Below are 61,104 nucleotides of genomic sequence, written 5' to 3' on the forward strand. Positions count from 1 at the left end.
TCGAGAATGGGAATATCCTATTTTTGGCCCTAATTGCTGGCCTTTTAACTCTAGTAGATCTTCTTAATGTTGCATCATCATTTTCTTGAGGAAATTGTTGCTCAAGCAACTGTTCAGTAGGTTGTTCATTATCATATTGTTGTTCCTCATTAGCAACTTGATCTGGAAGGTCATTTTCAGCAGGTTGTGAAGCTTCAATTATTGTTTGTTTAACACCCATTTGTGTTTGAGGGTTGTGAATGACAACCAATCTATCACTTAAGCTAGAGGGTTGAGCTTCATAGTGATCCCTTTCATTCCCAATGTTTGGAAACTGATCACTCCCACTAAGATTATGGGAAACTGATTACTCCCACTAAGTCATTCTTAAGAAATTTTGCATTTCTTGACTCCACAATCCTAGTGTTATACGATGGACAATAGAATCTATATCCCTTAGACTTTTCAGCATATCCAATGAAATACCCACTTATAGTCCTTGGGTCTAGTTTCTTCTCTTATAGATTATAAATTCTCACTTCAGACGGACATCCCTAAATGCGTATATGTCGCAAACTTGGTTTTCAACCTTTGAATAACTCAAACGGTGTCTTTAAGACGGCCTTGGTTGGGACTCGGTTTAATATATACACAACCGTCTTTAGTGCTTCAGTCCACAAGAATTGAGGAAGTTTTGAATTACTCCTCATACTTCTCACCATGTCCATTAAAGTTTCGTTCCTTCTTTCTGCCACACCATTCTGATATGGAGAACCAGGCATAGTGTATTGGCAACAATTCCATGTTCTTGAAGAAACTTCGCAAACGGACCAGGTGCTTGTCCATTCTCCGTGTATCTATCATAATACTCTCCACCTCTATCTGATCTCACAATCTTGATTTGCTTTCCGCATTGTAGCTCAACTTCAGCCTTAAAAATTTTAAAGGCATCCAAAGCTTCATCCTTAGAACGAAGTAAGTAGAGATACATATAACGTGAGTAGTCATCTATAAAGGTGATGAAGTATTTCAGACTACTTGCGTCGATATCCGGACAACAAATATTTGTATGAATAATTTCTAGTAAACTTGAACTCCTCTTAGCACCTCTTTTGGACTTGTTAGTTTGCTTACCCTTTATGCAATCCACGCAAGTCTCAAAATCAGTAAAACACAAAGTACTAAGTACTCCTTCATTTACTAATCGCTTAATTCTCTTAATGGAGATATGTCCTGATGGAAGCTTAGCCATGCTTAGAATGACCTGGACCTTGCAGACAAAGCTTCAAAAAATCCCAGAACAGTATTGGTGCAGCAGATTGAAATCAACAGTGTGAATGCAGCGGAAATTGAGTGAGATTGGTTGATGGTTGGTGTGTTTGAGTGGAATGAGTATGTGGGGGAACCTCACAGCTCAGAAGGCCTTCCTACAATGGAAGGAAGCTAGAGGAAAGGGAAGAGAAAGTAGAGAAAACAAATGACTCAAGAGCAATAGGGCTGGAAATTAAATTCAGCAGCAATTTACTAAGCTCAAAAGTCCTTTACATGGTGAAAGAGGTCTCTTATTTATAGGGAAATAAGAGCCTCAGATCTGAAATGAAATTCAAAATGAAATGACAATTAAATTGAAATAAATGGCTCCAATTTTGGTTTGGGCAGCAGCTCACACAGCTCATGTGAATTCTTGGGCAGCAAGTTTGAAAAAGGAAAGCGCCAAATTCTATTTTGGTGGTTTTGGCCAGCAGCACACATGTAAAACACCTTTGTTTGATAGCTTGGCCAGCAAGCTTTTCCCCCAAGTCTTTATATTGGCAGCTGCTTTTTATTAATCCTACAAAGCAAGGAAAAATGTGCTTTTAATTATGGGAAAAAGAATCAATGTAAATTACCTTCCATAAAAGCAAAATGGTAGGTGATCCTTCTTCCTCTTGAATCCTCTTTGCCATGGCTCTAGTAAGAGGTCCAATGTGCGTCTTAGATGGTCTTCCGTCAGACGCTCCCTCTTGAAATGGATGTGTCCTCAGATCTGATTCACCCTGTTGATCATTCCCTGTGAAAGGAATTAAATCGCAGATGTTAAAAGTATGACTGACACCATAACTTTCAGGGAGATCTAAGATGTATGCATTATCATTTATTCTTTTGACCACTTTGAATGGACCATCTCCTCTTGGACTAAGTTTGGATTTCCTTTGAGAGGGAAATCTTTCCTTTCTCAAATGAAGCCAAACTAGGTTTCCTTCTTCAAAAACTATTTTCTTTCTCCCTTTGTTGTTGTATTCTGCATATTTTTGAGTTTGTTTTTCAATTTGGATTTTTGACCTTCTCATGTAACTTCTTGATGAACTCTGCTTTAGAATTACCTTCTTTATGAAAAAAAGAAGATGATTCTGGAAGAGGTAGTAAATCAAGAGGTGTGATAGGGTTAAAGCCATAAACAACCTCAAAAGGAGAAAGATTAGTAGTTTTGTGGACTACTCTATTATAAGCAAATTCAATGTGAGTGATGAGTCGTTATTTCTTGAATTATATTTGGTTTATTGCACTTAAATAAACCAGGGAATTGTGTTTAATTGTTTGTTATTTCCCCGTTTTCCTAATTCTGCTTAATTTGGTTGGAAATTCGTAATTGTGCTAATTTGGGTTTTCTGAAGCTAATTATTTGATTTATTAATTACAGGAAAATTTTGGAAATACAATGTGGGACATTTGGAAGGTTGTCACTTAATTCAAGACTCTTCATAAAAGAAGTGTGCACAAGAAAGAGGACACTATGGTGATTTTACTCTTTGGGCCTTTGAGAAAGGGGTGCTTTAATTGAAAAAGAAGCTGCTGCACATTAAGGAGAGGAGTCAGCTTGCTTCAAAAAGAAAGTCCAGCTTGCACACGGTGAGCAGCAGCGGGTGGTGTCCATCAAAGAAGCAGCGTCCAGCACAGCAGTGGGGCCCTTGCGCACATGAAGCGTCCAACTGGCTTGGGAGAAAGCAGGCATTAATTTGGAGAAAAGCACACGGAAGGAGTCCAACAAGCTTGGAGGGGTGCACACGGAAATTAAAGTTCCAGCAGAGAAGAAAGTAGCAGGCCTGGTAGGTGCACACGTAGTGGAGGAGGGCTTTTAGCAAATTCTTTGGCTGCCACGTCCAGCTGGATTTTAGGGAGGTTGATCCAGCAAAGCATGTGGGCTGATTCATGTATCACGGCAGCTGGTCTAGAAAGAAGAGTGGCACTCAGCAGCAGCAACTCACGTGCGGACAACATGTCCAAGAGGTGTGTGCTTGGAGAGAATGGGAGGTGCACACGAAAGAAAGAGGTCTAGCACGTTGAGGGAGAGGGTGTCTCGGCCTAGTGTGGTCCAGCCGTCACCTTGAATGAGGGCATCTTCTTCCACTGAAAAAGAAGCACATTTCAAAAAAAAGAAAGGGGGGCTGGACGTGTGAGGAGCCAGTCGCCACCTCGGGGGAGATTTTTATTTTTGGTGTAGGGAATGTAAGGACGGGAGGAGTGTGTGTCTCGGCCTGGGCAGAAGAGAGTTGCCACCTTGCACACGGGAATCAGCTTTGGAGAAATGGATGTAGTGAGGATGCCTGGTGATAAGTGCAAAAAAGTAGTTAATTTTCATATGGAATTTGAGCACTTATGTTTTGAATTGAGTACATTTGTATCAATTTTCCCCAATCTAAGAAAGATGAAATGTAATCACATGTTTCTGAGTTATTGAGTAAAAGGAAATCATTTGATCCCTAGTTTGTATACATTTCAGGTAAACTAAGAGAGAAGAGCAAATTCTGCAATATTTCGCCCAAGCTAGAATGATTTCGCTTAAGCTAGAATTGTCCAGGAAGCCATTACCTTAAAAGTCATTCTCGCTTAAGCGAGAATATTTTAGCTTAAGCGAGAATGATTATCTTCTCCAAGAAGTTTCTTCTCGCTTAAGCGAGAATAATTTAGCTTAAGCGAGAATTCGGGCAGTTTATATACTTACGAAGCAGAAAGAAAGGGGAGAACGGGGAGCTACGGAGAAAGAGTACCCAAAGAGTTTTTCTTCCATTTTAGCTTTAGGACCTTCTTCTTCATCTCTTAGAATGTCAATGGCTACCATGAGTAGCTGATCTCTTCTCTTGGGATTGAATGTAATCGATTCGAACTCGGATGTAATCTGGTGATATTTATATATAGCATTTCTGTTTTTATTCAACATTGGTATTTTTGTTCTACTCTTAATGCTTGACTCTACCTGATCAATAGTTTCATGAATGTGGATTTTAGACTTGACTGGGAAGTATTTCTAAAACCCTGATTTGAGCAAGAATACTTGATATTCTGTGATGCTAGGGATAGATTTCAGTTTATCAATTGCTTATAACACTTGAATATAATGCTGGACAGTTTGTTGGATATGTGAGGAATCAATATTCAAGGAACTGATCTTATGAATTTTATATGCGAGGAATCGATATAAATGACTTTTGTGTGTTGCATCAATATTGGTAATTTCAGTTGCTATATGTTTGTATTCATCCAGATTGCAGACGAGTGAGATAGATGAATTCAATCCCAACTTCTCATATTAACCTTTGTTAAGTTATTTGTTGTTATTATTTTACTTTCACGCAACGCAGTTTTATTTATCAACATCCATCATGAATCAAATTGAACATCCTTGTATATATACTGTTTGAGATAACAATTTATCTATTTAATTGAAACTGTTCCTCGTGGGTTCGACACTCTTACTTAAAAAATCATTATACTACAGTTGACTATTGGTACGCTTGCCAAAAGTTTAACAAGTATTTTTGGCGCCGTTGCCGGGGAACGGTTTCTTTTGAATTTTAAAAAGTTATCTCATCCAGCTTTGTGAATATATTTTCTTTTTCTTCTTAATTAGATAGTTTATTTTATTTTTTTCATTTGTACTAATCCTTGCTTGAGCTGTTTTAATTTATGTTCTTAAGAGGTCAGGTTTCTAAAGATCAATTAGCATTTGACCCAGAGATAGAAAAAACCGCTCGAAGAAGTAGAGGCAAAAACAAGAAGAAGCAAGGAAAAACAAAGGAAAAATCTTCCAATACTTCCATCACACATCAGGAAACAGAAAACATGGCGGAAGAAGGACCAAATCCACCTAGAAGAACACTTGGAGACTATGCTATGCAACAAGGGCCACGATATTTTTCTAGCATAGTAATACCGCCCACCACCAAAACTTTGGAGATGAAGCCAGCTTTCCTTAGCCTAATCAGTTCTCATCAATTCACTGGAATGGATAATGAAGATCCATACATTCATCTTTCTACATTCTATGAACTGATAGGAACTATGGGATTTGAAGAAAGGGATCTTGATCATGTTTATATGCGTTTGTTTCCTTTTTCTCTGACAGGGAAAGCAAAGGAATGGCTTAAATCACATCCCAACCAGAGTCTGAACAAGTGGAGTGATGTAGAAGATAAATTCTTGAACAGATTCTTTCCACCTTCTCGTTATATTAAGGCAAAAGCTGAGATTTCTACTTTTAGGCAAGGACAAGATGAACCATTCTGTGAAGCTTGGGAACGATTTAATTCTTTGTTGAGGAGATGCCCCAATCATGGTTTTGAAGATATTGCTCAACTGAATATTTTCTGCAATGGTCTGAGGCCAGACACCAAAATGATATTAGATGCAGCGGCTGGAGGAACAATGATGTCTGTAGATGCAGAACAAGCAACAAGAATCATTGAGGCACTAGCATCTACAGACCATCAAGCCCAACATAACAGACAAACAGTTCAGCGGAAAGGAATTCTTGATCTCAGCACTACAGATGCAATTTTAGCTCAGAATAAAATTCTGACTCAGCAGATGGAAGCATTAACCAAACAGATGGCTAACTTACCTGAGCAGTTAAAAGTAGTACAATCTCCTCCTAGTCAACAACCCATGAGATGTAACTTTTGTGGAGGTGACCATCCCAATGGTCATTGTTCATATCAAAGTAGCCCACAAGAAGGAGAAGTTCAATATGTGAGTAATCAAGGAAGATCAGGGAATTTCTCTAACAACAATAACTTTTCACAGGGGTGGAGAAACAATCAAAGTCAGAATTTTGGATGGAAACAAGATGCTGGTCCTTCAAATAGACAACCTCCTTATCAGCATCAACAACAAAATCCTTCTGTGTATGAAAGAACAACCAAATTAGAGGATACTTTAGAAAAATTCATGCAAGCTTCTATGAATAATCAGAAAAATACAGAAGCTTCAATCAGGAATCTTGAAACACAGGTGGGACAGTTGGCTAAACAACTATCAGATCAACAAGCAGGTCATTTTTCAGCCAACACCCAAACTAATCCCAAGGAGCATTGTAAATCAATTACTACTAGGAGTGGAAAAATTGTGGGAAGAGGGATCGGAGACAATCTTGTTGTGGAGGAGGAAGTTTTGGAGGAAAAAGAAAATGAAAAGAAAAAAATGAGTGTGCGGAAGAGGAAGAGAAAAATAAAAGTGAGTATGGAAATAAAAGAAAAGAAAAGAAGAAATAAAAAGAAATGAGGAGAAAAAGAGGGAGAAAGGTGAGAAACAGGTGCCGCAGTTGAAGAACCTACCTTACCCTCCAAATTCGTCCAAAAGAGATAAGGAAAGGCAGTTTGCTAGGTTCATGGATATTTTCAAGCGACTGCAGATTAATATTCCATTTGTGGAAGCTATGGAGCAGATGCCAACTTATGCAAAATTCATGAAGGAGCTCCTGACAAAGAAAAGAAGATTTTCTGAAGAGACAGTAGAGCTTGAAGCAGGCTGCAGTGCTATAATCCAAAAATCATTACCCCAAAAATCCAAGGACCCTGGAAGTTTCACCATTCCAGTCACAATTGGGACATTGCCAGTAGGTAAAGCCTTACTTGATTTGGGTGCTAGTATAAATTTGATGCCTTTGTCCATGCTAAGAAGGATAGGAGATTTGGAAGTAAGGCCTACACGGATGACATTACAATTAGCTGACAGATCCCTCAAATATCCTTATGGAGTGGCAGAGGATGTCTTAGTTAAAGTTGATAAATTCATGTTCCCAGTTGACTTTGTGGTAATGGATATTGAGGAGGATGTTGAAGTTCCTCTGATTCTGGGAAGACCTTTTATGAAGACTGCTAAGGTCATTATTGATGTTGATGATGGCAAACTAAAGGTCAGAGTGCAGGATGATGAAGTCAACTTTAATGTTTTTGAAGCAATTCAGCATCCTAATGATAAACAACAATGTTTCAAAATGGATGTGGTAGATGAAATTTGTCTAGCAGCCAGGAAGCAATTGTCAAAAGCAAGTCCATTGGAGAAAGCTTTAATCGGTGCTTGTGATGAGTTGGAAGAAGAAGATGAGAAGAAAGTTAATGAATATTTGATACACTTGACTTCAACAGAAGCGCTTGCATTGAATGAAATACAATATGAAAAATTGCAGCAAGAAAAGAAAACTGAAAGTCAGAAGCTGGAATTGAAAGTGTTACCTCCCCATTTAAAATATGCTTTTCTTGCAGACGGAGGTAACAAACCAGTGGTGATTAGCAATGCCTTAACGATTTTTGAAGAAGAGAAGTTGATCTCAGTTCTCAAAGCCAATGAAGATGCCATAGGTTGGACCTTATCTGATTTGAAAGGGATTAGTCCATCCTATTGTATGCACAAAATTCACATGGAGCAAGATTTTAAGCCTGTAGCCCAACCCCAAAGGCGATTGAATCCAACCATGAAAGAGGTGGTCAAGAAAGAAGTGATGAAGCTACTTGACGCAGGTATGATCTATCCCATTTCTGACAGTGCCTGGGTCAGTCCGGTCCAGGTAGTTCCAAAAAAGGGAGGTATGACTGTGGTTTGCAATGATAAAAATGAATTAATCCCCACTAGAACCGTCACAGGCTGGAGAATGTGCATAGACTATAGGAAATTAAATCAAGCCACTAGGAAGGATCATTTTCCTTTACCTTTCATGGATCAAATGTTAGAAAGGTTGGCAGGACAAGCTTTTTATTGTTTTCTTGATGGATATTCCGGTTACAATCAGATAGCTGTAGATCCAGAAGATCAGGAAAAAACTGCTTTTACTTGTCCTTTTGGTGTGTTTGCTTACAGGAAAATGCCATTCGGATTATGTAACGCACCAGCAACCTTTCAACGGTGCATGCTTGCAATTTTCTCTGACTTGATAGAGAAAAATATAGAAGTTTTTATGGATGACTTTTCCGTATTCGGTGCTTCATTTGATCAATGTTTGGAGAATTTGAATACTGTATTGAAACGATGTGTTGATACCAATTTGGTATTGAATTGGGAAAAGTGTCATTTCATGGTCACTGAAGGTGTGGTGTTGGGTCACAAAATCTCTGCCAAGGGAATTGAAGTGGATAGGGCCAAAGTGGAGATCATAGAAAAACTTCCCCCACCAACCAATGTGAAGGGTATTAGGAGTTTTCTAGGCCATGCTGGCTTTTACAGGAGATTCATCAAGGATTTCTCCAGAGTTGCCAAACCACTTAGCAATCTACTCAATAAGGATACACCTTTTAAATTTGATGTTGAATGCTTGCATGCGTTTGAATTGTTAAAACAAAAGTTAGTTTCAGCTCCTGTGATAATTGCTCCTGATTGGAATTTAGGCTTTGAATTAATGTGTGATGCTAGTGACTATGCCATAGGAGCTGTTTTGGGACAGAGAAAATCAAAAATTTTTCATGCTATACACTATGCTAGCAAAGTCCTTAATGAAGCTCAAATCAATTATGCCACAACTGAAAAGGAATTGTTAGCTATTGTATATGCATTGGAAAAATTTAGAGCATATTTGATTGGTTCATTCATTACAATATATACTGATCATGCTGCAATTAAGTACTTGTTAACCAAATCTGATTCAAAGCCAAGACTGATTAGATGGATTTTATTGTTGCAAGAATTTGATTTGGTAATTAAGGACAAAAAGGGAAAAGAAAATTTTGTAGCTGATCATCTTTCCAGATTGGTAAATCATGAGGTGACCAATACTCAATCAGAAGTGCAGGAGGAATTTCCTGATGAAAAACTGATGATGGTGCAGGAAAGGCCATGGTTTGCTGACATGGCCAATTTCAAAGCTGCAGGAGTCATACCTGAAGATTTTAATTGGCACCAGAAGAAGAAATTCTTAAGAGATGCACAACAATATGTGGGATGATCCTCATTTATTCAAAATTGGAGCTGATCAACTGTTAAGAAGGTGTGTATCCAATGAAGAAGCTAAAAACATTTTGTGGCATTGTCACAGTTCCCCATATGGTGGACATTTTAATGGCGAGAGGACAGCTGCAAAAATCCTCCAATCTGGTTTTTATTGGCCAACCTTGTTCAAGGATGCATACAAATATGTTCAGCAGTGCAATAGTTGTCAAAGAACAGGTGGAATCTCAAAAAGACATGAAATGCCTCTGAATATTATTTTGGAAGTAGAAGCTTTTGATTGTTGGGGAATTGATTTTGTAGGACCACTTCCATCTTCTTTCTCCAATGAATATATTTTGGTTGCAGTTGATTATGTGACAAAATGGGTTGAAGCAGTGGCAACTTCTAAGGCTGATGCCAAAACAGTGATCAAATTTCTCAAAAGAAATATATTTTGTAGGTTTGGCACCCCAAGAGTGTTGATAAGTGATGGAGGTTCACACTTTTGCAATGATCAACTTCAGAAATGTTTGGAGCATTATGGAGTTCGACATAAAATTGCATCACCTTATCATCCACAGACCAATGGACAAGCAGAGGTGTCAAACAGGGAAATCAAGCGTATCCTAGAGAAAACAGTGACATCTTCCAGGAAGGATTGGTCAATGAAGTTGGATGACGCACTATGGGCGTATAGAACTGCTTATAAGTCCCCTACTGGTTTATCCCCATTTCAGTTGGTATATGGGAAGTCATGTCACTTACCAGTTGAGTTGGAACATAAGGCATTTTGGGCACTGAAATTTCTAAATTTTGACTCAAAGGCAGCAGGAGAGAAAAGAAGATTACAACTGCAGGAATTGGAAGAAATGAGACACAATGCTTATGAATCCTCTAAGCTCTACAAGGAAAGGATGAAGGCTTATCATGACAAGAAAATTTTCAAGAGAGAATTTTATCCAGGCCAATCAGTGTTACTGTTCAATTCCAGGTTAAGGTTATTTCCTGGAAAACTCAAATCAAAATGGTCAGGACCATTTCTTGTCAAGGTTGTCAAACCTTATGGAGCTATTGAGTTAGAGGATCCAGAATCTAAAAGAAGTTGGGTTGTGAATGGACAAAGATTGAAGCCCTACTTTGGTGGTGAGGTTGACAAACTTGCCACAATCATCCAATTGGACGAACCATAATGATACAGGCGTCAGGCTCGTGACGTTAAACAAGCGCTTCTTGGGAGGCAACCCATTGTTTAATTATGTCTTCGCATTTTAAATTCATCTTGTTAGTTGTGTTGTGTATATATTGTGTTTGCATGAAAAGGGTAAGTTTTAACATTTAAATGTCTCAATAGGGCAACCCATGCATGCTAGTGTTGTTTTTTTTTTGTGACCAAAATGTTTGTGTCATGCATGAGAATAAGTTCTGGTGCCAAAGTTGAGTTCATTGAATGTTAAAAATTACCTTGTTTTTGCCAAATTGTGAAAGTTGCACTTAAAAGTTTGATTTTGCATTTGATGATGTAAAACTTCTAGGGATGGAAGATAATTGGTTGAGGAATAGATTGAATTGTGTCTCTGGAATAATTGGATTGAGTTCATCTTGATTGAGGGGAGTACAAGTTGAAAATTTTTCAAAAGGAAAAATACTGCACTATTTTCGCTTAAGCTAAACATTTCTCGCCTGGGCTAAATATGCAGAAAACTGAAGAACAAGTTTTGCTGATATTTTAGCTTAAGCTAAAATTTTTCGCTTAAGCTAAAAATGTCCTGCAACTTAAGTTGAGCACTGGAGCTTTCTCGCGTGAGCGAAATCTGCTTCGTCTGGGCTAGAATTCGGCTAACACTTGGGGTGCTCACTGGAACCATCTCGCTTAAGCTAAAAGTCAGCCGCCTAGGCGAAAATGAAAAATCAAGTTCCAGTACTCACTGGAACATTTTCGCTTGAGCTAAATCAAGTCGCCTGGGCGAGAATTCGGCTATAACTTAGAATGCCCTCTGGAACAATTTCGCTTGTGCGAAACCATACTCGCCTAAGCGAAAGCGCCCTGCAAATAAGGATGGGCCACTGGAGTTTCTTTTCGCTTTGGCGAAACTTGGCTCGCCTGGGCGAGATCTTTTAAAAACTGAACCTGTCGTTTTAGCTTAAGCAAAAAAATTTTAGCTTAAGCGAGAACACGTAACCTTTTGTTAAAACTCAGCAAAAGGAAGAGTTGTTCATCACTTTCTTCTTTTCACAACCGTGCTTTCTCTCCTAAAGATTTAGGGCCCGAGTTCTTGATCCAGTAGCACACATTTCACTCACCAATCTCTTCCTCCCTTTGCTAATCTCCCTTGAAGGTAAGCTCTACTTCCTCATCTCCCATTTTCACCGAACAAATTTGGGGTTTTTGCTCTTTATGTTTTTGTGGAACCCTAGGTTACTACCCATGCGGGTTGTTGTTGTCCATGAACTATTGTGAGTGTTTAAATGTGAGTTGTTGGTATAACTGAACAATGTAGGTTGTTTGTGCACAAATTAATTCATGCAAAATTGATTTTGAAGATGCACATGAACTGTTTGATGAAATGCTTAACTTAGTTGACGAAATGCACACAAATTGATGTTGTACATGTCATGACTTGGATATTTAGAAATGGCTACTTCAATATCAACAACTAACTTGGGATACATGTAGTGGGTTATTTTGATCTTTGCAGGACAATGGCTAGAACAAAGACAACTGCTAGACCTCCCCCTACTAGATCCACAAAGGAAAGAGGAGAAGAACCAGTCCCTCTCCTGAAAGACCAATCAGAAATTTGTTCAGAGATCCTAAAAGACAGGAGAGGTATGAAGAGATAAAACATTGGTACTTCATCACAGAGAGAAAAGTGGCTTTGCTTCCAGAGGAATATGATCCCTTCTTAAATGGCCTTTTGAGAAGAAATTGGATGAGATTAGCTGATCCTTTGCCTAAGTTTGATCCTGAAATTGTCAGAGAATTTTATGCGAATGCTTATCCTTTAGATGGTCTGGGAGACAAGCGGTCAAAGGTTAGAGGTCGATGGGTTACTTATGACCGAGCCTCAATTAGTGAATTCCTGGGCCATCCGTTGCCACTAGCAGAAGGTCAATTGTGTGATTATACAAGAAGGAGAAGAAGTCAAGAAGCTTTTGATGAAGAAGAAGTTGCCAACTTGATTTGCATTTCTAACAGGTCCTATCGGCTTGGATCCTCTGGCGATCCTCGCAGAATACTTCGAACAGATATGAAGACTTTGGCTCAAGTTTGGATGACTTTCTTACTCTCAAATATTGTACCCATTGGCCATGTGTCTGACTTGAATGTGCCAAGATGCCATCTTCTTTTTTATATAATGAGAGAGGATTTCACTGTGGATGTGGCCACCATTATCTCTGAGGAAATCCATAAATTTGTGCGGTATGAAGTCAACAAAAACAATGAGAAGAGCAAAGGTGCTTTAGGATTTCCAGCTTTAATCACAGCTCTTTGCCAAGCACAAGGGGTGGAGGTAGACTTAAGTGTTAAGATAAGACCTACCATTACCAAGAGATTTATTGAGAAATTTTGTACCAACCCCGCAGAAATTGTGCAACAGTTGGAACAACCTGCAGCTGCAGAACAAACACCATGTCCTGAACAACAACCTCAACTCAACATACATGATGACTTACTTGAGCAAATGAGGTATTTAAGGTTGCAAATGGAGCACACTTGCCAGCAGAATATTTCCATTCATAGAGGACAACTCCACCTTCATGAGTACCTCTATAACAATGTTCGAGGACCATATCCAGGCATGACTCCACCAGAATTCTTAGCATACTTGCAGTGGCCTGGGGACAGTCCAATTTTTTCAGGGGGAGGCAGACCAACTGGGCCTAGCAGCACTTTTGCAGCTGGATTCACACCAGGTGAGGGGCCATCAGGAGTTGCAGGTAGAGATGACCTTGCTGTGGGGGAAGAGGAAGTCAGAGTGGACCTTCAAGAGGAGGAGTTTCAAACTGATTTTGATAGAGTTATGAGGGGAGATTGACACACAGAACTATTCCAACCTCCAGAACTCAATGAAATACGGTTGTTTTGTTTCACTGCAGAACTTTTATTTTAGTAATATTATGCTTTAGTTGTTTTGGTTAGAATGTACAGTTTCACTTACCTTTTGCTTACTTTACTTTTGCTTAATATTGCACAGAACACATACACAGCTAAAATGAATTTTTTGGGAATTATAAGAAAATCTTTCTTGAGGAAATTGGTTAAAGAGAAATCAAGTTTCAAAAAGTGTCCTGAAAAAAAAAAAAAAAAAAATTTGGTTGAATCCATAGTTAAATGGGATTAGGATATAAGTGCTGGATAAGTGGTTAAGATAATCAATTGTAACAACAAGTGGTATACCAAGGAAAGAAACCAAACACAAAACCCAGTGACTGTGTGAATCCTTAAACAGTTTGAGAGTTTCCACTGTTTGTTGTCAAGTTGATATTGCTTGAGTTTTCATTTGGATAACATCACACCTGAAGCATGGAAATGATCAAGGCAGTTTTGTTGAATGTAAATAACTCAGTGCCAAACATCCAACCTAGGAATAATTATCCTTTTGTGACAGCCCATTTGAGCCTAATTGTTTTGAATTATACACCTTAACCTTAACTTTAATTAATATTCCCTCCCTTTGCACACTTTAGGGATAGAGAGCATAGGTGCATTTTATTCAACTTTAAAATGGGAATTGGTTGGTGGAATTGTACTTAGAAAAGAAAGGGGCTGAGAAATTTGTACTATAATTCACTCCTTTATAGAAATATATATATATATATATATATATATATATATATATATATATATATATATATTCAAAAAAAAAAAAAAAAACAAAAACAAAAACAAAAACAAAAACAAAAAAAAAAAAAAAAGGAGTGAATAATGAATGAAAAAGAAACATTGGGTTTTGAATTATGAGATGGGATGAATTGAGAGTAGAATTGGAAGTGAGTTTAAAGTGTAGTTATGCTCTCTTTTCTAAAGTTGTGCTTTTGTTATCTTGAAAAACCATAATTCTTGGAAACCCAGCCTCATTACAACCCTTGAAAGACCTTGAGATTCATGCTGATTGTGTGTGTGGTTTGATTGAAAATGACTGGCAATTTTAACTTGTTCAATTTCAGTGGAAAATGAGAGAAACACATCCTTGTAAGATTTAAGAGAGAATTTCCTTGGTTAGAAACAATGGCTCTTACAATTGATTGTCTTGAAAAATTTATTGCACTTTTATCCTGCTTTTATTTGCTAATTGGATTCACCATTTTGAATCTGTAGTTTGGAATGCAGAAGTTGTTTTGTAAGGACAATGAAATCGATTTCTCAAATAACCAATTTCAAAGTTTGAGTTTTGAAAAGCTGTTGGGATTTTATTACTTTGCTTGAGGACAAGCAAGATGCTAGGTTGGGGGGAGTTGATAAGTGCAAAAAAGTAGTTAATTTTCATATGGAATTTGAGCACTTATGTTTTGAATTGAGTACATTTGTATCAATTTTCCCCAATCTAAGAAAGATGAAATGTAATCACATGTTTCTGAGTTATTGAGTAAAAGGAAATCATTTGATCCCTAGTTTGTATACATTTCAGGTAAACTAAGAGAGAAGAGCAAATTCTGCAATATTTCGCCCAAGCTAGAATGATTTCGCTTAAGCTAGAATTGTCCAGGAAGCCATTACCTTAAAAGTCATTCTCGCTTAAGCGAGAATATTTTAGCTTAAGCGAGAATGATTATCTTCTCCAAGAAGTTTCTTCTCGCTTAAGCGAGAATAATTTAGCTTAAGCGAGAATTCGGGCAGTTTATATACTTACGAAGCAGAAAGAAAGGGGAGAACGGGGAGCTACGGAGAAAGAGTACCCAAAGAGTTTTTCTTCCATTTTAGCTTTAGGACCTTCTTCTTCATCTCTTAGAATGTCAATGGCTACCATGAGTAGCTGATCTCTTCTCTTGGGATTGAATGTAATCGATTCGAACTCGGATGTAATCTGGTGATATTTATATATAGCATTTCTGTTTTTATTCAACATTGGTATTTTTGTTCTACTCTTAATGCTTGACTCTACCTGATCAATAGTTTCATGAATGTGGATTTTAGACTTGACTGGGAAGTATTTCTAAAACCCTGATTTGAGAAAGAATACTTGATATTCTGTGATGCTAGGGATAGATTTCAGTTTATCAATTGCTTATAACACTTGAATATAATGCTGGACAGTTTGTTGGATATGTGAGGAATCAATATTCAAGGAACTGATCTTATGAATTTTATATGCGAGGAATCGATATAAATGACTTTTGTGTGTTGCATCAATATTGGTAATTTCAGTTGCTATATGTTTGTATTCATCCAGATTGCAGACGAGTGAGATAGATGAATTCAATCCCAACTTCTCATATTAACCTTTGTTAAGTTATTTGTTGTTATTATTTTACTTTCACGCAACGCAGTTTTATTTATCAACATCCATCATGAATCAAATTGAACATCCTTGTATATATACTGTTTGAGATAACAATTTATCTATTTAATTGAAACTGTTCCTCGTGGGTTCGACACTCTTACTTAAAAAATCATTATACTACAGTTGACTATTGGTACGCTTGCCAAAAGTTTAACACCTGGAGCCACGAGACATGGGGATTTTCATTTTTCCATTTTGGACGGAGAGAGAGCACACGGTCTAGCAGGTGCTGTCACGACATGGTAGAATCACGTTGATAAGTGTGGTGTGTCACGGCTTGCTTGTAAACAGAGGCAGCACGTTGTGAGCAGTAGTGGTGCTACGTTATTGGGGAGTGCAGCTGCTACTCCTTAGTCATTTTATTTTATTTTCTTTCATTTAGGAAAAGAAAATGCTGATTCAATTTAGGAGAAGGTGCACACGGTCTGTTCCAGATTTCCTGATTTTCTTTCTTCTTCATGTTTGAACCAGATTTTTATTTTTATATTCTATAAATTAGAGTGTTATTTTGCTGTGAGAAGTTTGCATGCTGGCAGCCTTTATCACTTTCATTGGTTATGGAAGGAAGGTTGATTTGTTCTTGAGAAGTGCAGCACATGTTTTCTTTTTATTAATGCCTGCAACATTTTAAATTAATTTCAATTTCAATATTACATTCACGGCTCATGCATTTTCTAATTTGTAAATTTAATTCCAACTGCACATTTTTTTTTTCTCAATTAGATTAGTTAAAATCTATTGCATTCTAATTGATTCACGTGATGGGGAATTGAAGTCTCGTTTTCGCTGCTTGTGGTTTATACATTTAATTGGTTTATGCATTTATTGCTTCCAAGGCTAACGTAGACCATTCGGTCTCATGGGCTAGCTCTTTTATCACCGTCGGAAGGTGTTTAGTTACTAGTTTGTTCGGTTTATTTCATTTTATTAACTCATTCATTTTTCAAGTTCAATTTAATTAGTTGGCTGGTATGCATGGTTTAGGATTGTTCGGTTTACTATTTTCATTTACTTTAATGCTTTTCAATTATGTTCGGTTGTGTTTAATTTTTATTTATTTTTAGTTCAATTGCGTTCACAACACTTCCAAAACCCCCACTATGTGTTGATCTGAGACTGAACCCAATTTGGTCATTGAGAGACGACCTAGGAGTCACTGCCTAGTCTATACTGCATTCTTTTATGCACAACTTTTATGAGAGGTGCGACCCTCTCATCAGTGAGGTAGATGTTCATCCCAAGATTTGTTATTACCTCTTAATATTACCCTTAATAGTGTTATTTACTACTTCAGTTTGCCCATCAGTTTGTGGGTGACATGTAGTAGAAAATAGAAGTTTAGTTCCAAGCTTTTCCCATAAAGTTTTCCAAAAATGGCTTAGAAACTTCACATCTCTATCAGACACTATAGTTTTGGGTAAGCCATGCAATCTCACTATTTCTTTAAAGAAGAGTCTAGAGATATAGCTAGCATCATCTACTTTGTGGCAAGGTATAAAATGAGCCATTTTACTAAAACGATCTACTACCACAAATATAGAATCATACCCCCTTTGTGTTCTTGGCAATCCTAAGACAAAGTCCATGCTAAGGTCTTCCCAAGGGGTATTAGCTATAGGAAGAGGTATATAGAGTCCATGAGGCATAATTTTGGACTTAGCTTGTAAACAAGCTATACATTTAGAACAATGCCTTTGAACATCTATTCTCATGTGTGGCCAATAAAATTTACTTTTCAAAATATTTAGAGTTTTATCAACTCCATGATGACCCATGAGACCTCCTCCATGACTTTCTTTGATAAGAAGTTTTCTAATGGATCCTTGGGGTATACAAAGTTTTCCTTTATTAAAAAGATACCCCTCAGAAAGATAGAATCCATCAAAAGGCTTCTTAAGACATGATGAATAAGTAGATGCAAATGTTTCATCATTTTCATATAAATCTTTTATGTCATCAAATCCTAATATTTGAGATCCTAGGGTTATTAACAATGCATGTCTTCTAGATAAAGCATCCACAACAACATTAATACTCCCCTTTTTGTGTTTGATGACATACGGAAATTCCTCAAGATATTCCACCCACTTTGCATGCCTTTTGTTTAGCTTTGGTTGCCCTTTAATATACTTGAGAGATTCATGATCAGTATGTATTATGAATTCTCTAGTTACCAAGTAATGCTCCCAAGTTTTTAAAGCTCTAATGAGGGCATACAATTCTTTGTCATAGGTAGGATAGTTCAAAGTTGCTCCTCTAAGTTTTTCACTAAAATAAGCTATGGGGTGTCCTCCTTGTACTAGAATAGCTCCTATACCTACCCCAGATGCATCACATTCTAGTTCAAAGGCTTTGGAAAAATCAGGCAAAACTAAAATATGTGCATGTGTTAACTTGTGCTTCAAAGTCTCAAAAGACAACTCTTGCTTATCACCCCAAAGAAAAGGTTTGTCTTTCTTGACTAGCTCATTTAAAGGAGCGGCTATGGTGAAGAAGTCTTTCACAAATCTTCTATAAAAACTTGCTAATCCATGAAAACTTCTCACCTCTCCTACATTTTTGGGAGTTGGCCATTCTTGTATAGCCTTGATCTTCTCTGGATCAACATGTACACCTTCTTTTCCAACTTTGAATCCCAGGAAAATCACACTTTCTTGACAAAAAGTACATTTGTCAAAGTTGGCAAAGAGATGATATTCTCTAAGAAGAGGCAAGACTTTTCTGACATGGTTAAGATGTTCTTGAAGGCTTTGACTATAGATTAAGATATCATCAAAGTAGACCACTACAAACCTCCCTATGCATTCTCTAAGAACATGGTTCATTAACCTCATGAATGTACTTGGAGCATTGGTCAAGCCAAAGGGCATGACTAACCATTCATACAAACCAAACTTGGTCTTAAAAGCAGTTTTCCATTCATCTCCCTCTTGAATTCTTATTTGATGATATCCGCTTTCGAGATCAATTTTGGTAAAAATGTTTGCTCCATGTAATTCATCCAACATGTCATCTAATCTAGGAATGGGGTGCCTATATTTGACAGTTATATTGTTGATGGCCCTACAATCTGTACACATCCTCCAAGATCCATCCTTCTTAGGAACAAATAACACAGGCACAGCACAAGGACTTAAACTCTTTTGGATCCACCCTTTATTCAACAATTCATTGACTTGTTTCTCTATTTCTTTTGTTTCTATGGGATTGGTCCTATAGGCTGGCCTATTAGGAAGGCTGGCCCCAGGTACTAAATTTATTTGATGTTCTATTCCTCTCAAAGGTGGTAATCCACTTGGTACCTGATAACAGTTGAAAAACTGTTATTTTCATGCTTAAAATTGACACAAAAAGCAACCTTTACACTTAGAAACTTGCTTGAAATCATGCTTTTATCCATATTTTCAGAAATAAGAGAGCTGGACAGGTTTATGCTTGATTTCAGTGTTTTTGTGCAGGTTTTAAGGTGAATTTAGTGAAAGAAGTGAAGAAGGAGAGAGATGGAATCAGAAAAGTCAACCAGAAACCAGAAAAGTCAACCAGTCAACCAGAAAAGTCAACCAATCAACCAAAAAGTCAACCAGTCAACCAGAATACGGAAAAAGTCAACCATACGAGTTTTGGGCTAGTTTTCTGCGATTTTTATGATCTGTTTGGGCTTGGACCCGTTTTCTATTATTTTTATGTCCTATTTAAAGACCTAGATGTCTTAGGGTTTGGTATCTTTGGCAGAAACAAAGCAAACACTCTCTCTTCCACCCCTTTGAAGGAGGATCTTGGATGCTCAGGCTACCTCTTCACCTTTCTAGGGTTTTATCTTTTATTCTTTCATTATTGTTCATCTAGGTTCACCATGAATATGGCGAACTAAACCTTGTATGTTTGTTGGGGAATCAATGTAATCTTTTGAAGCTCTCATATATGGAATTTGTGCTTGCATCTTAATCTAAGATTTATGCTTTCCTTCATCATTAGTTAGGGTTTTTCCTCTTTGCCTAATGCTTGCTTTGTTTAACTCATTCAATGCATGATTATTGATTTTGTCGATACGGGAACGTACGGGGAAGTCTAGATCCGGGGAATTACTCCCAATATTATATTGGTTGTCGTTAAGCTCCTGTGCTAAGAGAACTAATTATTAGGAATGCTAGGAATCGTATGAACTCGTAATTAGGGATAGGCCTTCTTGACAAGGTAATTTAGAGAGTGGCATTAACAATGATGATTTGAATGTTGAATTCCTAAAATATATGAGAGTGGATAAGATGAAATTGACCCCCAACAACATATTCATATATATATTTCATTGAAAGTGCTTGTCTTTTGCTTTTGCCATTGATCAAAATCTCATGCATACATGTTTATTTTCTGTTTTGCATATTAAACTTCAAATATTTCGTTCTTAAGTCTTAGCTAATCAACGAACCACACAACTAAACTAGGCCGTGAGTCCTTTGGGAGAACGATACTTGGTCTTACCGAGTTTATTACTTGAAACGATTCGGTCATACTTGCCGATTGTTCAACAAGTTTGTGACATCATATTTTGGTGATCATAAATTTGTCCATCAGTACCTCTTTAGGAAATACATCATCAAATTCTTTTAAAAGTTTTTGCAACCCCTTTGGTAGAGAACCAAGTTCATGATTTATTGAAACAAGTGCCTCTTTGCAATAGAGAAGAAAATGAGGTTGTCCAAGAAAAAGATTTTTAGAAATGTTCAAAGTTTGAGGTTGGACAACTTCTTTATTTGAGGCATGGTTTAGGGTTTTCTCCTTTCCTTCTTTCCTACATTTCTTTTCTCCATCGAACTTCTTTTTAAGAATTATTTGATCCTCTCTTACTTGTGAAGGTGTAAGAGGACACAAGATAATTTTCTTTCCCTTGTGTTCAATGGTGATTTTATTGGTGACTCCATCATGTAAAGCTTGCTTATCATATTGCCAAGGTCTTCCAAGTAATATGTGCCCAGCTTCCATTGGTACTATATCACAAACAATTTGATCTTCATATTTGCCAATGGAAATGGGTACTCTTACTTGTTCTTTAACTACTATTCCATCATCCTCTTTGATCCATTGAAGTTTGTAAGGTTTAGGATGAGGAGTAATGGTTAAGCCAAGCTTCTCTACCATTCTAGAACTACAACAGTTCAACAAGAACCACTATCCACAATCATTTAACATGTCTTTTCCAAAACTTTGCATCTTGTGTAAAATAGGTTCTCTCTTTGTGACTGTTCTAATTCTACATGTTTACTTTCCAGGAGTCTCCTTACCATAAGTAAGTCACCATCACAAGGTAAAGCTTCTTCTTCTTCAGAAGTGGATGTTTCAGACTCACTATATGGAGAACCCTCACTTTCACTCTCATGCTCAAGGATGTAAGTTGACCTTCTATTGCGGCACTCAGATGCATGGTGCCCTTTTTCCCCACATCTAAAGCACTTAGTCTCCTTACTCTTATGATCTCTTGAAGGTTCTTTGACTTTTTCTTTTCCTCTCTCTCTCTAACTTCTTCATATCTTGGCTTGGTTAGACTACCCTCCCTCTTATACTCTTTCTTATGGTTAGAACTATGAGGGTAATCTTTCTTGGTGAAGCTTTTCCTCTTGAGTTGTTGCTCTACCCTCACACAAAGTTGGACTAACTCATTGAGATCATTGTAGGGTATAAGTTCAACCCTATCTCTTATGTCATAGTTGAGTCCACTTTGAAACCTAGCAATTGTTATCCTAGGTTCTTCTCTTATCCCAGCTCTCAACATGAGTAACTCCATTTTCTATCTATATTCCTCAACACTCATGTTCCTTTGTTGGAGTTTGTGGAGCTTATCCATTAATTCCCTATCATAATAGGTTGGTACATGCCTTCTTCTCAAGGTAGTTCTCAACTCATTCCAATATCTGATGGGAGGTAAGTGTCTTAGCCTATAATCCTTGACCAAGGCTATCCACCAAATTAAGGCATAGCCTTGAAAGCTTAGAGAAGCCATGGTGACTCTCCTTTCATCATCTATTTGGTGGCACTCAAACAATTGCTCAACTTTCATTTCCCACTCTAGATATTCTTCCACATTATCCTTTCCATGAAAAGAAGGTAGATCAATTTTGGGCTCTCTTGGATGGTGTTCTCTCACTCTATGATGTCTTCTAGGAGGCATTTGGTAGTGGTCATCATTGTGATGACTACTATATTGCTCAAGCTCACTAGGAGAAGATGATGATTCTTCTCTCCTCCTATGGGAAGATCTCTCTTTTCTTTTGTCTTGATTATTCAAAAGTTGACTAATCATGTCTTTGAGCTCACTAATCTCTTTATCCCTTTGTTCAAATTTTTGTTGAAATTCCTCCCTTAAAGAACTCTCACTATTGGGTTTGATGCTACCTTGCACACTTGATTGACTCATTCTTGTCAAATGAAAAAGGTTTTTACAAGGTTTTCAAAATATTTGACAAGTAATGAATGAAAAAAATTTTCACAATTTTTCTTTGTTTTTGGTAAAAAATTTCTAAAGAGATTCTAAAGGTGAAAGATGTTTCTAAGTAGCCCCCAGGAAGAAGAGGTGAGTCACTAATGGACAAGCTTAAAAACCAAGTTCTTCCTTAGCCAGAGTTTTCTTAGAGTTATCTTTTACCTAAGTTTCTAATTAGAAATTCTTCAAATTATTTTCAAATGTTATGAAATGAACCTATAACCAAAGAAAGGTTGTCTAAATGATATGCAATCCTATATATCACGGAGGCAAAAAAAATTTAAGCAACAAAGTAATGAAAACAATAAAGATGCAAGAATGTAAATGCTAGACGGCCCTAAGTGAAAGTGCAAGTGACACTTGGAGCCCCTTGACACACTTCCACACTAAAGAAATCGAAATTGGACTATTACAATGTTCAATTGTGAACTTGGAATTGCTTCAAGAGCATTTTCCCAAGTCACTTAACTCAAAACAGCAAAAGTAAACTGAAATACACTTTTCAAACAGCAAATTCCGTGATATAGACTTGAAATGAGGCCAAAAATTTAATGAAAACTTTGTCTTCTTGTTGCTGCATAAAGCTAATTGAATTGGAGATGCAAGTTGCTGCTGAAACAGAATTTACAGCTTGCTGTACAGTGATGTTTAGCTGTTGTTGAGTCTTCCTTCTTGCTCCACTTTCAATGCTCAAACCACTTCCTAGGAGGCTACCAAAGTAGAAGAAGGATTCTGGTGCTGGATGCCCCAATCAGCTTGCACATACACTCCAAAACTCAGCAAAATCACACCAATCAGTTTAAAAATCTGCACCAAACTATGATGCTATTTGCACCAGACTATGCTGCTGTTTTGAAACTTAGGATGCCAAAAAAATAGACACAGCAATTTGGAACAGCACACCAATGAAATGTACACAAAAGGAACTTATCAAAGGCACTAGAATGGATGAATAAAGCAAGAAAAACACAAGCACAGTTCAGAAATTCTTCCAATACAAATTATTTGATAATTTTCAAAAGTGTTTGATAAAATGCCTCACTGAGTTTCAGCTTTGTTTTTCAAGACTTGTAATCTGGATTGGTTGGTTCTAACAGCTTTTTAACACTTGATTCTTCTTCTTTTGATCATGTATTTTCATTTTTAAACATTGAACCAGCTTTTTCACAATCCAGCAATGTAATTTAAACCAGAATTACCAAAACAGTTGCTGGAAAAAAATCAAAATCTGCACAAAAAAATATGAACTAAAATGGTGGTTTTGGAACCCAAAATGAGTAGCAGTGTTTCAGCAGCTTGGATGAATGTTCAAACAACTTTTAGTCATGATATTAAACATGTTTAAACTCTTAAACAGCTGAATTAACGCTTACTACTCAAATTCACTGGTCCACTTCCAATTTTAACTCAAAATTGATGGTTTAAGTATCCAATATGCATATAACTTCAATTTTGACCAAATGAACAATATTAGCAACTTTTAATCATCCATTTAGACTTGCTCAAGCTTTCCAAAAGCACAGAAACAGCAGGATTCGAAAATCACCCTTGCTATGGCCAAATTATGCAGCAAAAACCATCAATTAACCAACCACTTTTAGTTTTTCATGGATTCAAAAACTGGACAGCAAAAGAAATGACTCTAAGAAGTGTAAAAACACAGATCTAAGCTAGATTTGATGTGCTTAGCATGACCAAACTCAGATTAGACAATTTAAAGAAACTTAGCACGGTGAAAAGCTTGGATTAAAAGCTGCAACAGTTGAATGCTATTAATTGTGAGCAACCAAGCTATGCAAATTGCATTTCATTGCTTGTAATGGTCTGCTACACTTTTAGCATCATTCAATATCATCAACCAAATTTGTATAAAGCACTAGAATAAAAAAAAATCAACTGGAAAACAGATTCATGATTTAAAAACAGAATTGAAATTTTGCAGCAGAGTTCAACACAGATTTGAAATCAAAATGGATTTTTAGTGCTTTAGCTTGTATCACCCAGGCTAGAACAAATTCTCATTGCCTTTATTGGTTGATATATAGTTTATCTAGCACTTGAACTCAAGCAAAACGAATTAAACCAGCAGAAAAGAATACCAAAGCAGTGACAGAAATTAAAACTGCAATATTCACTTGCACATGACCAAGACAACACTGAAATTGAAAATTAAAGCTGGAAACGACTCAAACAAAGAAAATTCACCATTTAAAATGAAAGGACAACATCAACACACAAAGGAAACTCAAATTGAACTACTGGAAAAGTAATACACAGCAAAACAGAAATGAAAAACAACACCTCTGGAAACAAAACAGAACACATTGATTTGGAAAACTGAAACAGAAATTAGATCACCATTGGAAGCAGAAAATGGAAGAGAAACTTAGCTCTGGTTTGCGTGGACAACCAAGGCTCTAGATACCACTTGATGGAAGCTTAGCCATGCTTAGAATGACTTGGACCTTGTAGACAAAGCTTCAAAAAATCCCAGAACAGTATTGGTGCAGCAGATTGAAATCAGCAGTGTGAATGTAGCGGAAATTGAGTGAGATTGGTTGATGGTTGGTGTCTTTGAGTGGAATGAGTATGTGGGGGAACCTCACAGCTCAGAAGGCCTTCCTACAATGGAAGGAAGCTAGAGGAAAGGGAAGAGAAAGTAGAGAGAACAAATGACTCAAGAGCAATAGGGCTGGAAATTAAATTCAGCAGCAATTTACTAAGCTCAAAAGTCCTTTACATGGTGAAAGAGGTCTCTTATTTATAGGGAAATAAGAGCCTCAAATCTGAAATGAAATTCAAAATGAAATGACAATTAAATTGAAATAAATGGCTCCAATTTTGGTTTGGGCAGCAGCTCACACAACTCATGTGAATTCTTGGGCAGCAAGTTTGAAAAAGGAAAGCGCCAAATTCTATTTTGGTGGTTTTGGCCAGCAGCACACATGTAAAACACCTTTGTTTGATAGCTTGGCCAGCAAGCTTTTCCCCCAAGTCTTTATATTGGCAGCTGCTTTTTATTAATCCTACAAAGCAAGGAAAAATGTGCTTTTAATTATGGGAAAAAGAATCAATGTAAATTATTTTCCATAAAAGCAAAATGGTAGGTGATCCTTCTTCCTCTTGAATCCTCTTTGCCATGGCTCTAGTAAGAGGTCCAATGTGCGTCTTAGATGGTCTTCCATCATGTCCCAATCTACGGTGCCATAAAACAGAAGAATCCTCATTCATAACACATCTTTTTAACCTGGCAGTAACATGCATAGAATCATAAGCAATATTGTTTTGAAAAATAATGGAATAAAGACCAGCACACAATTCACCAAAACCAACAACTTTAGATTTATTCATTAAGGTAAAACCAGAATCTGAAAAATTAAAAGAAAACCCAAAGGTATAAGTCTTGAAACAGAAATCAAATTCTTAGAAAAACAAGGAACATAAAATGTCTTTTCCAAATGCAAAACAAAACCACTACTTAACACTAAGATGAACGTTCCAATGGCCTCCACATGTGAGCTCATCTTACTTCCTAAGTAGATATATTGCTCACTTCCCACTGGCCTCGTTAGGTTTTTCATACCCTGCAAGGTATTAGAAACATGGATTGTAGAACCAGAATCAATCCACCATGTGTTATGATTAAAACTAGTCAAATTAGATTCATAACAGACAAAAGCAAATGGAGTACCTTTCTTATCAAGCCAATTCTTAAATTTTAAGCAGTCTTTCTTCATGTGTCCTTTCTTTTTACAAAAGAAACATTTGGACTCTTTCTTAATAACTGGCTTAGCAAGAATCTTTCCCTTCTTATTAACTTGGTTCTTCTTATTCTCAAAAGAAGTAGTCAAGTTCACCTTCTCCCCTTCTTCTATCAATATCATTTCTTCTTCTTGAACACACATGGTCAATAATTCATTAATAGACCACTTATCCTTATGTGTGTTGTAAGAGATTTTAAAGGGGGACATAATGGTGAGGCAAAGTGCACAAAATATAGTGTACCAAGAAAGAGTCAGACATGGTAACTTCCAAAGCTTTTAGTTGAGCCACAATGTCCCTAATGTGAATGATATGATCACGTACTCCCTTAATTTCAGTGAGCTTTAAGGATGAAAACTGCATTATAAGGGTACTGACAAGAGATATATTAGATGTCGTAAACTGCTCATCAATAGCCCTTAGTAAATCTTTGACATTCTCATATTGGTCAACTAAACCCCGAGTCCCAGCGGAAATGTTGGTTTTTATGAACGTTACGGAGAGACGATTTGACCTCTCCCATTTTTCATAAAGATCAATGGCATCTGGAGTGCTAGTATCAGTAATACCCGGTGGTTTTGGTTTTCTAATAGCATAGTCAATGTCCATCCAACCTAAATGAAGAAGAACTCTTTCCTTCCAAACCACACTTGATATCAGAAAAATTCACAGATTGAGAAACTGCAAATTCAAAATTACATGCTTATTATATAATTTGAGACTAAAATAAATGTCATGTTACCAATGCAAACATGTCTTTTCCAATGAGTTTATTAACATAAAACTTGCCTGTGGGCTAAGTCTTACTTAATTAGACTCATTATCTTAATAATAAAACTATTAAATTATGTTCCTTTTTTCTTAATTCCTGTAGGTAAATTAAGAAATATAATTTAATATTTTATCCTAATTAATCATATAAATATGAAAAAAATTCATGTGGGTAGATTTTATCATATTAAATATAATTATTTACAACTAATATTTCTCATGTAGCAAAACTTTATATACAATTTTAATTTATTAAAGATGTTGTGGCTACTCTTTAATTTATTAAAATTATATTACTACTAAAGCATTAATAACATATAAATATTTACATAAAATTTTTAATATGCAAATATAGTAATAATAATGCATATTTTATTTGCACGTATAACAACAAATATATACATACAAACAATATCCATAAAATATACATAATTATTAATTCAAAAACATTTTAATATATATATATATATATATATATATATATATATATATATATATATATATATATAACATGATATGTTTGCGTATCATAAACACGTATTACTATAAAACGTGTTTTATACTATATGTTAAATAAAAAATAATAATATTATTATTTAAATATAAAAGCACCAATGCATCCATTAACAATATTTAATGTTTGTGTGAAAAAAAGAAGAAAAAGGCTGCAATGCATCAGGTCATTAAATTGACCTATAAAATAATAAAAACAAATTTGAGAATGTGGCTGAATTCTCCGGTGCGCCGCAGATAGGATTAATCCTCACTTTCTTTATGATTTTACAACGCGTAAAATTCAAGAAAAAAAAATATAGGGTTCAAAGACAAAGCTGCAAGGCGAGACACATTATCTTTATTAGTTTAATAAAGATGCAAACTTAAAGACCCAATTTTCCATCACGAAAATTCCAGAAAAACTCCTTCTTTATTCCCTTCTTCAAGCAACAACACAGAAGAAAATGGCCGTAAGCCGAAAGGATTTCGAACAGGACAAAACGCTGCAGAAATTCTGATGAAGAAGCACAAGCAGAAAAAGGTTGCTCACCAACAAATTAACAAAAGGGTTCATCGTCAATCCGATAATCCTAATGACGATCTCGCTAAAATTATTCGCTTTTAAAAGGTAAAAGTTATGTTTAAGATTACAAGAATTGTAATCACGCTTTTACCTTAATTTTGTAATTTTTGTTTGGATTAAATGAATCAAAATAATAAAATCCATAAATCTAAAAAACCAAACGAACAAAAATATGCAAGGCAGAGGAATAAATCAGCTTTGATACCAAATGATAAAATAACATAGTATAAAATTGACTTAAACATGTTATATTAACATTACAGTAACACATTCAGATCAAAAAACAACGGAAGCAAAATGAAAGAATAATGTGCGTACCTCCTGCCATTGCAATTTTGTATTCGAAACACATTCCCTTATATAAAGTCTGGCCATCACAGGTTCAAAATAAATGAGTTTTACGTTTAAACAAAATTAATAATTGCTCCATAACCTCTATGCAGTTAAAAGGATAAAAATAATGGCTTAATGGACCACTTTATGTTCCTTAAAAATAGGAATTGAAAATGCTATAATATTTATTTTATATTTAAAATAATGTTAACACATTTATCATGCATTAACTAGTGACTTTGAGGTAAAACAAAATAGATTTGTCACCACTTATAAATATACTATAATCATAATTATCTAGAATAAAACAATCCTAATAATAATTATATCAATAAGAACTAAACTTAACCACTAGGCAAACAAGAAGGTGATCATTGTAGAAGAAACAAACGGCAAACCAAGAACAACCAAAGAAAACAACAAGGTGAGCTAGTGTCCAAAGAAATTAGCATACACTAGTGCAAAATTGATCTTTAATGTCACCTCATAGACGTCCGTCCACCAAAACCCCAACGTAAATAATTGACCGGTGGCATAAATGTAAATAATTGAGTGTGGAGACGTCCGTCCTAGACGGGGTCGGACGTCTATAATACAGTAGACGTCCGACCCCTCTAACGGACGTTCAAAAGCCTGACGGGAGAGTTGAAGATTCAGCCTTTTGAACTACCCTGTCAGCATCTTGAACGTCCGTCCTAGGGGGGACGGACGTCTACTATATGTAAACGTCCGTCCCCTTCTAGGACGGACGTTCAAGAGGCTGACAGGGTAGTTGAACCAATCAGTCTCTTGAACGTCCGTCCTGGAGGGGGACGGACGTCTATATATAGTAAACGTCCGTCCCCCTCCAGGACGGACGTTCAGGAGACTGACAGTAGTTCAACCCATCAATCTCCTGAACGTCCATCCTGGAGGGGGACGGACGTTTAATATATATAGACGTCCGTCCAACTCCAGGACGGACGTTCAAGAGGCTGACAGAGTAGTTGAACCAGTCAGCCCCTTGAACGTCCGTCCTGGAGGGGGACGGACGTCTATATATATTAAACGTCCGTGCCCCTCTAGGACGGACGTTCAAGAGACTGACAGGTTCAACTACTCTCTCAGTCTCTTGAACGTCCGTCCTGGAGGGGGACGGACGTTAATATATATAGACGTCCGTCCCCCTCCAGGACGGACGTTCAAGAGGCTGACAGAGTAGTTGAACCAGTCAGCCCCTTGAACGTCCGTCCTGGAGAGGGACGAACGTCTATATATATTAAACGTCCGTCCCCCTCCAGGACGGACGTTCAAGAGACTGACAGGTTCAACTACTCTCTTAGTCTCTTGAACGTCCGTTATGGAGGGGGAGGGACGTTTAATCTATATAGACGTCCGTCCCCCTCCAGGACGGACGTTCAAGAGGCTGACAGAGTAGTTGAACCAGTCAGCCCCTTGAACGTCCGTCCTGGAGGGGGACGGACGTCTATATATTAAACGTCCGTCCCTCTCCAGGACGGACGTTCAAGAGACTGACAGGTTCAACTACTCTCTCAGTCTCTTGAACGTCCGTCCTGGAGGGGGACGGACGTTTAATATATATAGACGTCCGTCCCCCTCCAGGACGAACGTTCAAGAGACTGAGAGAGTAGTTGAACCTGTCAGCCCCTTGAACGTCCGTCCTGGAGGGGGACGGACATTTAATATATATATAGACGTTCGTCCCCCTCCAGGACGGACGTTAAAGAGACTGATGGATTGAACTACTGTCAGTCTGTTGAACGTCCGTCTTGGAGGGGGACGGACGTCTACTATATTATAGACGTCTGCCCCCGCCACAACGGACGTTCAAAAGACGTTTAAAATAAGGACTTACTAACCAAAACGCGAACCCGCGAGGAGTTATGCGAACCCGTGAGAGTTCCCTCTGCGCCTTGCATTTCCAGGTTGGTTTTTATCTGTTTTGGACCATTTAATCTTACTTTTATTCCGATTAAATTGTTCAGTGATGAAATATCTTTCATTTGGACCGATTAAAAGTCGTTTTCTGTGCATTTTTGTGCAGTTTGTAGCGTGTTCTTGGGCGGCATTTTTGGCCTACGTTTTAGGTCGTTTACTCCTCCATCTCCCTCCATTTTCATTTCAAATATGCTCTTCAGACGTGTTGCAGTGCACAAACAAACGTCCAAACCCTGTAATCCTAAATAACCCGTAAATAACCCTAAATAACCCGTCTAATAAAGTCCTTTCTGCAGTAGTGTATAGATGTCCAAGAGGTTCACAGCGGACGTCTATATAGACGTCCGCTTGACACAGCGGACGTCTATATAGACGTCCGGCCTGACACAACGGACGTCTATATAGACGTCCGGCCTGACACAACGGACGTCTACGTAGACGTCACCCGCAAAGACGTCGGTCGAACGTCGGACGTCAAAAAGCCTAAAGAACGGACGTCTATAGCCCTTTCTGCACTAGTGATATCATAACTTAATATATCAAACATAAATCAACAATTCACAAATTTCTATAAAACATATAATCATACGACAAATGATCTTTATACTAAATTATCCAGATATGATGTTGACATAGACTTCATTAAAGGTGTGCACTTGTGGTAGTATTTATACTCTGCAAATTTATAAATAAGGGTAAATCGACCTACTACCCAAGAGGTTAATCTTTCACTCCTATGACCCAAAAGGGTTAGGGTAAAGGCCTCCTACCATTCTCTTTGCCACCCCATTCATTTATACATGAGTTAAATAGTTTGTAGAATATCAAGATACTTGCTTACTGAGTCTCACTATCAAGCATCCACTAAAATCTTTCCTTGAGATTCTTCTCACAACACAAATCTTTCGTTCTCACCATCACACATACACACACACACACATTCATAAAATAATTAAAGAACTCAAAGAAACAGGTGTTAGTCAGTCAAAATTTTCTATTTTGTCTAAGATAATCAATTATCTTACTCGATAATCGATTATTCCAGAGAACTTTCAAATAAAGAATGAACTATGCCTGAAATAATCAATTATTAGATAGGATAATTGATTGTTTCAGAGAGATTTCAAGCAAGGAAAGAACTCTGATTGAAATAATTGATTATCAGATAGGATAATAGATTATTCTAGAGAGTCTTAAAGAGAAAAAGAATTGCTGATTGAAACAATCTAAAATTTGATCTCTGTCAGCTTTTGACAACAACCTAAAATTTGATCTAAATGGGCTCAAGACCTATTCAAATGGCCAATTTGGTATTCTCAGCACTACAATTGATTAGTAAACATATTTATATCATAGATTGAATACAAATTCGTCCATTTAAACAATAATTCAATTCATTAGCTCCATCTAACTACCCAAAAATGCACATGACAATTTTCACTCTATGTAAACTAGATTTCTACAAAATTAAAAGTTGACCAAATCTTAAATCACCTAAAAATAGTTCCCAAACTTCGAACTTACCTTAAAAACCATTCTCTAGAATTTCACTTGAAAAAAAAAACCCTTATTTTAAACCAAAAACTCACCATTTTTCTAACCTATTATCCAACCAAAGTTCAATAAAAAATTAACCAAATCAAAATAACCAAACTAATATTCCCTACTGATTAAGAATGAAGTACAATATCAACAAATAGACTACACACAAGAATTCATCAAATTCCACTCAACTTACCCAACTTCATCAAGCAACTCAACAAGTCAAATTTCAAGAGGCAACTAAATTACTGAATTCAATTATAATACAATCACACAAACATAATTTAAAACATAACTATTAGTTAAAAGCAAAGTAACTAGCTCCTCTTACTTGACAGATGACCAAACAGCCTTAGGGGTCTAGAAACAGCTCCAAAAGCCAAGGAAGCTCTATCCATTCATACGAATAACAGAAACACAATTAGGTACACCATTAGAACCACTGATCAACAGAGACTCAAACTGAAAACTCAAAGGACATATGTAAAGCATGATCTACATGTAATAGGTATAAGAAAAAATCAAGGGAAAGGGTTGAAAACTCAACTTACTCAAACAAAGAAAATGATCGATCTATATTGAAGAGCTCACCACATGAATCAATTCTACAATGTCGGTTCTTCAATCAGGCAACTAGGGAAGAACCCTTACAAAAAAGTTAGAAAACTATGGTTTCTAGAGAAAGAATATGTTTTAAAATAATGAAACTCATTTATAAAGAAACTATTTATATTAAAATCATTTATATTAAAATCATTTATATTAAAATAATCTACTCTCACTATTTTTAAATTACTATCACTTTACTTCTAAAATACCATTTTCTAGGTCTTTACATTAAGTTAGAAATCAATTTTCAAATTTAAAATTAATCTTTAATCCTAGCTATAATTGTATGAATTGAAGTTAAACCATTTTTTAATTTTTACTTTTTCGAGATAAAATTGTTAAATAATTAACTCATCATAATAACATATTAATATTATATTACAATATTATAAAATTATATATATATATATATATATATATATATATTCTGTGTTTAACTTTTTAAAAAACATTGTAATAATAACAGATTTTATTTTTAACTATATTATAAAATTAAAATTAGAATTATACTCATTTTAAAAATGTATTTACACTTAAACTATTTTTTTATTTTTTTCTCCCTAATTAAATTAAAGCTAGTCTCAATATTTTTAATTAATTAATTTAATTTTTTTGTTTATTATAATTTTTTATTCTTCTATAAAAAATTCATTCTCCTCTTAAAAAGTTAAATAAAAAAGAAAAAATTAGTCAAAATTCATAATTCTAACCCGTCCTTCGGTCCAAAAACAGTTATACAACTTTGAGAAATTGACTTTTGAAAATGAAATATGAGAAGGTATAAGTCTTTTTAATTAAACTTCATTATAGGGAAAAAAAATTCTTACCTAATCTGACAGTTGACTTGAAAAACTATAAAGGTCAAGATTCAGATAAAACGGAAATTTGGACGAAAAAATGTTGCCAAAAGTCACCGTCAATGCAAGCAAAAACAGGTTTTCGTTTCCCACTGTTAAAGAAAAAATGAATTGATATTTAAAACTCGTATACTTTGTTAAAATTTTAATATTTTTAATAAAATAAATGTATAGTTAGAAAACACAATTACACCAATGAAAACAAAATAATATACAGAATTAAAAGTAAAAGAAAGAATTAAGAAGATTAAAAAAATTATAATCCATTTTATCTGAATTTAAATATAACTTGAAGCATTATTACACTCCTAACGAGGGTGTCCCATTTACAATCATATTTTACATTAAAAAGATGTAATCAAATTCTTCAAAAACCTAATAAAAAATATTGTATCGAAACCTACTACATGAATATATTCCTGTATTCATGTATAAAAGATTTACACGCCACTCTCTACACCTCACTAACCTCGGCCTGCACCTCCCTCTTTTTTCTATATTTCCTACTCTAGTCCTTTGGTTTAAAAAAAAAATTGAACATTGAATAATAAAAATCAAAGAACAAATCTTCCTCTTCTGTCAGATATCAGATTTGAAAACCATGCACCCCTTTCTCCTCCTTTCCTCCTCTTTGTTGTACTTCATATCTAAACACCTCTTTCTTTCTTACTTATTATTTTAAACTAAATAACAGAAAATATTCCAAAAAAGAAAAAATATTCTAAACTAAATGTTGTGGTGGAGCTTCCGAGTGCTCTTGTCTCAGGATATCAGCCTGATGTGTCTGGAGAAGTGATTGTATGCTTCTCCTTTTCCTTTAACCACTATTTTCAAAATACAAAATTATATAATACTTTTGTGCATTATGTTTATTGAATACAATGTATTGGCAATATTTTGAATGCCATAAAATAACACATTCTTGTAAAGCTTCAGTTTTTCCTATCTCTGTACCCTTATAGCCAATTTTGGTCTATATATCTACTGTTGAAAATCAAATAAATACATTGCTTCTTGCCTAATACTGATTTATGATTACTCAAATAGGTACTGCAATACTGCATCCATCATGCAGCAGAACTAATATTGGTAGTTTTCATTGGTACATCTTATTTGCCTCCTACATTCATAATTTTAAAAGTGGCCACAAATAGGTCCTAAAGTTAAATAAACAAGCATGTCAGGGTTTAAAATGTTGCACAGTGTAACCGCACGTGCGGTTCTCCTAATCTGCATTTTTAAGTGCGGTTAGGAGCACTCGAAATTTGAACTTCGACTATATACAACCAACTTTCGGACAACCGCATTTGAAAGTTGTTTACTTGAAATATTAACTGACTTCGACGAGCTTTATGACCACTTTCTTCCTCATCTAATATCCATACCACCAACACGCGAATCACAATCACCATTCTATAACCTTATAACTCTCAACTCAAAAAATAATTTAACAATCAAATGTGATGAAAGTGAAAAAAGGAAAGGGAGTGCATGTAGGGTAGACTTTATACCATCAGAGGAGATTTATGATTAAAATTTAGAATTGTTGGTTGTTAAAAAATCATTAATTAATCGTTAATTTTTATTTGACTTTCTTAAATAAAGGATAAATATGTAAAATGAAAACTGCAAGATGAAATAAATGAGATGCAGGGAGAATCACTCTTACACATATGACAAGAATTGAGTTAAACTATTTAATAGAGTATATTACAGAGTTTAACAAGTTTCTTTTATATCATTGCTTAATTGGGATTTACTATATATAGTAAAATAGTTAATTTCTATAATTACTTTAAATTTAACAATATAAAAATCTTCACATGAACAGTATATAAAAATCAAATTCAAACTAAATAATCCCTAATTAATTAAACATAAATCTTACACCGAGGGATGTCACTGCACAATTTAAAGGTTTGTTGAGAATGCTGTGAGATAGTGAACGAGACAAACATTTCCAACAGAGACAACTTTTTTGACACAGATGTTCTTATTTTTAAAATTAAAATAAATAAGAAGAAATGCATAGTGAAAAACAAAAATTGTAGAATAATAATTTACTCCAGAGAAACCTTTTAGCCATGGTAGAAAGCTAAGTTAACTGTGTTAAGAGTTTCTGATACGTTGTTTTATCAACCTCCGACCCTTCTCTATCTTGAAGCCGCGTTAAAGTGGGTCCCACTTATCGTTGAACCCAGCGCAACAACCATTTTCTTCCAAGCCATGTTCTTTTGTTTTTCTTCTTCCTTTAGACTTCAAATCACAATTATTAATATATTGTCATTTGATTCATATCATATTGTATACTATAGAACCTTTTTAGTAGTTGTAAGCCTCAATTCCTAAACTTCCTTCCGTTGTTTATTTATTTATTTGTTTATTTTCTTCATTTTGTTACTTTGGTTACGAAGATTCTGAGTTTTGAAAACTACACCACACCACAGAATCTTCGAGTAACAGCTGGTTGTACGGGAGTTTCAACCTGCAAGTTTGAAGCTTTGATAGCACTTTTTGATTTTTATTCTTATTTTCTCTTTCTGGGGTCCACTTTTTCCCACTGTAATTGACAGCCTAATCAACAGCCTGGAAAAGGTGTTTGCAATGCGGCCACACTAAAAAGCTAAACTTGATGGGATTTTGGTGATGGGGTTCACGTAATCTTAATTGGGTCGCATTTTGTTTCAGACTCTGAGCCAAGTTAATCACTTTGGCAGAAGCAAGTTTATTCACGGCTTAAAGGGTAAGTACACAGCATAGCTTCCTGTTAAGACCCTTATTCTAAGTTTGTCTTGTGTTGATTCATGTCTCATCAATTGTGATGTTGCAATTACAATCATGGTATTTTGTCTGTTGCTTGTAACGGAAATGTCCGGTTCTGTCTTCTGAGTTTGATAGATCCGAGGTTGTTGCAGGTTTTTCTGTGGCTCGGGGGATAAAGTTAAGGTTAAAGGCTTAAAGGTTGTTTAAAGGGTATTGCTTACAATTGTTTTATGGATTGGTGCATTCTTGGGGAACTACAATGGTGATGATGAAACTTGTAAAGTGGGTTTCCTTTGTTTTTGTTGTTTATTTGTTTTTGGTGAATGGTTCGTCTGCTACATTCACTCCTAGTGATAATTATCTAATTACTTGTGGTTCCTCTCAAAGTATCACTTTCCAAGATCGCACCTTCGTCCCCGATTCACAGCATTCTTCACCGGAGTTGAAAACCTCTAATTCTGTTGTTGCTAGTTCAAATTCTAGCGTCCCTTTCCCAATATATCAATCAGCTAGGATTTTCACTGAGAAAGCGTCTTATAGGTTTAAGGTTGATGAAGGTAGGCACTGGCTGAGGCTATATTTTTCCCCTCTTACCAACTCAGCCCATAATTTGACTGAAGCTGTTATAACAGTGGTCACTGATGATTTTGTCCTCTTGTGCAACTTCTCCTTTAGGAACTACAATGGTTCATATATGTTTAGGGAGTATGCCATCAATGTTACCTCTGATACCTTAACTGTCACCTTCATTCCTTCAAATGGTTCGGCAGTAGCTTTCGTCAATGCAATTGAAGTTGTATCAATGCCAAATGACTTGTTTGTTGATCAGGCATTGGCCCTTAACCCAATCGCACCATTCAATGGCCTTTCTGAACTTGCTTTTGAGACTGTTTATCGCTTAAACATGGGAGGTCCCTTGCTCACTCCCCGGAATGACACCCTGGGAAGGACTTGGGAGAATGATCAGAAATACCTCCATGTGAATAGTTCAGTCACTAATGTGTCTGTTAACCCTTCCAGCATTAAGTATCATCCGGGTGTTACACCTGAGACAGCACCCAATTGGATCTATGCCACTTCTGAAGCAATGGGGGATGCAAATGTGGCCAATTCAAATTTCAACATCACTTGGGTCTTTACTGTGGATCCAAACTTCTCCTATTTCATTCGGGTGCACTTTTGTGATATTTTTAGCAAGTCTCTCAACACTCTAGTATTCAATTTGTTCATCAATACTGACATAGCTCTTGGAAGCCTTGACCTCTCATCCATAACTAATGATTTGTCTGTGCCTTACTATAAGGACTTTGTTTCCAATGCCTCAGCTGACTCCAACATTTTGACAGTGAGTGTTGGTCCTGATACAATGGCAGATATCACAAATGCCACTATGAATGGATTGGAGGTCATAAAGATCAGTAATTCATTCAAGAGCTTGGATGGACTTTCTTCAGTTGAGAGTCTCCTTCCCAGTTCATCATCAAGTAAAAGCAAGACGGGGATAATAGTAGGTTCTTCTATTGGAGTTGTGGCTGCCATAGCTTTGCTTGGTTTGTGTTACTGCTGCATGGTGAGATACAAATCAAAGTCTACTGAACAAGGTCATTCTTGGTTGCCTTTACCCTTGTATGGAAACTCTCAGACCATGACAAAAATGTCAACAACATCTCAGAAGAGTGCAACTGCAAGCTGCATTTCTTTAGCTTCGTCAAATCTCGGACGGATCTTCACTGTTCAAGAGATCCTCGATGCAACCAACAAGTTTGATGAGAAGCTGCTTCTTGGTGTCGGTGGCTTTGGAAGGGTTTATAAAGGAACACTTGAAGATGGGACCAGTGTCGCTGTTAAAAGGGGGAACCCCAGATCGGAACAAGGTCTTGCCGAATTCAGAACAGAAATTGAGATGTTATCCAAGCTTCGCCATCGCCACCTTGTGTCCCTCATTGGCTATTGTGATGAGAGATCCGAAATGGTTCTTGTATATGAATACATGGCCAATGGACCTCTCAGGAGTCATTTATATGGAACAGACCTACCACCACTGTCATGGAAGCAACGGCTCGAAATTTGCATTGGAGCAGCAAGAGGTCTTCATTATCTCCACACGGGAGCATCTCTAAGCATAATTCACCGCGATGTAAAGACAACTAACATCCTCTTAGATGATAACTTTGTTGCCAAGGTTGCTGACTTTGGCCTCTCCAAAACTGGTCCTGCTCTTGATCAGACTCATGTGAGCACTGCTGTCAAAGGTAGTTTCGGTTATCTTGATCCTGAATACTTCAGAAGGCAACAGCTAACAGAGAAATCAGATGTGTATTCGTTTGGAGTAGTTTTGATGGAAGTGTTGTGCACAAGACCAGCCTTGAACCCTGTCCTTCCTAGGGAACAGGTTAACATAGCTGAGTGGGCAATGACATGGCAGAAGAAAGGAATGCTTGATCAGATCATGGATCAGAATCTAGTGGGGAAAGTAAATCCTGCTTCTCTGAAGAAGTTTGGGGAAACAGCTGAGAAGTGCTTGGCCGAGTATGGAGTGGATAGGCCTTCTATGGGTGATGTTTTGTGGAATCTTGAATATGCTTTGCAGCTTCAAGAGACCTCATCAGCACTCATGGAGCCTGAAGATAACAGCACAAACCACATCACTGGAATTCAGTTGACTCGTCTTGAGCCTTTTGACAACAGTGTTAATATGATTGATGGGGGCAACTCTTTCACAGATGATGATGCAGAAGATGCTGCCACAAGTGCAGTGTTCTCACAATTGGTAAATCCTCGCGGAAGATGAGTTCTTCTGATGTCTCCTTGATTCTGGCCTTGGACTAACTAACAAGTCCTGATTTGTGAATCAATGTTACTTTCCATTTCGTTTATGTTTTTGTAATTCTTTACTCTGTCTTTTTTTTTGTCCAAAAGCAAGTTACAATGTGATATTTGGGTGGTGCTGATTGGTGCCAATTAGCTGGTTAGAATTGTACGAAAGATATCTGTAATACTCTGTTGCACTTTGTATCAATAAGTTCTTACATGTCACAATAACAAGTTCTTTAGAAAGTGAATAAACTATACAAATGGTAAAGTGCTTTGATAGGTTTACTTTCTGTAACTTTCTCTTCATATATGGCTCTTGAGTGTGCAGTCAATCTAGGAGAATAATGGAAGCCCTCAAAAACAAACTAAAACTTTGATACTAGTGTCATCTGCACCAACGAAGTGGGGATTCAAGCATAAAGATCCAGGGACAACAACGATTTCTTATTATGAATAGTACACACATTAATATTAATGGTATTAAATACTAAGTATAAGATAATATGACAAATATAAGTGTAGAAGTAAAATTGGTATAAGAACACATGAGGAGGTAAAAATGAAGGTCACTGAAAAGTAGTATTGTCCAAAACATATTCATGTGCACTATAAAAAATGTGGAGTATTAAATAAGAGATTGGCCAAGTCATTTATGTATAGTCTTTTCTGATTTATTAACATAAGTGGTAATAGTTCATATATCAGGTTGGCAATAAAAAGAATTTATAAGGACAAATAGATGGTAACAGAATTTCATTATTTAATGCTTAAAATTAACCCAGAATGTTACAGATCATTCATAAAATTTAAAAGGAATTAAGTGAGAACAAAATATTCAAGTTAAATTCAAAAGCTGAATATCCAGTATGCAAGTTTTTTGATAGTATGCAGTATACAAGTTTTTATAGTATGCAGTATGCAAGTTTCTTTTTTTATAGTAGGCAGAAACTAGTGTTTTTAAAATGGGTTGGAATTCGTCCTATTTTAGGTTTAAGTGGGCTGGGTTGAAAGAAAATTTGAAATTTTGGTAGGGTCAATTTTGAACCGGATTCACTAAGAACCTGACTCACTAAGAACCCGACTTACCCAAGTTGAACCCGTTGACTCACCAATCCACCTAATTTTTCTAATAAGTATTTTTTGTTGAATTAGTCATATTATAAAATATTGAAACAGACGCGTGAAATTATTTTTGTATGAATAATTAGGCAACATGAAAAATCCACAAATTTATACTTAGTAACTCAATTTTTATACATTAACAAATCCCTAAGAAGTCATTAAAAATTTTGTTGAAGAGATTTAGTGATATATTTATATGAATAAAATTTCATTTTTGATTGATCATAAATCTAATTTAAAATCCTTCCCCTTTTGTTTAGATTCTAATTAGAAAAAAATTGCTATTATGTTTTAAATTGAATAAAAAAACTTGTAATTAAGTGAGTCAGTGAGCCAACATGTTTAACCCGCCAATCCGTGGTGGGTCGGGTCGGGTCTGAATTTTTTTGGCTCATTAACGAGTGAGTCAGATTGAGTTGGCTCACTGAATAGTCAACTCGTGGTGGGTTGAGCCGGATAACCCATTTTGATAGCATTAACAGAACGTATGAATGAATTATCAGTGAGAATAGTTCTTTCTACAAGTTTTAAGAGTTTGAAAGGATTAGATTCAAACTTGAATCTCAAACTACCCTTAAGTGTAACCTAGATTCCCTTTTTTTTTTCTTTAATTGAGATATATAAACATATTTTGGTCAAAGTTGATAAACACTTGCTTTCATCCTCTACACTTTATGTATTTGTTCCATTTAGTAGATTAAAGTTTGTTGTTGATTTGCTCAGTGTAGTATGTTGATATGAAAACAAACACCATAAGGAAAGCATCATATATTTAAAATGTAGTTAGTTTATGATCATATATTTAAAATGTAGTTAGTTTATCATCATATATTTAAAACAAGGGAAGCATAACCTAGTGATTAACATATAGACTTATCTAAGAACGAGTGTGGATTTGTGTGTTAAGAAAGTTTCTAAGCATTCATTACTGTGTCTCTCCATCAATTACTTAAAACTATGACATGTAGATAAAATGTGTATTTTATTCTTGGTCAAAGGAAAAGGAAGAAAAGAATAGACATTTCACTTATATTTGAAATATTGAACATTGTAAACTCTTGCCAAATGATTGAAAACATGAAGTAAACCATAGAGAAAGGTACAAGAGGCTAGTTCACATAAGTGAGTCATGAACCAAACTTATTAAGAATTGACATCATTTCAAAATCAAAATTTCAAATTAATGAGTTTGAGTTTTCTTCCATATATAATATTCGATTTTTTTCATTTATATTTAATGCATAACTCAAATTCACACTTGTGTTTGTAATACATTTTTCCACACGCATCGTAAAATTCCAATTTAGTAAATTTATACTATGAACTTGAAACAATTACAAATTAGGTATCAAGCAATAAATTGTCATATAAACATATAATATGTATTTACAATCCATCATGAATTTCAATAATACACCTTTCGTGATATATAAAGTTTTTCAACAAGGTAAGATCTATAAAATACAAAACTATATACTTATACATCATCTATACTCTATCCAACCATTAGGCAGTCTCATTGCTTCTCAACTTTTCTAGTACATTATCCTCGTATAACATGCAATCATCGTAGGTGGATAAACCACAACAAACACACAAGACAAAGGAAAGCTAGTATATTTAAAAAGAAAAGATGTATAATTAAATTAAAAGATTAATTTCAAGCAAACCATGTACAACACACTCATTCAATCATACATATCATATAAGCAAACCATAATAACTACTTTTAGAGTATTTTGTGTATTGAATTAGACCTCATAGATTTTGCACCTGTCATAAGGATTCCGATAGCATTTTGGCTTACAAGCCATGACTCTACCAACCTTCTCACATGACAAGGTTAGTTTACCCATGTCAGCGAGAAAGGATTCCCTCTAAACTTATTCTTGCCATAAAAACCTCTATCAACTCTCACTAACTAGCGATCTTCCTCTATGTGAGTAAGAATACCTAGCATAGTATGAATAACCTCCACTAAGTCCACTCAATACACCTAATACTAGAGTGAAATGTTTTCTCCCTTCAAAGTTATTCTATATTCATCACTTCACAACCACACATCATAATAACATTAATCACCACTGACACTATTTCACACGCATATATATATATATATATATATATATATATATATATATATATATATAAACTTTAAATTATGTTTAATTTTAAACTGATTTTTTGAAAAAATGAATGAATTTTAGAATCTGCATTAAACTAATTTACAAACATCCACACTATTTCTTTTAGAAAATATGTACTCTAGTTTAGAATATAATCCAATTATTTAGATTTGAATCTTCAAACTTTTTCAAAAGATTATATAACTTTTAAATGTAATTTCAATCTAACTAATTGAAACTAACTGAATTTAGGATCTGTTTCACAAAACTAGCTTATAGCTTGTAGTTCATAAGCTAACTTTCACTTAATAAACTAGTTTCTAACCAGGAGTTCTTAACTTACGAGTTCAGGTTAGCTTTATTAGATTTGAAATATTTGACAAACTAACTCATAAATTAGTTGATAAATTAAAGATAATATTAAAAAAATATATAACTACATATAACTTCTATAAAACTTTTCAGTACTTTTATTTATTTTTTAAAAGTTTTATTATTATTTTTTATTTCGATAAGTCGTTTTTATTAAACGAGTTTATGTGATGAGTATTAATCAAATTTAATTTTTATTTATTTTTAATTTTTTAATTTAAATTATTACGTTGAGTTTGATTGTTACAAATTTTACTGTATTTAATTCCTACATAAAATTATGTAATGAAACATTAATTACTTCAATTTATGATATATATTTTTTAATTTGAACTAACTAAAAGTAGCCTAATAAATAGTACAACCAGCTTCTATGTAGTCTCTAAAAAATTGAAATAAGTAATATAGAAAAAAAATAAGAAAAATATAAATACATCTAATTATAATAGCTAGTAATAGAAAAATTAAATAAGTTGTAAACTAGCTTCTAAAGATAAGCTACTTTGTTATATCTATAAAATATTTTTATGTTGATCAAACTTGTGAACTTTAAGTTTAACTTAATTTCAAAAATCTGCTTATAAAGTGAAGTTTGCATTCATTTATTTAGTTGATGTGTATTTGCAACAAAACTAATTTATAAATCACTCAAATAAACTAATAACTACCTTATTAGTTTTACCAAACATATTCTTAGATTGAAATTTTAAAAATAAAAAAAATGTTATTTGAAAAAATCGAGCAAAATATAGGGTAAAAGTAGAAAATTTTGGGTGGAAATAGGGGAGGCATTCAATTTAAAATAAGGGAAGCCCATTTGGAGAGGTCTCCTCCTGCACCCACTTCCCATAAAAATTGTAATTCTCAAACTACTTACACCTTCTTATTTTTATACTTATGTATTTCAAAAAGTATTTTCAAATCCAAAAAATAATTTTCAAAACATTCAATTTAGAAAATATGAAAAAAAAAATATTTTGGATTAAGTGTTTCAAAAGATGCTTCTAGATCTAGAGACACATTCTGGAACAATGAATCTGAAATACTAAAAAAATTTCAAAAATAGATTTTTCGAAATTCATTTTCAAATTACTAGTGCAGCGAAGGAAGACGACAACGATTATTTAATATAATACGCAACGGTTTTCAAACCGATATATATATATTGGTAGAATTGTTGATTAATATTTTTCCATTGCTTTGAATCAGCTGGATGACCAAATAGCCCGTCATTTGTTCTCTCATCTGCATGTCATTTAAGGTTTTTAGTGTCTTTTGAATTCGCAAACAAACGCCTAAGTCTAGCCACAATTGGAAGGTACCAAACTACTTTCAAAGCATAACCATTTTTTCTATTTGACCATTATCTTCACTGTTATTTTTTTTACTTGTATCGTGATAACCCACATTTTGAACACTTTTTCAAAAATTCAAACTCTTTCCTATATAATATGCAATCATTGGGACATACATGTATCCTTTTATACTCCATACCCATTGGACAAAGAATTTTCTTCGCATCATAATTGCAAGTGGATAGTGTATTTCCATCTGGCAGCATTTCATTCAACAATGTCAACAATTCTGTGAAACTTTTTGTCAATACATCTATTGGTCGCCTTCAAATTCACGAGCCTTAAAATTTCTAACAATTGTGTGAACTTAGTTGACCCGACATAGAAAGGAGTCTCCACATCAATGGACATCGTCTCATACGCATGCGCTTGGGCAAAATTTTCTACGCCAACATTGCAGATCATGTCCTCTAATTTGTCTTTTTCTGGTCGATCTTCCATGGTAAAATCAATAACATTTTCAGTTTGGGAGACAGTCGGAAAGTTTATTTCTTCGTCATGTCATATCCATATTGTATAATATCCTAGGAAACCATTACAGATAAGATGTTCTCTAATTTCGGTTACATTTAACTTTCTCTCATTCAAACAATTGACATAGGGACATCTAAATTTGACTTCATCATCAATTCTGCCCTCATTACCTTGCGCAAATTGTATTAATTCCCCTACCTCTCTCGTACTCAGCACTGATGCGTGGTAAATTAATCCAATTTCGATGCATACGTAAATATTCTGAAATTATCTGCAAAATTTCAATACAATAATAATTTTTGTATTGAATATAACAGAAAACTAAGGCTAATTCAATTCAATCATATAATCATATAATTAAGCATTGAAGTAATCACAAATCCAACATAAAAAAATTTACAACCTAGTACAAACTTATATGTTCCTATTAAAAAGTAAACTTTAAACATCAAAATAAGAACCTGGGAGCGTGGAAGGCCAATAACAATGGACAACTCGTGTTCAGAACGATAGAAAATTCAACTATGCAATAATCAAACCTGGACAAAAGTACAAACAAAACATTAGTTTTACGAATCAAAACAAACTCCAAAACGCCAAAAAAAAGCAACGAAAAATATCCTTTAATGGTGGAAAACCAAAATAATGAACTCGATGAGAGGTTTGGGACAATTTTGAACGGTGGAAATGGTTGAAGAACCTTCACAACAGTAATGGAGGCATCAAAAACGGATTTGAACGGTGATCTTAAACAAGAAAAGAAATGCAGAACGATAATCGATGGTCATTGCGGGCGCTGTTTTGAAAACGCAAAGGGAATGAATAGTTTCGAAGAAGAAAGAAACGATTCAACCTCTGTATTTTATTTTTTTAACCTAGCAAATGGTACTGCCTCAATTCTAAGAAAAACTGAAACAGTAAAAGGGATATGGCCTTGGTTCTACTAAAAATCGCTGCCTATAGTTGGGTGAAAAATATTCAAAAATAAATTAAAATGATAATTTTGAAATTTTGTTCAACCTTTTTACCTTGGTTCCCCGTCAAACCGAGGCATAAAAGACCTATTGGATCGGTTCCTAAAGAATTGGTGCCAAAAAATTGCAAAGTATTATATTTTAAATATTTAAAATGATCAGAGCGGGGTCTATGGCCCCGGTTGTTTGCAAAATCGTGGTCAAAAGTCCTCTACTGCTACAATTGGAAGAGGAACCGAGGTAACAAACCCTGAAAAATTCCTTTACAAATTTGACGTTTCAACTGACAACCTTTCAAGGAAAGACCATATGGCCTCAAATCTACAAGGAACCAAGGCAATAGATCATTTTCGAAAAATTTGTCAGTTGATATATTACAATGTAGAGGGGAATGTCAGGTTGTGCAAAGGGTTTATGGCCTCGATTATGCTAATAATCGAGGCTAAAAGTCTTGCACAAAGATTTTGGTCAGTCTGTAAAGGAGAATGTTAGGTTGTGCAAAGGGTCTATGGTCTCGATTATGCAAATAATCGAGGCCAAAAGTCCTGGACAGAGACTTTGGTCAGTTCAAAAATCTTTGTTTGTCAGTTTCACAAACCCTATGACAACGGTTCGTAGGGAAACCGAGGTCATATGTACTCTATTGTTTTGATTATTTATGAACCGAGATATATTCTTTCGCAAAAATTTCAAAACTTTCACTTTACCATGTTATGCTGCAATTTCTCATAAATCAAAGCATAATAGATATGTTAGTATTTTTTTTACCAGTGAATCCAAAAATACATTTCAAAATACCTATTTTTGATTTTTTTTTATTCTAGATTGAATGTTCTAGAAAGTATTTCCATATAAAAAAAATACAATTTGGGATATTCAATCCGAAATATAAAACAATTCAAAACATGTGTTCCAAAATGTGTTTTTAAATCCTTAAATAACTTCTTATACTCTCATTCCAATTTTGTTTTTTTGTAATACAAAATATATTTTTGAGTTCAAAATGTATTTTTAAATCTGTATTTTGAAAATATCACATAAAAAAACTTTCAAAATAGATGTTCTTGGAAGTCATTTACAGATCCAGAAATATCTTCGGATTAAGTATTCTACAATTTATCTCTCACTTTATAAGTACATGACTTTGGCTTTCTTCTTTTTAGCTTTTTGTCCTTTAATATTTTTTTAATTAAAATTGTAAGTTAAATTGATTAAAGAGAATGATTGATGAGGGAAAGCTTCTTGAATGGTGAGGAGTTAGTGGGGAGGTGCAGGGTTGTGCTCTTGTAAGAAGAAAAAGGAAGAATGGTGGAGATTAGGTAATTAAGATTTTTAATAAAATTTAATTGATGGGTGAGAATTGGGATATCTTTTGGGGGTACAGGAAGAAAAACAGATAGGTAAAGGAGCAAGCTCCCTAATGGCACAAGTCTAGACACAATTGGGCTTCATGGACAACTTCTTTCTGCACCGCACTTTCATAAATGTTTTTTTCCATTTTGCTATTTTTATTGTATAATGTAAAAGTTATATTTTAATTTTCGGATTGTAGAAAAGCTAAAAATGACTTTCAGTAATTCAAAAGTCATTTTTTCTACTAAAAAATACTTTTGAATTGTATGCAGACGTCAAATAACTTTTGGCTCCGAATGCGATTTTTTTGAGAAAAATATAATTTTAGATTGTAGAACTTGGAATGCACATTCTAAAATCCAAAAAGGATAAAATGGTAAAAAAAAAGGTTATGGGATACCGAAAGAAAGTTATGGGATGCATGAAGAAATCCAAGATCTATAAAATCTTGTCTCCTTTGAACCAAAGAGAAAACTTGTTTGAAGTTTTGAGTATACTTATAGGACAACATTAAATTTTGAGTACATTATGAATAATTTCTTACGAAAAGAAATTCAGTATTCGTTAGTTAATTTCCAATTTCGAGTGTTTACGGTCTTCTGGTAAAATGCTTAATTCATCTGAAAGCAAAATTAAGCAAATCGAGCCTTCTAAAACAATTGAAATTTGCCAATTTTGCAAGAGCTTCCTATACACGTGGACTTACCAATCAAACCGTGTTAGAGCAAAGAAAGAGTAACGTTTTGTTATTTGTTATTATTGTCACTGATAAATAGATAAATATTTTATATAAAGCATTAACAGTGACACCAAAATAGATCTCTGTGACATACCTGTAATTTCGGAAAAAACAAAAAAGAGTATAAAGAGATTTGCATGAAAATGTTTTGTGTGGAAGTATTCTGTCTTACGTATGAATTGAAAGTTGTAAATCCGCTGTAAATAGTCGGTGCTTTTGAGAGAAAGTATTTTTTTTTTCTATATATTAATATAAGCCTTATCAAATAGTGCCAGCTGTTGCAGCCTGTGTAAACTTTCAAATGCATTATCTATAAACCAATATCATTTTTTGAATAACAGGACCAAGGAGTAATTAAAAATAATTTAATCTAACAGATTTTTCCAATACTTTTTTATTTCTTTAATTTGAATGTTTCATACATGTTTAACATTTTCCAACATAGAATCTTTTCTAGTGGATTTCTAATTATTTTTTTTATCTTTTTGTGGAAAGATTTGTTCCAGACTATTTTGTCTATTTTTATTTAAAAATTTTGTTTACCTTGAATATGACGTGACGTGTCCGGGAAAAACACGTTGTTGAAATACATAAGGACTTTGTTATCGAATATAGTTTGATAGATGTTTTAAAAAGTAAAAGTTCAACAGAATTACAGATAATTAAAAATTAAAGTGACAAATTTATTTATAGTTAAAAATTAAAGGATTATAATTGTATGTTATGTTTTTTATAAATGAAAATTGTATAGAGTTACTTATTTTAAAATTGATTTAAATGCATCTTCGGAGGTAATTTTCAGTTTAGTATTCGGTTTAAAAATGTAAATATTTAGTCCGTAAGTTTTCAAACTTGTATCAATTCAGTTATATCCGTTAAGTTGGTAGGAACGACCTTAAATATTAAATGATGTGACAAATAACTTATTTGACGTGGCAAAAGATAATTTTATACCAAAGACAGGTATGAAAATATCATTTCATTACAATAAATTAAATACATACGTGCTTGCTCTAAGACATTGATCTCGAAGGACCTTAGGCGAAGGAGATGAGGTGAAGGAGGTGAGCTGAGATGGGGTGCCCTTCGCTATTTCGTTCATGTGAGGTGGTGCCCTAACTTGAGGAACTATTGTTGTTGTCTAGAGGTGAGCTTGAGATTATAATTGTATGTTATCTCAAATAATGCGTAATTTAGTATACAACTCATTAAAAATGAGAGCACCTTCCTTCATGGAGGAGGTTTCAAATTATAAATCAAACATAAAAAAAATCATTTTTGAATATCTCAATTTCAAATCTTATGGAATTTGTCGCCAAAATTAAAGTTTCACTAATCTCAAGCCCACGCCCAAAAACAATAAATACAAGTCAAAGGTAAGAGGTAGGTGATCACATTTACTATACATTTATTACTATTGCATTGAGCTACCAAACGGATAGCTTACTGACTTTAGCATCGGAGAACCTTTGGCAAGTATACTTCCGGGTGTTAGATCGAAGAGAAAGACTCAAGCTGAGGACCGGATGGTTGAAGAGTAAAAATAGTGTAGGCATTGGAAGTGACTTGACCTCACAACTGAAATAGGAAGAAATATAATCTTAAAAACATCAAGGAGAAGGAGAATTAAACCACTTGCAAACAATTAGTTCTAATAGCACTTAATTGATTTTAATCAATTGTTTCCATTTGTATAATGTGTGTGAAAGTGTTAAAGACTACATTATCACTAGTAAAAAAACAGTCTTTTAACGTGCCTAATACACTTCCGTTTTCATAAAATCGAAGCATATTAAAACACGGTGGCAATTTTGTAATTAAAGCGAACTTATACGCATCAGTTCAGTGGGAACCGAAGTCTATGCACTCTATTGCCTCGGTTATTTTACGAACCGATGTCATTGGGCATTTATGTTTTTGGTTTGCCTTATAACCGAGGCATATAGGTTAATTTGAATTTTTTTTAGCTATTTAGGCATCGGTTAGCAGATGAACCGAGTTAGTAGCTCTTTCATTGGTTCAAATTAGTGAAACTTGAGAAAAAGTTTACACATTTTTCTTCTTTCGCTAGCGCGCCTCCTTGTTCTTCTTCTTCCCCTGCGACCTCCACCACCATTGGACGAAACCCTGGCCACCTTGTTGTCAGCCACTAGCGCTGCTACTATCCTCCATCTACGCGCCACCAAAATCGCTCCCTCACCATCTTCATCGTGACAGAGAATCTTCCGTGGCCATCTTCACGATGCTCCGCCGTCAGCCTTGCAACCTCCATCTACATCGCAACTGGATCAGAGAAATCTGCACAACGGCGCAAGTAGAACGCGCCATCATTCATCTTCATCACCTACATACCCAGAAATTAGAAAATCCCAACTGCCATGGAACCCTAAATTGAGCGATCTCCTCGCAATGGTACCTGCAACAAAACCCAAAAATCGCAAACACTTCTCGAATCAGATGCACGAGCCTCGCGCCGCTATGAACCCTAGATTGCATTAGTTGAAACAGAGTTTGGTCGGTTGCGACATCGTCCTCTACTTTTCACTGTGACTGAAGCCATAAAGTAATCTCTTTCAGAAGTGAAGATGAGCCACGAGCTGAAGGAGACGTATGTGTGCATGCCCACGATATAGCGCGACCGCGGGATTCTGATCTCCAGCCAAGTCCAACTCTATCGTCTAGACCAACGCCTGATCGGTGGTCATCGTGAGCCTCGAGAATCCCCTTCACATCTCTGTCTACGGGGAACATGCCTATCCGGCCACTGTCGCGCGTTTCTCCCCCAAAGGCGAGTGGGTCGCCTCCGCCAAGGCCTCTGGTACCGTTAGAATCTGGGGCACGCGAACGACTTCGTTTTGAAGAAGGAGTTTAGAGTCCTCTCCGGGCACATCGACGACCTTCAATGGTCCCCAAAGACCTCCGAATCGTTGCCTGCGGCGAAGGTAAAGGAAAGTCCTTCGTCCGCGCTTTCATGTTAGTTCCTGACAAACTTCTAGGATCTTCTCGATGCTTCTCTGTATGTGTGTGATCTATTATGTTTGACTTCTTTTGATTTTGAGATCTCTTTTGTTGATAATGTTGTATATTGTGTGATGAAGGTGTGATGAAGCTTCTCTGTGGGTTGTGTATTGCTATGAGAAAACTTGAATGCAAAAACCTTTGTTATTTGTTTCTCTTGGATTACATGAACGTTATTAGGCTTTATGTCATTTAGCTGACTTAATTCTTGATTGTTGGAAGATATACAAGCAAAAGTTGTTCTTAATTTGTATTGGGAGATACTGCCTCGGTTCAGTAGCAACCGAGGTGAAAAGTCCTTCGAAAAAAAAAATATATAAAGGAAAAATTGTACTGCCTCGAGTACTTGAACCGAGGCAAAATCCTAGCCCTTTTTGCCTCGGTTTACAACCAAGGCAAAAATCCTACTTCTTTTTGCCTCGTCTGTATATGTGTCAGTTGCGGAACCGTTGTCTATAGGCAAAAATAACCGCTATCGTTTCCCTCGACTACACTGGTGTATCAAACTTTGTAATTAAAATTCTATATGGTGTAAGAATTTTAGTTTAAATAAAGTTTTAATAATTTTAATATCCCTTATAGTGGTGTATGATTTGCAACATACACGTAATGAAATCACCTATATGAATTTCAAGTGGGACCGCTTGTATGAGATTTTAACATGATCTCTATAGCACTTATGAATATTAGACACACACATGACTTAATAAGTGTAACACAATGATAACAACAAGGATTGTGAGGGTGTATTGTGATTTATAAACCACTAATATATAGTTTGCTATAACAACTACATTGTGCGTTAAGTTTCTTGATCGAAGATTGATTTATATAGCTTGTTATACCAGCTCTGACCCATTAAATCTTTAGAGACCCAAATATTTTCTTCTTCTTTCAATCTTTCTTTTTTTACCTTTTGCAATATGTGGGGGATTTTTATAAAACATGTGTTTTATATATATATATATTGCAAAAGTCTTGTTGTCTCTTTTTCATGTTAACCAAGCTCTTGTGGCCAAGCTCCTGTGGTCAAGCTCCTTTGGCCCAACTCCTGTGGCCAAGCTTGTCTAGCCAAGCTCAGGTTGGCAGAGGTCGCTACAATAACTTCTCACTAGAAGATCTTGCCTAACTCGGAAAGTTGCTATGTAAATAACATAACATTGTACTTGTAATTCAGCCTCCAGATGTGGGGTTTCTTCTACGCTTCATGCTTGTGAATTGGTCTCAAATCTTTTCCAAACTCTATAAAGATAATGCAGTGCTTTCTCAAAAACACAATGCATCTTGAGCTCTCCATCTTACTATTCAACACCATGAGCTCTCTCTCTCACGGTTCAACATCTTAAGCTCACCATTTTACAAAAACTATGTTTAAGCTCTTCCTCTCATAGAAACTCTATTTAAGCTCTCCCTCTCATAGAAAAACCGTTGGATTCCTTGTTTCTCTCTCATTATTTTGATTCCTTTATTTTCTTGTACTTATAATATCTTGGGTTGTAATTTTTTCTCTTTAAAGATATTACTTGCTAGTTTTGGTATCCTCGAATTTTCAAAAAGTTCTTGTTGTATCTTGGGAGACTTGGGCAACACACAGTGGATAAGTCTTTAAGAACAATGGACGTACATGTCTCAAGAAATTTTTGTTTGTGATTATTGTCAAGATTTTACAACAATATAAACCGTGAACTTATGTTCCTATTAGAAATACTTATCTAAAACATAGAATAACGACATAGTAAATAATAACATATAATAATCATAATATCAAACTGACGACATTAGTTATGATATGTGAATATGATCCAAATAGATGTAGGTTTGGATTGCTCCATTATGAAAAGGCTTAAATGACCTTTTTGAATCGTACTCTTTAATATATTTATTGGGAAAAATAAGGAAGAAATACAATTTTATAATTTTATACCGGATAAAAAAAAATCTTCATACAAATTGAAATGTTATAAATAGGCTTAATACCTTTTTTTTTTCCCTCGAAATAGGATGTTTTGGTCAGGGTAGATGTACCGTTAAATTTTTACGCTATAAGCAAAAAGGATTAACTTAATTATTTTTACACAACTTGAAATCGTTGTGAACTTTTTTTAAAACATAGAACCACACAAAAGAGATATTAAACCTTATAAATATTATTTAATTAGAGTGTTTTAAGCCGGAATCAGATAGTCAAGAATTAAATAAAACTTTATATTCTTCCTTAGTCAAAATAGATTCAACTAGATCTTGAGGTAATAACACCGGATTTTAATATTTAGTTGTCCTTTTCGTTTTCGAAGATATAAACCCTTGCTTTCTTGTTTATTAACATTAACTAAGTTGAAATTTGAATGTCGACAAAAAGTAATGCTTGTTCGCGGTCTACAGCTTATGTGAGTTCTTTCAATGGCTATAAAGCAGAAACATCGGTTTGAGTAGTGCCTTGAGATAGAAAATGAACTCAAATGAAAGGTTAAATAATCTATATATTCATTGCCATTCTGTTATTTTGCCAAACATATGTTGCTAGAATACATGATTTGCCAATGGCATCACCTTCCCTCACAAACCATATCTCTGCCAACATAATTCTATATGGTTATTTTGTTAAGTGTGTTGTTGGTGCCTCTATTTTGATGTTGTTATTCGGTTCACTTTGTTATTGGTTGCTAGTAGCTCGCAGGTCTCGTCAAGGCAAAGGCTCTGCAAGTGAATCAACTAGTTCTTCTTGCAGAGTGTTTACATTCCAAGAGCTCCAACAAGCAACAAACAATTTTCAAGAGTGTTTTCTCCTTGGCAATGGTGGGTTTGGTAAAGTCTACAAGGGAAAACTTGAAAATGGGACAGAAGTAGCAGTTAAAAGAGCCAACCCTGAATCAAAACAAGGCTTGACCGAGTTCCAAAACGAGATTCGTTTGTTATCAAAACTTCAACACCCTCATATTGTGTCTCTTATAGGCTACTGCCACGAAGGAGAGGAAATGGTTATCGTGTATGAGTACATGGCCAATGGCCCTTTGAGCAAATGGCTCTACGAACCAAACGAGGCACCACTCTCGTGGAAGCAGCGACTTGAAATTTGCATTGGAGCTGCCAGAGGGCTTCACCATCTTCACACTGCCACTGCTGAAGGCATAATTCATAGAGATGTGAAAACTGACAACATTCTCTTGGATGGGAACTTTGTTGCCAAAGTATCAGACTTTGGCATCTCAGAAAACGGGCCTTCTTCTCTAGATGAGAGCCATGTTGTGATTAGTGTGAAGGGCACTTTTGGTTACATAGATCCTGAGTACTTCAGAAGTAGCCATCTAACTGAAAAATCAGATGTGTATTCATTTGGGGTGGTTCTGACAGAAGTAATCTCTGGTAGACCTGCTTTAGACCATAGTCTTCCAACAGAGAAAATCAGTTTAGCATCATGGGCATTGGATTCTGAACTAAATGGTATCATAGACCCAAATCTGGTTGGCAAAGTGAGAGTTTCTTCTCTTGAAAAGGTGTGGGGAGTGGCTAAAAGGTGCCTAGCTGAGAATGGGATCAAGAGACCACCAATGGGTTTTGTCTTGTGCTGTTTAGAAGATGCTCTCCATCTTCAACTCAGCAACATAAAAAATGAGAAAACTTCGTTTTTAGATTGCAATTTGCAACATAATGACAGAAGTGTTACAATTATTGGTCTTTGAACCAGAACACTGTTTCACTATATGTAAGGTTAGAGTATAGTGGTTATACCATTCTCTTAAGGATGTTTTGTTTTTCGTTTTTTCCGTTTTTCTTGCTCTGCAGTTTGCATGCTTTCTCTCTTTTTATCTTTTATATAAAATAGTCTCTACTTTCTCTATAATATACAGCTTTTATCGTTATAAAATTCTTCATGTGTCTTTTCTCACAAGGTTAAACAAAAATTAGTTTAGAATTCTACGTAAGCTTCGCAAAACAACACAACAAGATTTGCTATACAGAAATTCCATGTAAAATATCTATTCTTCCCAGGAAACAACAAAAACTATTGCATCAGGGTTTCTTACGTGTTAATGTTACAAAGATTATAAGGTGAGTGAAAGATAAAAATACTTGTATATGCCATGTATAAGTTGTTTTTTCTATATTTCAACTGATGAAACTTCTTTAAAATTTCAATTTTTCATTTAGTTTTTTTTTTTCATCTATTTAACTATGTTCAATTTAGTGTTTTATTCTTTGAAAAATTATTTTTGTTTTGTATTCTTTGGAACATATTTAAAGTAGTCTTATGTGTTAAGGCTACGTTTGATTAGGTTTTTGCAGTTAGTTTTGAACTCTTTTTTAACTAGTTGAAAAGTTCGTGTAGTTTAATTAACAGTTTTTAATAAATGAGTTTTTTTAGTAGCTTATAGTATTTTTTTTTTTCAAATGTAACTTAGTAGCTGTTTTAAAACGTTAACTTTTAGCTTCTAATTATTTAAATTTATTACTTTTTATCTTTTAAATGTTTCTTAAATTTTTTTGGTACTTTTTCAATGGTATAGTTTTTTTTCTTCATGGTTATCTTTTTTGTATTATACTATTTATTTCTTAACTGGCTCTATAATATTGTATTAAGAAAAAAGAGTTTATTTATTAATTCCACAAAAAGATTTTATATCGATATTAAAACCATATATTTGATAATTGCTTTTCAAGCCCTTATTTTATTAGAAATCATCTTCCCTAGTTTATAAAACTTTAAGAAGATAGAATCATTGTTTGAATTAAAATTGAAAATTGGATTAATTTTTCTCTACCGATGACTGAATGAAGATTAAAGGAAAAACTAAGGAGGCTCTCAGAAAACATTAATCTAGCAAAAGGGTCTATGAGCAAATGTCGATCAAGCAAGTTAAAGCGATTGCTGAAGTTGACAAAAAAAAGAATGCAAAGAGTAGTATATTTGATTGTTCAATAAATAAAGCATTTTTCTTTAGCGATAAACATGAGGAAAGAATAGAGAGAAGGGAATTAATTTACTTAATGCAAAGCCGTTTTAGTACTTAGTTTTAGCGAGTTTCAGTCAAAGGCTAAGTGCAGGAGGTTGAATATATTCGGGTATAAATATCTAATTGAATGTCTCTAGCCTAAATTTTTCCTATAAACATCGAATTGAATGCTTTCTGAAGGTTCTAGTTTAAGCTATTTCATATCTCTAATGGAACAATAACTATATATATATATATATATATATATATATATATATATATATATATATATATATATATATATATATATTAATTGCGTAGGTTTCATATAGAGTCAACAATTTAAACTAAACACAACAGTTTTATATTCTTAGCAGCAAATCTGCATTAAATTGAAGTTTACATTTAACATTAATGAGCAACTGAGCATACAACAGATAAATTCACCTACAAGGGTAGAATTATTGATGACTCCAAAAGGCGAGGTTTCGGATTTTCACCTGAACCACGCATTAGAGTTGTTTCTTATCTTAACATACATAACAAACACAACGTTAAACACGGTAAAAGGAAAAGAGTTGTTATTTCCTGCAGACAATTCCGAAGCCATTTGAGAACTTGGTGCAATCAAGGGTGGCATGTTCCATCACTTGGAGAGTGGTCTCTTTCTGAAATGAACTTCCCTGAGAAAACACACAAGAACCACACTCATGAGAGAGCAATGACTTAGTTTTGTACCTGTCTTCTCCTCCAACAACAGGCATAGCCACACCAGCCTTTGCAGGGTTCTCAAAATCCAACCTATAAGTCCTACCGAGCACACCATCAACTTTTGGGGACAAGGCAAAGAACCTGAACTGAACTTCCAAGTGAGCAAAACAGTCATCCGAAGGTACTTGGTAGTTATGGATTCTGTCATCCTCTTTGGTTACTGGCACAACATTCACCAAGATTTCAGCCACATCTTTCAGTGTAACCATCACACTGTTCTTGTTTGCCACTCTCTCCACTTTCACATCTTTTTCCTCATTGTACCAGGTCGAGAGAGGGCCTTCGGCTAGGGCTACATGTCCGTCATTGTAGGTGAATTTGATGTGGTCAAGATCATTATCCCATTTGGGTGTCTTGGTGGCCTCAAGTGAGAAGGTTTTGGAGTTGAAGAGAATTCCAAGGGCTTGAATCCAAGTGTAGTCGCGGGTCCTACCAGCAGGTCTGTGTCCTATGAAACGAGCATTGATTTGAAGGTTGGAATCCGAAACTAAGGAGAAATGTTGATTGCTCTTTCCATGGAAGTAGAAGACTCTACCATCCCCACCAATGAAACGGGGATCATAGCATCCTGATCCTGGTGCATTGCAGTTTGGCTTACGACCTAATTAACAATCACAAAACCGAATCAATCATGGAGCAAATCATGAAGTATTAGACATTGATATTAGAGAAAGAGAGGTTTTCTTACTTCTGCATTCTGCCCTGCAAATAGGTTTGTTGCAATCAATGTGACAAACCTTAGCCTTAGGATCTCTTGTTTCACTGTTAGGGCATTCACTGGGACACTTGATGTACTTTCCATAGCAGCGTGTTGATCTGCTGCCACAGAATTGGCTTTGATATGCCTTGGCATGGATCAAGGTTGAGACAAAAACTAGCAAGAAGATTAGGAGGGAACTTCTTTTGGTGATTCCCATTCTTCAGTATTCTGTGTGTTTGTGTGAAATGTGGAAAACACACAGAGACCTGAAGCTGAATGATGCAGCAACAGCATCTGCCACAGCTATTTATAGATGCTTCTTTAGGGTTGCTTCTGTATTATGAAGGTGGCTTTTGCAAACTTGTAATTGTGGTATAATTATATAATGTAATGCTAAGATAACTAAACTCAAAGGAATGATGAACATGGGGTTCTGTTCATTGAAAGCAGATAACGCAACGATTCTTAAAATTATTTATTGTTATTATTGTTTCTTCTTATAGCAGGTTTACATGATTTCTGATACCTTCAACTACAAATCAGTGTGGCTGGACTTGTGGTAATTAATATTTTTTAGCCAGACATTGATAATTAATTCATTTATTAAAAAAATTAATTAATGTTTCTTCTTGACTTGTTTAAAGTTTTTAAAAAAAGAAAAAGAAAAAGAAAAAGAATAAGAAATATAATATTTTTTTCAACTTTAATAAAATAATGGTAAGATTTCATATTTTAGTTTTTTTTTTTCATTTCAACGTGGTGATAATAAATATGCATGTATTTAAACTAATTAAAAACTATATGAACAATAAAGATGACAAAAATTAATTCCTTGTTTTGAACTTTAAAAATGATAGTTTAAATAAAAATATAAATATTCCTTACGACGCTGAAAGAGATTGGGAAGAAAAATAGTATATAAAAGTATTAAATTTGTTTTTAGTTGTAGTTTTTTTTTTTCAATTATTCTATTTAATATATGAATATAAAATAATATTACCGAAGTTTTTGTATTTTTTAAAAAACTTAAATATTCGATGAGAGGGAAAGAAAGGGTCATAAATAACATTTATTATTTATGGATTAAAGTAATTAAGCATATTTTGGTAAAAAAAATAGCAGATATATAAGAGATAATTAGAAATTAAACTTATACAAATAGGAAAAGAATCAAAATAATATTTTAGTGAGGGACAATGGGAGGGAGTAACACACGCTTTTTTTATACGCATTACATTATTGATACTTGCAAATATTTATTAAAAAATACAAAAAATTATAAGAGAGACATTAAATAGCATATGAGACGTATCAAAATTTGTTAATAATAGATGTGTTCAAGAGATTGTGTTAGAGAGTATTACCTGTTAGAATTTTATCTTGATACTTCCTCATTTTTCTGTTTTGTATTTTATACTAATCAAGAAATACAATAAACTTTGTTAATTATATAAAATTTATACAGTTTGAATTTTATCCCTTTTCTCACATACTATACAAAATACAAGTATAAATCATTTAAAGATTAAAAAACACGTAATTTTATAATTGATAAAACAAGAGCTATTAATATCATGTTTCTATGTTATAATTTTTATTTTTGTAAAACTGTTATTTAATTAATTTTGAAATAGGAAAAGAACATATATGGACACAAGTTAGAAATGAAACAAAAGAATTATAATCATTAAATATAGGTATAAATTATAATCATTTTTAATTATTAAAACACATTTGATTTATTATATAATGTAAGAAATTTATATTAATTTTTGTTTGGTTGGTTAGTTATTTCTAAGATTCACATTTTGTCATTTTCACTATTTTTTATAATTATTTACTAAATCCCATTTTTATTTGATATTATATAATTATTATTATTTTTCTTGATGTTTTAATATTGGAGAAACGAAAACGATATTTTGATCCACGTTTTGGTAGCCCGCTTTTGACACACCTACGTTTCATTCAAATATAAATACTTCTAATATCATGCTTCTATGTGATAATTTTTATTTTTACAAAAATGTTAGTTAATTAATTTTGAAATTATAAAGGAACATACGTGGACACAAGTTAGAGATGAAACAAAAGAATTATAATCATTAAATATAGGTATAAATTATTGATCGGGATAATCAAATCTGTCATCATCCGGGCTTCTTTTACATTTCTAATTAGATTTTGAATTTTTTTTATTTGAGTAATGTGATATGATATTTATTGACATTATCTAGAAAAGTTATAATTATTGAAAATAAAAATGATGTAGATAATCATGTATTAATGTATTTATGTATTGTTTAATAAGTAATAAGAGATCGAGTGAGAATTCATAAAATGTTCAGCATGTTTTCCATATCATGTGTTTGGCCGCGTTCAGCGTTCCGAACCTTAGGGTTACGAATTCTATGATTAGAACTTTGATGCCTTTTGCATGCCATAATATACGTTAAAATATCGCTTCTTAAAAGATCAACGCTATGAACTTTTTGAAAAATTACGTGAACCGTCTAATGTCTCTACTTTGCCAAACAAAGCATAGATTGTACAAGGAAAGCAAACTACCAAACTAAAAGAAATCGTAAGGCATCTAATTAAAAAAAGAAGTTATACTGTATATATTATTTTAAAAACTATTCTCAATAAAAAAAAATGAGTAAACACCTGTTGAAAACATAAAATGTATAAATTACACTTTTATTTAATATATAGAAAGATTACTAAATTACGATCGAAGATTTGGGACTTCTATTATAAAAAATATTGAAGCTAGCAACCATAAGAAGGTTGCTTAACTTTTTTTAATGTATGATTATAATCGGCTTAACTTAATCATGTAAAAAATATTCTCCCGTAGATAAGCATGGATAGGAGAGACAAACAATCAAATCATAGTATTTTATTTTTCAACGTAAAATAAATTGAATTTATTTTATTTTAACGTAAAAATATTTGAAGTCTTACATCAACTAGAGATAAGGTCAATTTATAATATACAAGTAAATGCAAACCTCATCTTACAAACTAATTTTGTAGAGTTGAGTTAAGTTTAAAGTAACTTCTTAACATAGTATTAGAGTCAATATACTTCAATACTATTCATACAAGTTATATTATTTATTATTTTAATCATATTTTTAATATTATTTATTTTGTATCGATACATTAGACTTAAATTTACAAAATGTTCCAAAAGAGAATTTGGTTCTAGATGGTAACATTTTTTTTCAAGATGATTTGTATATTAAATCATCTGGTATATAGATATATGCTTAATTTAATCTTATAAATTTAAGTTTGAACAACCCAACTTATACATTATTGTATGGTATAGAGGATAGGGTGAACGATTAGTATTTGTAATCATTCGGTCTATTCCTTATGTCACTGGTCAACTAGATTGATGTTGGGTCAACGCTTAAAGACATCGGTGTTGGACTAGCGCTTAAGTTATTAATGTTAGGCCATAATTGGGCCAACGTGCAAGATATTATTGGGTATTGATTTGGGCAAATAATACCTGAATAGATAACAAAACAATTAAGATATTGATAACAGAGATAAGGAAGTTGTTTATGAATAACAAGACCAGATTTAAAGGTAAGTTCGTTTTATTAGACTTGTGACAGTTTAGGATCCATAAAATAACCTATAAATACAAGGTTAAGCCACAAAGGTAGGTATGTTCTACTAAATACTCAATTGTGAGGAAAAAATCATATAGCAACGCCTAACTTGAGCTTCGGAGTTGAGTTGAAGTGCGCGAAGCAGGCGTCCCAGAGATCGAAAGACAGGAAAGCTACAACGGAAAAGTATATCTCTCAGCCCTACACAAATATATACAGAAACAATTATATATTATAATTTTATTATATAATGAATTGATGCAAGATTTTTAACGTATTTCTTCATGTTTAAAACTAAATATTTTGAACATGTGATTAGATATATAAAATAAACAAATAATTTAACTAAAGTAAGTTTTAAATAACTCATCCACCATTTAAGTAAATAAATTTATTTATATTAAACTCAATTTGATATTATTAGAGGGAATTTGTATTTATATATTCATCTTCTAAAATCAAGTCAAAGATAATTTATTTTCAATTAGAGATACACTTTTGTGTTACTAAAGGTGTATTTTCCATTACTTGGATTCAATTCTCTAGAACTTGAGCTCCTTATATTTAGGTTTGCTAATCAAATTTCGACAGTCCAAAAAATAATTCACAGCTAAACACTTGAGAATCCAAGTGAGTCCAAGTCTTATATTGGATAGAAATGAGAAAGGAAACCATATAAGATTGAAGATCCATTAATCCATTGACTTAAGGTTTTGGATAGAGAGTGGTATCAATCCCTTATCTGGTTGGACACAGATCTCATTGGTGTTTGTATCTCCCCAGTGCATCTTCTCATCGATAGACTCAACAGTGGTATCAGAGTCGATGGTTACTCACCCTTGAAGGGGAGATTGTTATGAATCCAAGTATGAGTCCAAGTCTCACATTGGATAAAAATGAGAAAGTAGAGTATCATTTAAGATTGAAGATTTATTAACCAAT

The 61,104-nt window shown here is 34.6% G+C and overlaps 3 protein-coding genes, 1 non-coding gene and 2 pseudogenes across 4 annotated transcripts; 3 read left to right on the plus strand and 3 right to left on the minus strand.

The window, feature by feature from the left end:
* The first annotated feature begins 4,907 nt into the window (after positions 1 to 4,907).
* On the plus strand, positions 4,908 to 10,343 carry LOC148196637 (uncharacterized). Its single transcript, XM_088092370.1, has 3 exons — positions 4,908 to 6,441; positions 6,488 to 7,348; positions 9,891 to 10,343. Exons 1-3 carry the CDS (start codon positions 4,924 to 4,926, stop codon positions 10,341 to 10,343), a joined length of 2,832 nt encoding a protein of 943 aa, XP_087948496.1. The 5' UTR covers positions 4,908 to 4,923.
* On the minus strand, positions 5,471 to 5,576 carry LOC148196638 (small nucleolar RNA R71). Its single transcript, XR_015780530.1, has one exon. It is a non-coding gene; the product is annotated as a small nucleolar RNA R71 (small nucleolar RNA).
* Positions 10,344 to 25,680: 15,337 nt separating the features above from the next.
* On the minus strand, positions 25,681 to 26,502 carry LOC148196639 (uncharacterized; annotated as a pseudogene).
* An 8,694-nt stretch (positions 26,503 to 35,196) lies between these two features.
* On the plus strand, positions 35,197 to 38,904 carry THE1 (protein kinase family protein). Its single transcript, XM_047325221.2, has 2 exons — positions 35,197 to 35,764; positions 35,937 to 38,904. Exon 2 carries the CDS (start codon positions 36,044 to 36,046, stop codon positions 38,573 to 38,575), a length of 2,532 nt encoding a protein of 843 aa, XP_047181177.2. The 5' UTR covers positions 35,197 to 35,764; positions 35,937 to 36,043; the 3' UTR covers positions 38,576 to 38,904.
* Positions 38,905 to 52,671: 13,767 nt separating this feature from the next.
* Positions 52,672 to 53,811, plus strand: LOC124847679 (receptor-like protein kinase THESEUS 1 pseudogene; annotated as a pseudogene).
* A 1,627-nt stretch (positions 53,812 to 55,438) lies between these two features.
* On the minus strand, positions 55,439 to 56,796 carry LOC124847680 (uncharacterized). The gene is made up of 2 exons (XM_047325224.2): positions 56,522 to 56,796; positions 55,439 to 56,434 (listed from the first exon to the last, which is right to left on the minus strand). The coding sequence occupies exons 1-2, from the start codon at positions 56,748 to 56,750 to the stop codon at positions 55,644 to 55,646; spliced, it is 1,020 nt and encodes a 339-aa protein (XP_047181180.2). The 5' UTR covers positions 56,751 to 56,796; the 3' UTR covers positions 55,439 to 55,643.
* Between the last annotated feature and the right edge of the window lie 4,308 nt (positions 56,797 to 61,104).

The sequence above is a fragment of the Vigna umbellata genome, chromosome 6, assembly GCF_029865625.1.
Source record: "Vigna umbellata cultivar VRB3 chromosome 6, Vumbellata_1.0, whole genome shotgun sequence".
In the NCBI taxonomy this organism is placed as follows: domain Eukaryota; kingdom Viridiplantae; phylum Streptophyta; class Magnoliopsida; order Fabales; family Fabaceae; genus Vigna; species Vigna umbellata.

What these genes read in the sequence shown, in the direction of transcription:
- THE1 (XM_047325221.2), top strand. Translation starts at nt 36,044, where the DNA reads ATGGTGATGATGAAACTTGTAAAGTGGGTTTCCTTTGTTTTTGTTGTT.
- LOC124847680 (XM_047325224.2), bottom strand. Translation starts at nt 56,750, where the DNA reads ATGGGAATCACCAAAAGAAGTTCCCTCCTAATCTTCTTGCTAGTTTTT. An exon ending in TTGCAGGGCAGAATGCAGAA is followed by an intron (nt 56,435 to 56,521) that starts GTAAGAAAACCT and finishes ATTGTTAATTAG; the next exon opens with GTCGTAAGCCAAACTGCAAT.
- LOC148196637 (XM_088092370.1), top strand. Translation starts at nt 4,924, where the DNA reads ATGTTCTTAAGAGGTCAGGTTTCTAAAGATCAATTAGCATTTGACCCA. An exon ending in ATGAAAAGAAAAAAATGAGT is followed by an intron (nt 6,442 to 6,487) that starts GTGCGGAAGAGG and finishes TGGAAATAAAAG; the next exon opens with AAAAGAAAAGAAGAAATAAA. An exon ending in AAGAAGAAGATGAGAAGAAA is followed by an intron (nt 7,349 to 9,890) that starts GTTAATGAATAT and finishes TCCCCATTTCAG; the next exon opens with TTGGTATATGGGAAGTCATG.